The 65,288-nt window shown below is 40.5% G+C and overlaps 3 protein-coding genes across 3 annotated transcripts in view; 2 read left to right on the forward strand and 1 right to left on the reverse strand.

Annotated features, from left to right (window-relative positions):
- LOC119409944 (cytochrome P450 4B1) overlaps positions 1–2,313 on the reverse strand; it is an 8,104-nt gene extending 5,791 nt beyond the window's left edge. The window contains exons 1-6 of the mRNA XM_037676849.1: positions 2,131–2,313; positions 1,177–1,321; positions 1,008–1,052; positions 770–897; positions 480–604; positions 188–342 (exon numbers count right to left, since the gene is read on the reverse strand). Of these exons, the coding sequence (XP_037532777.1) occupies positions 188–342; positions 480–604; positions 770–897; positions 1,008–1,052; positions 1,177–1,321; positions 2,131–2,313 (781 nt within the window). The remainder of the gene's footprint in view (positions 1–187; positions 343–479; positions 605–769; positions 898–1,007; positions 1,053–1,176; positions 1,322–2,130) is intronic.
- An 8,489-nt stretch (positions 2,314–10,802) lies between these two features.
- Positions 10,803–13,364, forward strand: med18 (mediator of RNA polymerase II transcription, subunit 18 homolog (yeast)). The gene is made up of 2 exons (XM_037676850.1): positions 10,803–10,875; positions 12,808–13,364. The coding sequence occupies exons 1-2, from the start codon at positions 10,803–10,805 to the stop codon at positions 13,362–13,364; spliced, it is 630 nt and encodes a 209-aa protein (XP_037532778.1).
- Positions 13,365–21,306: 7,942 nt separating this feature from the next.
- On the forward strand, positions 21,307–50,383 carry LOC119409946 (forkhead box protein O6). Its single transcript, XM_037676851.1, has 2 exons — positions 21,307–21,879; positions 48,641–50,383. The coding sequence occupies exons 1-2, from the start codon at positions 21,397–21,399 to the stop codon at positions 50,309–50,311; spliced, it is 2,154 nt and encodes a 717-aa protein (XP_037532779.1). The 5' UTR covers positions 21,307–21,396; the 3' UTR covers positions 50,312–50,383.
- Positions 50,384–65,288: the final 14,905 nt, after the last annotated feature.

Here is a 65,288-nt window from a genome sequence, read left to right on the forward strand (position 1 = left end):
CAAATTTTAGAAAGTTTGAAAAACTACTGATTAGAATACTACTACTACTGAAAGATATATATATATATATATATATATATAGAGAGAGAGAGAGAGAGAGAGAGAGAGACAGAGAGAGAGAAGTTTTATTTGTTGCACTTGATAAATTTTAAACTGTTCATCTCAGCTAGATGAAGTCAGAGTTTACCTGTATGACTGTGAGCCACCTTGCAGGCCTTCCTGTATCTGAAACCATGTGGGCTGAGGTGGAAAATCAGGTCGTTGTGGTACGGAAACATCCTCAACCGTAAGTTAATAATACTGCTGAGCTCATACACTGCTTTAATGTATTCATTTGTTCCTCTGACACGTGAAAACAGAAAAAAAACAACATTAAAAGTTACATTTCCTCTGCTTTTGATTTGAGATTTGATTTGATTTTGACTGAAGCAGAAAATGAATCAGAAGCTGAAACTGTAAACAGATTTACATAAACTCACCCCTCTGTCTGACAGTTGCTTTTGCAGCTAAATGCACACTGTAGGATGGTGTCCAGCGTCATGAGGCTCACATGTTCAAATAATTCAAACGTGTCATTGCTCTTTGCATGTTTCTCCCATTTATCCTGAAAACAATGAGAAAATAAATGCTACATCTTTGCACAGTATAAAAACACTGCTACGCATGTTTTAATCTGAACATTTTTTAGATGAAGACAGAGTTATGCTCTTCATGACACATTTATTCAATATGAATAGTGAAACATACCATTCATTTTTAATTCACATACCAACATAGTTTTAGCAGACTGTGACATCAGCTGCACGTATGGCTTTAAAACGTCATAATGGAAGCCTGAAGTCAAGAGTCGTCTGTGGCGAAACCATTTCTGACCTTTCGACACTAACAATCCATCTCCTAAAAACAAAGGCAGACATGATCAGCGTTAGTGAAAGAAGTAGCTTAACTAATAACACTATGAGAGAAAGAAAAAAAAAAACAAGCTGTAAAAAAACCAGCAGTCTTACCAATCCAAGGCATGAGAAAAGAATACACAAAATCATCTTTTGGTTCTGTTAGGAAGGAGGCAAACAAAAGCTGTTAGGTGCTACCATGCAACTGGTACAAACGCTAAAATGATGCGTTTAGTTGCATAACTGCAACAAGAAGTAAACATCAAAGTCGATTTTTACACACCAGCTGATGTCAGTATGGTTTTTACATAATCTGGATGATGAACACTGAGCAAACAAAGAAAGGGGCCAAACCACAATGGAAAACCATAAGGGTAGGTCCTTCCCCACTCTGTCGCCTTGAACAAATCGGTCCCATCTTGTTTAAACTAAAAAGAAAAGACAGCAGAGGGTGACTGAGGTCAACGTGCATGATGACTTCCTGCAGAAACCGTACTCTGATGTGTACAGTACTGCGTATATGAGCGGTAATAAACACACCATAAAAAAATTATTTTAACAAAGTTATTCTGCCGCAAAAGTTTCCATCCAAACCTAATTCATTTACACTTTGTTTCTAAGGAGCCAGATGTTGTTCTTATCTTTTAAAGCGATTGACTTTCTTATTTTTGTTTTTCTTTTAACTTTGGCTGCTTACAAGAGCAGGACAAAATGTGTAATTAAATCACAGCAGTTAGTAAGAAACTGAAACCGTGCTTAGGAGGTCAGAGTTTTGTGACTTAATAAAAAAGAAACAAACAAACAAACAAACAAAAAACCCTCAAAGAATGATCAGGACTAATGACTGCACTCAAATAAATAAAAAGCAACTAAAAAATAAAAAGAAAGTATTTGAAACTTTTAAAGCCTGATAAAATAAAGCATTTTAAAAAGACTGCAATTTGTCTGGCTCCTTGGAAGCAAAAGATAAATAAGAATAAATAATATGACTAACATTTTTTTTGCACAGCACTGAGCATAAAATGTTTAATTCCAACTGATGAAAAACTGTTTTTTTTTTTAGAAGTCACTTAGAAAGACTTTTAGTAAATCTTTGTTACTGAACAATTTTAAAAACTATTTTAAACCTTGTTACAAAATGAAACACTAGCTCGTGTGTCATTGTTCAGTTATAGAACAGACACCAAAATGCAGCAGCAGAAGTCCTAAAGGGAGCTCCTAAAAAAAAGGGTTTTACCTCTAAAACATGTCCTAGGAGAAAGTTTCCTGGAGGTCCTGGGAAAGCTTCAAAGCTTCTGAGCACAGCCTTTCGTTTGGCCAGGAAAACTGAGAAGTTGTAGGCGATGACAACGAAACAGAGCAGAGAAAACAGCTGGAGCCAGGAGAGTTGGAGTTTGAAGAAAGCTTCCAGCAGCTCCATACTGACGAGGAGACGAGTCTTTGAACGCCTCACGGCGCGTGTTTGTGTTTTATAAGTGTTCTGACAGCACGTGGCAGGAGGGCGTGAGGGATCTGCGTGCCGAGAACCGGGGCGTGATGATTTGGAGCTCTAAATATTTATCTCCATTAAAGCATGACTATTTTTGCAACATGCAATGTCATCATGGGCGTCACAAGCATCTGTAATGTGGGGGGGACACGTCCCCTTCACATATAATGGTCGTGACCTATGAATGCAATGATAAAAAAAAAAAGTGAAAACTAAACCTGCACAATATTTTTATATTTATGTTTTTATTGATGATTTTATTGAACGTGTGGCAATAAATAAATAAAATAAAAAAATTAACTTGCAATCAAAATTTGTCAACCTTCATATTGCATCAAGGATTGGCTCTGTGCCAAGTTTTGCCCCACCTCTCCTGCCCTGTCTGTTAGTTTTCTTTTGTTTTTCCTGCCAAGCTCTTCCAGCTCCTGTCACTCCATCTCCACTCTGCTCCATGCCCCGCTCTGCAATTAAGCTCATGCGCTCCACCTGTCCCATGCACTTCATAAGCTGCCTGTCTTCCCTCTGTCAGCGCCAGATTCTCGAACTTTGCTAAGTAGTAGAAATCCAGCAGTCTTGTCTCTCGCCTTGCCTGACACTTTTGGATTCATCTGCTCATCTGACCACGGTTTACGACTCTGCGCTCCTCTAATTTGACCATGACTACGGATTACGATTTGGCTCTGGCTTCAGCCTTCTGCTTCCCCGTGCTTGACTCCTGCTAAGCCCATCGGACCACGTATCTGGATTTCCTCTGCCTGGATCACAACGTCTTCAGTCTGCTCTGCTGTAGCAGCTCACTCTGCATGAGAGACGTCACCGGCTCCAGCGCGACGAAAACGCCTGCTACACCATCAAGACAGAAGATTAGTGAAAACCTCAGTACCCATCTGCACTTCCTCCTCCGAGCCAAGTTCACTAACACATCTGTCTTGACAAATTGGACCAGGACCCAGACCTCCACCAGAGATTGTATAAATTCAATAAACTCTTTTAAACCACTCTTGGTCTTGGTGTTGTCATGCTGATCCAAACTGGTCCCTGTCACTCTGAGACCCTTCTTGTTTGCTCTGGTGATGGACCGACTAACAGATGAGGTCAGACAGGAATCTCCGTGGACTATGATGTTTGCAGATGACATTGTGATCTGTGGTGAGAACAGGGAACAGGTGGAAGAGAACTTGGAGAGGTGGAGGTATAAACTTGAAAGAAGAGGAATGAAAGTCAGCCGTAGTAAGACAGAGTACATGTGTGAATGAGAGGGAGGCTGGAGGAACAGTGAGGCTACAAGTAGCAGAGGTCACAAAAGTGCAGGACTTCAAGTACTTGGGGTCCACTGTTCAGGATAATGGGGAATGTGATAAAGAGGTGAAAAACAGAGTCCAGACAGGATGGAGTGGATGGAGAAAAGTTTCAGGAGTGATTTGTGACTAAGGGTGTCAGCAAAGGTCAAAGGAAAAGTTTACAAGACAGTGGTGGGACCAGCTATGTTGTATGGTCTGGAGACAGAGACATGGACAAAAAGACAGGAGACAGAACTGGAAGTAGCAGAAAAGAAGATGCCGAGGTTCTCCATAGGAGTGACAAGGATGTGTCACATTAGGAAAGAGATCATCAGAGGTACAGCACAGGTTGAACGACTGGGATAAAAAGTTAGAGACCAGACTGAGATGGTTTAGACAAGTCCAGAAGAGGGACAGTGGGTATACTGGTTGAAGAATGTTAGAAATGCAGCTGCCAGGAAAAATACAAAGAGGAGATATATGGATGCAGTTAGAGAAGACATGGAGGTAGTTGGAGTGAGGACAGATGATGCAGAGGGCAAAGTGAGATGGAGGAGGATGACACGCTGTTGCAACCCCCGAAGAGGGGAAAGCCGAAAGAAGAGACAACCTAACATGCATGTTTTTGGTCTGTGGGAGGAAACTGGAGTACCCGGAGAAAACCCACGCATGCACGGACAGAACATGCAAACTCCACCCTGAAAGGCCCCTGGCCAGGATTTGATCCTGCGAACTTGTCTCTGAGAGGCAACAACTCTACCACGATGCCACCCCAAACCAGAGCATATTAAATGTTTAAAAAGGTCACACTCTGTTTATGGATTATAAGTGGAATGCAAACACAAAATTTAAAATGCACAGTGCATTAGAAACAAGAATGTTGTAACAAACTTTACAAATCTTTGTGAAAAGAATTGTCGTATATTTGCACCCTAGGGTGACACAAAAAGTGAAACTGTTCGACCACTTCCGATGTGTCAGCGAGAGTTTGTTCAGTTCTCAAAAACTCTGATGTGACACGAAGACTCAGACCTCAAAAATAGTTCTTGTTTTTAAAACTGAATTAACTTTTTCAGCAGAAAGATGAGCTCATCGGCTACAATTCAAAAGAGCTGCGCTCATCTTTTTTTACTGATCACTTGGAACACGTGCATTTCCTCAGGAAACGGTGAGTAAGTGATCGATTCAATGTCGTATGTTTCAAATGCACTTGTGTAAAATGACTTGGTTGTTTTAGCTTCTAAATGTTTGTGACAAACTGGTATTTTAACAACCTCAGATCTCCGTTTCTGGCTGGGATGTCGAGCTCTGATACCGTGTGAACCACCCAGTTTTCCTTCAGACTCGTTCAAATGGTTTTACAAAGAGGATGAACATAGTAAAGAAGTCCTGTTATACTTTGAAGATAAAAGTGGAGTACGTCGCTATGATGCCTCTCGCCGTAGAGCAAACATGATGCGCAATCGCTCCTTGGTCATTGATAATTTCACAGCGGGCGATCAGGGTCTGTATTGGTGTGAAAACTGTAAACAGGACATCTGCAGCAGAGAACAACGTTTCGTCTCCAGAGTGCAAAAAGGTTTGACCTGATTTTCACAAATCTAAGGAAATTATGAACCAGTGACAAATCATTTTGTTCTATGTGGTGCCGTTTGTAAAGTTACACAGTCAGAAATTAACAGCAATATTTTTGGATTACTGAATCTTTCATAAGAATAAAAAACAAGTTTTTCTTTTTCAAAGTCATATTTTCACCATGTTATTTATACATTTATAAATGTCATAGTTCCAAACTAAACATTTAGTTTCCAAAATAAATATTTAATTTGCTAACTAAATATTTAGCTCAAACCTAAATATTTAGCTAATATGCAAATTCTTTGCCGAAAAGCGGAAATGGGCTATCAAAATAAAAGCCAAACCTCTAGTTATACACCACTTGTCAAACCGCCAAGGATTTTTAGATATTTTAGTATTTTAGATAAAAATTGATAAAAATGGAAAATAAATATTTAGGTCTGAGCTAAATATTTAGTTAGCCAATTAAATATTTAGTTTAGGAATTAAATGTTTAGTTTGAACATTAAATGTTTACTTTTGAAAATAAATATTTATGTTTGAGCTAAACATTTAACTTGCAAGCTAAATATTTAGCTTGCAAGTTAAATAGTTAGGTCCGAGCAAAATATTTAGTTAGCAAATTAAGTATTTGTTTTGGAAATTAAATTTTTAGTTTGGAAAATTAATATTTAGATCTGAGCTAAATATTTAGTTAGCAAATTAAATATATATTTTAGAAAGTAAATGTTTAGCTTAGAAATTAAATGTTTAGATTGGAAATTAAATGTTTACTTTTGAAAATAAATATTTAGCTTGGAAATTAAACATTTAATTGACAAGCTAAATTTTCAGTTTACTAACTAAATATTTAACTTGCAAATTAAATTTTTAGTTTGGAAAATAAATATTTAGCTTGTAAAAAATTTAATGTATTTAACTTGCAAGTTAAATATTTAGTTTGTAAATGAAACAGTTAGCTTGGACATAAACATTTAGTTTGTTAACTAAATATTTAGTGTGGACCTAAATATTTAGCTCGCCAACTAAATATTTAACTTGCAAGTTAAGTATTTAGTTTGTAAACTTAATATTTAGCTTGTAAATTAAATGTTTAGTTTGGAAGTATGACGTTTATAAATGTATGAATAAAATGGTGAAAATATGACTTTGATAAAAAAAAACAAAAAACTATTTTTTTTTCTTATGAAAAGCTAAATAAACCAAAATATTGCTGTTAATTTTTGACCGTGTAACTTTACAAACGGCACCCCATACTGTTCTGCATTTTGATATTTGTTAAAGCAATATGTTTTATTTTATCTTTTGCAGAAATTTTGAATGAAATTCAAAAGACGTTTTACATCCCTGCAGGAAGCAGTTTCACCCAAACATGTTCAGGTGAATTCCCGGACTTAAAATGGACTTTTAACAGAAGTAAAACTGTTCAAGGATCTGAAAGGAGACCACAAGCGGTCATTAAGACGACCAACAAGTCCATACACATTGCAGTTGTTAAAAGCCCAGATGCTGGGAAATATACGTGCTGGGCGAGTCACTGTGGTGGTCCGAGTCAAAAACTGCTTACAGTCAACTTGTGTGTGATACAAGGTGAGACATTTACATTCATTTATAAACATGAATAAAAAGGAATCATACTGACTGACTCTTGGTTTGCTTTATTTCAGTACACGGTGAGGATTCCTCTCTTTCTTGTGCTGTGACGTGTGATGTGGGTTTATTCAAACCAATGAATTCATCAAGACTTCTGATGGAGAACACAGAAATATCTGTGGGTGTAGATCGATTTGGGTCTTTATTTTGCAATGCAAGTCAGATCTCAGATGGACACACAACAATTACTAGCAAATATATATCACCAACAAAAGCAGGTATTTATTATAAATCTCTCTTTTCTTTTTAATAAAATATGCAACTTTTAAAGAATGCTAACATTTAGCATTTTGCTCTACAGGGGACCCTTGGAGGACTGAACATCTGAAGCCAGTTCTTTATGGAGTATCAGTTGTCGTTTCCTGTTTAATTATAACATTTTTAATTTTTTGCTTGAGGTCAAGGCGGCGCACAGGTAAAACTTGCAGCTATAAGACCAAGACTTCCTGTTTTCTTTCTTTTTGTTTTACGCCAACTCAGTGGTTTTGCTGTTTGCTTTACGCGCCCCTAATTCTGATTCTCTTTCATTCTCACGTAAAGCATTTCCTTTTTGTATCTCCTGTTGTGGCTTCAGTAACTCGGTACAGTGAACGTTACACTCGCAAACAAGTTGAAATGATCTACTGCACATGCAGATTTTACATTTCTTATTTTATTCTGCAGGAAGAAGAAGAAGAGGAGTTCACAGTAATCTATTCTTCCGTTGTCACCAAGACACCTGCCAATAAAAGAAACAATCCCACGGCTGAAAGTGATTGTTTTTACAGTGAAATAAGAATATAGAAGAATTAGCCCAGGCTAAGATAAATGCTAAGTGAAACAGTTCATGATTATAATTTCCACCTTGTCATTTAATTTGGAAACTGATTCATCAGCACGGACTTGTGTTTCATGACTTCACCCACAAGGTTCTGAAAGGAAATTCTGCATCAGTTTTTTTTTATCTCTAGACTAATAAATGAGTGCTGGCTGAATTAAAATGGTAATGGTATAATGGTAATGGTATGAAGTTTATTCATTTTAAAAAAAGTACAAAACAATTCCATAACAATATATAAAAAAGATACAAAAAAATTTAAAATGAAAGGCAGCAGAAAGAAGAAAAAATCTTATTATATCTGCCCCTTTTTTCAAACAATTATTTCAGACATATTAATTTTCAAGTAACAGAACAAAATGAATAACTTTCTAATTTTTCTAATTCTAATAAAAAACACACACTAAGCTACTTCATATATACTTTTTTAACAATCTAGATTTGATCTTTTTCTTAAATGTGCACATTGACTTGACATTTTTTACATCACTCTCTAGACCATTCCACAATCCAACTCCTTGGATTGAGGTAGACCTTCCCTTCAGACTAGTTCTGAATTTTGGTTTGACAAATATTTCTATCCCCTTAAGATTGTAACAACTTTGTCTTTTAACAAAATTTCTTTGGATATTTAATGGTAATGTGTTATTTTGAGCCCTATACATAACTGATAAAATACTATGATCTACCAAATCATGGAACTTCAATAACTTCAGTTGATGAAATAATGTGCTTGATGGGTGACTGTAATGCTTTCTGGTGATGATTCTTACAGCTCTTTTCTGTAAAATAAAAATAGGTTTTGTAAATGTTTTACACGCTTTCCCCCAAACATCAATGCAATAGATTAAATGTGGAACAATGATTGTGTTATACAACATGTACAGAGCTTTATCATTTAATAATTCCCTGACTTTGTATAGTACTGCAATAGATTTAGATATTTTTGTTCTTACAGAATTTATGTGATTTTTCCATGTGAGCTGTTCATCAATGATTACACCCAAAAATTTCATCTCATTAACTCTACAAATCTCAACACCCTCAATTTTAAATGGATCGTCAACAGTTTTCTTTTTGTTACTAAATATCATGTATTTAGTTTTATCTAAATTTAATGATAATTTATTAATTTTAAACCAAGTTTGTATTTTATCAAATTCTGTCTTCATCAGTTCCAACATCCGTTTTACATCTTTACCCAAACAAAAAAATGTGGTGTGGAATTATTAACTTAACATAATTATTAATTATTAAGATACAAAACCCCTTTCCCCCCTACCTGATTTAAAAAACAATTAAGCATTTTTAAACTTCTTGAACCAGACGTTTGACACCAAGTAAGTAACACATTTTGTGGAACCATTTCAAAGATGGCGGTGGGTTCCGAGTTTTGTTTATTTTGTATTTTCATTTTGCATGATAAAGTTTTGACTTTTCAGTTTGTAGGTGAAGCAACAGAAGATGGTCAAACACATCAAATGTGCCAGAAATGGTCCAGCGTTCTGGAAGTTGTTTTATCTTCATCCCCTGTGCATCAAGACTTCTTCATATTCTCTCTCTTTAAAAAAATAAAAATAAAAAATCAATACTACTAGTACTAAACAATAATAAATACTGTACAGTCAATAAATAATTGTTTCTTTTTTTTAGTATAAATTATAAATACATTGTTTAGACTTTAATTTGTTGCAGATTAGTGAACAATTTACTGTCATTCAAAGTTTTATTAATATTATTATTATGTTATTGATGTTTGTGCTGTTGTAACGGGTGGAAATAAATTTTCAAATGTTTAACACGAGTGTTTATCATGTACATTTAAATTTATGTTACTCCTTGTGTAATAATTATGTATACGAATTTATCCTACATGCACCATTGTATTCTACCATGTTGTTGTTTACTGTATTTATTTTGGACCATGTAAATATTATATTTCTTTTTCACTTTTTGGTACTTTATTTTGTTCCCTTATTGCATGTTTGTTTTTACCGAGTCATATCGTTTCTTCTCATCCTGAACATCTCATTGCATTGTTGACCTAGTGTAACCTGCATACGACAAATAAACATTTCTCCAAACACATTAAATTAAAAATAGGTTTAATGAAATGTTACTTATTTACACTTTGTTGCGTTGAGGATAATAATATTGTACATTATTATATATTGTAATAAATTAAATTGTTGCATTTATTTGTTAGTTCATGTTTTTTTTTTTAAATGCCATTTTATTTTCACTTATTCTCAATTTGTATTCTTCCTTTTATGATTGTCCATTGTTGTCATCACTCTTTGTTAAAATCAGGTCTCTCTTGTAAATGAGTCCTCGGGGCTCAATGGGATTAACCTGTCGAAATAAAGATTGAATGAATGAATTACTCAAAGTTTTTTTTTTTTTTTTTTTAAGTACGCATTGTGGCAATTCTAAATATGTACCAGTAGGTGGCAGTAAAGAACATTAAACTGACATTCGTTTAACGAAGAAAAGCAAAAGAAGGAAGCCTGTCATGTTGTGTACATAGTTTTTGCTTCCAGGATAATAAGATGGTTTTGTTTTAATTAGTTGTCTTTACAATTCTGTCATGCCCCCATTCATCAGTCTTGACGGTTTAGCACGACTTATGAAGCGTTTGATTTATTGATAGCAAACTTAGCGAACTAGCCTTCAGCTAACAAGCTAGCCGTGTGTTGATTAAGCTAATCGGGGGCATACGCCAAGATTTTTTATTCGGTTCACTTCAGCAGGTTCGGAAAGGCGCTGTGCTGCGGATCATTTCTCAGGTAAAGTAACAAACACGCTCGGGGATTTATCGTGAAATGTTTTTAATCACGCGGCTTAGCTGCTGCATTTAGCCTTTAGCTGTTACTGTTTAAAAAGTTAGCAGAGCAGCTAACCGGTGTATTGTTAGCCTTTTTTTTTTTTACTTAGGCTTTTTGTTTGAAGAAAAAGCAGGAGACAATTAAGTTCGGCTTACCTATTTGTCTAGTAAACTGTTAAGTTAGCATTATATCATAAAGAACCATTGTGTTTGCCTCATACTTAATTTATTTTTCCAGTAGCTACAAAAGGCTTAAAGCTAAGCTAAAATGGAGGCTCCTCCTGTCACTGTGATGCCTGTCACCGGTGGCACAATCAATATGATGGAGTATCTGTTGCAAGGTAAGATATTCGTGGATTTGTTCATATTGAAATAAATGTTTTATCACGTTATTTTCCCCACCAGAAGTTCAAATATGGACAAATAGCGTTAATAATAAATGCTTTGTGTTGTCATCATTGTATGTTCCTATACAATGGCAAAATTAGTTCTCTGCCATCACACTTGAGATACACCCAGGTGGAGCAGTGGACAGCTATGTAAGCTCAATATTTATTCAATATCAAAATATGTAAGAGCAATAATTGCTCCCTGGGTGTCTTATTAATTGCGCCGCTCAAGGTGGCTGCATGTTGGAGCAGCTCTGTTACTTTCATTCTGAGATTTTGCTTTTGGAAACATTAATTCCTCTTTTCTGGATGTAAATCACATTTTTTTGGATGATTGCTTCCTCTTGTATAAGATGCTGTGCAGCTGGAAGGATTTTTACTGAAACTTTTTTAGTTTTGGACATTTGTTATGATGCGTAACCATGGCAACAAGGCAGTTTTCTACAACCAACAACAGCCGATTAACATCTCAAAAGCTCAAATAATATCTCAACTACAGCCCCAAATCTCAAATGAGTTGAAAAGGATGTTTTGTGGACACATTCTCATCTACCTGCCAGCTGTGCTCGAGTACCTGACCACTGAGATCCTGGAACTAACAGGAAACACGGCTCATGACAGCGGAAGGACGGGATCATCTCTTGGCACCTACAGTTGGATGTCCGCAGCGATGAGGAGCTCAGCAGACTGCTGGGAGGAGTGGCCATCGCTCTGGGAGGAGTTCTGCCTGGCATTCAGACGGTCCTACAGTCCGAGGGGAACCGAGAGGCCAGCCGAGTCTGGGTGCACGGCATCTGCAGCCAGTTTCTTAGGATCCACTGTGGGATGGACCTTTACAAGAGATTCTTCCTGCCTACAGCCATCAGTGACTATAACATCTCTTAGCGAAATGAGGATAACGAGTTACAACAACAAATAATTTCCCTCTGGGATTAATAAAGTATTTTTGAATTGAATTGAATTGAATTGTATTAGGTGTTTTGCTCAGAGACACTGCAACATGTAGGAATGGCTGGGGATCAAACCTGGGGCTTTCAGGTCTCGAGTCAGCTGCCCTGCCTCTACAACATCATTTCCTATTTCACCTAAAACTCAACTAATTCTAACCAGTAGCAGTTTTTCTACCAGTCACAATGAAATGTTTCAGTAAATGCCAATATAACAAAAAAAGGTAGCGTTAAATTATATTTAAGATATGTATATAAACAATGCACTTAACAGAACTATAGTTATCTGTGGCATTTTAATACTAATTTAGTTAATAACATAGATCTTAAAGTTTATTCAAATTATTATGTTTAGACTTGATTTCAAACTTTATGTCTTTGAATAACTCTGTTCCCATGACGACATTACATTACTTGCTCAGGATGGGAGACTGCAACGAGATGAAGACTCAACACAATCTGCTGGCTACTCTACTTTAGCTAAATAATGTTAATAATTGAATTTTTATGCATATTTGTGTACGTATTTGTTCGGTGCCCTGACATAACTTCTGTTCTGACTTGACGCTATAGAAATAAACTGAACTGAATTGAATTACAACCACACAAAAATGGTTGATCAACATCTTATTGATGCCATTTAATCAATTATAAATATTGAATCTGACTGAAGGTAACATTTATAGTAAGAATGTATTGCAGCTTATCAGTATGGCACATGTTACAAATGTTTATATTTTTCCTACTCCTTTTATTAAATTCATAAATCTCAGCTGCAGGAAACGAAAACAAACACTTTATTGTGAATAATGTTAATTAATGCAGTTTTCCTGAAAAGGTTATTTAAACTATTGCCACAAATACAATATATGTGTCTTTAATTGTCTATACCTTTTTTAAACATCTTTTCTTTCTCTTTTTTTTAATTTTTATTCAGGTAGTGTGTTGGATATGGCCCTGGAAAGCTTGTTGCATCGTCTTCGTGGTTTGTGTGACAACATGGAACCTGAGACTTTCACAGACCATGAGCTTGTGTATCTTCTGAAAGGTCAGCAGGGAAGCCCTTTCATTTTGCGTGCCCGTCGCTCCCTCTCCCACCAAAACGCTCCGTGGCACCTACGCTACCTAGGTCAACCGGAAGTAGGAGACAAGAGTCGCCATGCCCTTGTACGCAACTGTGTTGACGTGTCGGCCTCTCATAGCCTTCCAGAGTTCCTCAATGAGATGGGGTTCCGCATGGACCACGAGTTTGTGACCAGTGGCCATATATTTCGCAAAGGCGCCATGAAAGTTGTGGTATGCAACGTGTCTCGTGTCCAGGTGCCAGGGAACACCGAGAGCACAGAGCGAATGTCAAATTCACATTTAGTTGAACTGAGTGTGTTGGCTCCAGCTGGTCAGGACACCGTGTCAGAGGACATGCGGAGCTTCGCTGAGCAACTCAAACCTCTGATTCACCTGGAGAAGATCGACCCGAGCAAGCAGAGACATTAAAAGTTTATTTAGTTATATTGTTTCTTCCTACAATGGACATTTTTGTTTCAAAATGATATTTTTTGTTTGTAGAAAATAAAATGCAGCTCTACTGTGATGTGAAAAGCTATACTTCTAGTAGATTTTTGTCTTGCAAGCTGAAATATGTCTCTTTAAAATACCAGCCCATGAGCTTCTGACTAAACTCATTTATGAACGTTGTCTAAGTTAAACTTATAACTTGTCTGCAGTACTCAAAAAAACATTCAATACAAAAACAACTGGACTTTATTTGTAACAGAAGATGTTTTGCTCCTCATCCGAGGAGCTTTCTCAATTCAATGAGCGAAACGTCTTCTGTTACAAATAAAGTCCAGTTGTTTTTGTATTGAACGTTTTTTGAATTCATCATGTCCTGGATGACTGAGAATCTTCACCAGCAGATTGTCTGCAGTACATATATAAAGTAAAAATATTTGGCTCCACACAAAAGTAATATATTTTCTGCAACTTTTAAGTTCACAACATCATATGTACTACTTAAGAGTGATGCTATACTAAATTAAAACCTAGCATTCTGTGAAGGAGAGCATATCGTCTGCTACTTTTATCAATTCCAGACTTCTAGATCATCATATGATTAGAAGAGACGATCTTTAGTTCAATATTAGTAAAACTGAATAATGGCCTTGTTTGTTTTGACTAATGCAGATTAGATGTAGTAATTAGCTTCTAAAGTTATTCAGTTGTGCATGTACACCTAATGATTGTTTCATAAAAGTTTCATTAAAATCTGGACAGGGGCACTGAGGTATTTTGCTAACAGGGTGGACTTCAAAAAATCTGATTGGCAAAATATAAACAAAGATCGGTGTAATCTATTGGTGCTCAGAATATGTGTTGTACATCAATCCTGGCTACTACCACATCAATTTTTAGCTCAATATCTTTAAAATTGACTGATTTATAGCCAGGTTTGTGTTTTCTAAGATCAGTTAACTGAAGTGGCCATCTTGACTGGAGTAAATCAGTAAGCACAGTGGTCTGCCTTCGTCTTTTAGCAGTAGTGGATGGATGAACATGTTTCTTTTCACCTACAACTATTTTTCAAGCTTATCAATCAGTGCCAACTCTTGTAGAAGCATCAAAATGCAAAATATTTTGTTTTGCTTCACTCAGCTCTCCGCAGTGGACATTTATTTGTTTCACCACTAGGGGTCTCTCTTTCTCTTGTTACCGTCCTGATTGGAGCACATTGAACGCTACCTCATCATCTACAGGAGCTCTGGTTGCCATGGAAATAATTAGCTGTGAGATCTGCACATCTTTTACCTCACTCTAATTAGCTTTCTCAATTGCTTAATGATACATAGACCTGTGAAAGCCTTTCTTTCCCTCAACAAAAGCATTGATTTCCACTCTCTTCCCCTCTCGTTTCTACTGTTAACCCATTAGTGCCCCTTTACAGGAGAACTTGAGCTAGAATTATTACACATGAAAGCCCTACATCTGCCTTAGGTTTTTTTTGCTGTTCGTGATGAAATTGAGAGAAAGAAAAAAAAAAAAAACGCTGTATACGAGTGTGTCAACATTATGGCCAATTGCCTGCAGAGACGGAAGTAACTAATGCACATCCTGTCAGTTATGATAATAATGTTGGCAAAAAGACATGAGTGCTTCTAATAATACCCTTGCAGGAAGATGCATTTGCTGGAGTTGAGATGTAAAGTGACCATGTGCATGTCTGAGAGGGGAGCTCGAGGGCCGATGGCTGTCTTTGCACGTTGACCTACCTGCATATCAAGGCTGATGAGGACAGGCTCGCTGAGGTGGACACTGCTTCCAAATGCATTTAGTGCACTTTGAAATACACCTTTGAATAGTACAGAAAGTATTATTGAGATATTGTTTCAAAAGACAAAATCTGATCTGAGCTCCATTCTCTTTATTCTCTCCATTCGCTTTTTCATGCAGGGTCACAGGGAGCTGGTGCCTTTTTTTTCGAGCAGTCTCTGAGCAAGAGGCAGGGTACACCCTGGACACACCATCACAGAGTCACCACTAAAAATGTGTTCTCATGCCCATCTGGTGACAATTTAGAGTTGCCGATGAACCAAATGTGCATGCTTTTGGTCTGCAAGAGGAAACCTATCCATCCATTATCTTTTACCTGCTTCTTCCTTTTTGGGTCGCAGGGGTCACTTGTGTCCATATCCAGCCATCACTTCAAGAGCCACAGAGACAAACAACCATTCACAGTCTAACCTAGGGACAATTTAGAGTTACCAATCAGCCTAACATGCATGTTTTTGATCTGTGGGAGGAAACTGGAGTACCTGGAGAAAACCCACGCACACATGGACAGAACAGGCCAATTTCACTCAGAAATATCCCTGGCTGGAATTCAATCCAGCAACCAAGAGGAAACCTATGCATGCATACTTAGAACACGCAAACCCCACACGATAAGGCCACAGCAATGGCATGGCCACGCCCCATGATCTGTGCCCAATTGCATCAAATTTAATATTTGACTACTCGTTAGACAAAGTTTTCTCTTGGTGAAAGTGGACTATCTGATAGAGACAGGTTCTTGTTCCAACAATCAGCAGCAGAGTACCGACCCTCAGGACTGAAGCATGATGTTTCAGCTCCCAGTGAATTATGCATTAAAGAGGCAGATGCCTTCTTGCCTAAGGCTTTATATGTCCAGCATGGATACACTACAGTCTGCTGGCTTTCTTCCACTTAAAGTTGTGTTTAGCACAGTGCTCTTTAGTGATGAGCTGGAGTCCCACTACACCTCCACTCCACATTGCCTGGAGAGCGCAGGCATAGCTAGGCTAATCAGCATCTTGGCATCAGGCCTACTTGGCTTTAGTGGATTTTGCCAACCATTAGCTTACACAAGTGAAGAATTGGGACTTTTCTCTGAAGACAGTTTGATGTGCTACAATGAAGAAACAAAGTAAAACCTTCAATAAAGATTAGTAAAATCTATGCAATGTTCAAGCTAATAAACTTCTCAGCAAAACATTTTAAACCCTAGATAAAAAGGGCGCTTCATTTTTCCTCTAACTAGTTGAGGCAGTCTGTGTCAAGTAAAAGTATTCTTTTAAGGGTCTCTGAGTAGGGATGGAAGTCATTACTTCTACATAGTATTCTATCCATTTCACAATGTGGTTTTAATTAAAACTCTTGGCACCCATCATCTTTATGTTTTCTGAACATAATGTTTATAGCTGCCAGTGCAGATGCCAAGATGCCACAGAAAGATGGCGTTAGCTCCAGGCAGGAAGTCCGCCTGCTTCTAATGCCACACACAACAGGGGGTGAAATCCAGCTTCACCTTATCAGTAGTTCTTGTAACGATCAAACCTGAGCCCTCTCTTTTTTGTGTGCCAAAGAGAATCCATATGCTTGTTAAATGGGAGTATGGGTGGTTTTCTGAGAGGAGGAGCTTTCCTAGACAGACACCAGTGTCCCAAGGGTGTTCTTATGGGGTTTCCGATTACCTCCTGTCCAAACCCCACAAGGCAGAATGGGACACGGAGATAATTTCTGAAGTATAATTAGCTTGTGAGGGCTGGCCTAAGTGGCGTGATTACGAAATAAGGATGGGTCATGTAGAAATGGGTGAAAAAAAAAAAATCTGCTCCCTCTCCAAATGAAATTCCAGAGTATTTTGTCAGGATGCAAGCTGACACGCGAAAAGCTCTGATGTGATCCTCTGCCTCGCTCGTGGCTCACTGAGGTGGTTGCTGCCATGCAGAACACTCTGTTCCTGTCAGACACTCAGATCTGAAGGGCAACCATGTTACCTCTGGAATGTCTGGTATGGGGACGGCGAAACAATCAGCCTAGAGGGGACGAAACACGCGTAGTTTTTAAACTCCCGCTGCCTAACCATCCCTCCTACTCTGTCTGAGTCCTCTCCGCTTCTGAGAGTTTCGTCTCCCCTGAGATTCAGTCCTGCTGTGAACCGCTGAATATGGTTGTTTGCCTTCTTCACCGTCATTTGGTTTTCTTTCACTTCCCGTGTAATCAAGGCACATTGTGCAATCTCAAGTGTCACCAAAATTATGGCTTTCATAAGTGTTACTTGAGAGGCATCTCAGGCAAAACCCCGTGTTAAAGAATGGAGCTGTAAAAAGGCTGCTCTGTATTCAGTGTCGGTTTCACTGTTATTCTTTGCACGAGAGAATAGAAATAGAATAAATAATTTCAAAGCAATCATATCCTTAATGAGCAATTTTGCTTGCAGATTTTTTTTTTTATAAACTATCAGCAAGATGGCATTTTAATTATGTGATCCCATTAGCGCTCCACAATAAGTCACCGCATGACACATTATGTGACACATCCTCCTGTGTTTTAAACCCCGCACTATTTTTTGACAAATTTCTCAACATCATTCCTGTCTGAATGCGCAGCGTGGTGGCGTTATGCAATTTTTTAAGTACAGGTTTCATTCGTGCACACTTGAAATCACAAAATGGGAGGTATTCTCCTCCAGTTGTTTTTTTTTTTTTTTTTTTTTTTGCCTCCTTGGTGCACGAGAAGTTGTTGTGTTTTTAAACAAGATGTTTTTAATTAGGCAATTTTAATGGAAACCCTTATGAGTAACCATGTTTAAAGGCATTCAACTGCCAACCTGAGATGTTGAGATTATGAGCTTAATAATTTCTAAATGATTTAAAGGTTTAACATTCCTTAAAGGAATTATCACCTGCCGTTTTTCATATCAAAGTCTTGCTAAGTTCATGTTATATAGAGAAAATGATGAATTTTTGGTCAAAAATGATAAAAAGGTTATGCTCAATCTCATATTTTTAATTGTCACGCTTAGAGTATGTGTTCTAGATAACTCTCAGCTACTACCACATCAGGTTTTAGCACAGTTTCTGTTACATTGACTGATTTTTATCTGTTTTTGTGTTGGTTAATGTCGATCAGCTGCGGCCATCACGAACTGAACTGACTCCATAATTTAATGTTGAGGTTTTCAGCTAAGATCCTGCGTGATGAGTTGCACTTGGAGTATGTGCTGTGGTAGACGACTAGCTACAGCCACAACAAATTTGAGGTCATTATCTATAGAATTGACTGAATTATAGACATTTAAGTTACATTTAAGTGCCAGTTGGTGGCCATCTTGAATTTCGTTGACACCGAAATTGCTTCAGTTGTTCACTTGCTGCAATTTTCAATAAATTTTGTCCAGTGATTTAAGATGGCACAGTTGGTACAGCCTCCGCCTCTCAGCAAGAAGGTTGCTGGATCGAATCCTGACCTTTCTGAGTGGAGTTTGCATGTCTCTCCGTATACCGGTTTTCTCCATAGACCAAAAACATGCATGTTAGGCTAACTGGTATAGCTAAATTGTCCCTTGGTGAGATTGTCTCGTTTGTCTCGTTTGTCTCTACGTTGCCAGAGTCTTAACTGGAGTTAATGGGAGAGATCACATCTCTCCAGTTTTAGCTTCTCTCCATTGGCTCCCTATCAAGTCCAGAACTGAATTAAAAATCTTACTTCTAACCTACAAAGCCCTCAACAACCTAGGTCCATCTTATATTTGAAATCTTATTGTTCCATATTTTCCTAACAGAGCACTTCGCTCTCAGACTGCAGGCTTACTCGCAGTTCCTAACGTTTCCAAAAGCAGAATGGGAGGAGGATCTTTCTCCTCTCTTGTGGAACCAACTTCCAGTTTTTGCCCGAGGCTGACACATTGTCCAGTTTTAAGACTGGGCTGAAGACTTTCCTTTGTGATAAATCCTATAGTTAGGGTTGGCTTGTTATGCTGCTATAGGCTTAGACTACTAGAGGACAAACTGACCTCATTTCTTAAATGAATTGTTAAAATTTAATAGTTTTCATTTGATACTATTTCTATCTTAACATGTGATTCTTGACCTGCCATTGTGTATCTATTCCTCCTTCCTGTTCTTCTCAAACCCAGCTGGTCGAAGCAGATGACCGCTTGTCCTGAGCCTGGTTCTGCTAGAGGTATTTTCCTTTCCACTGTCGCCTTCATGCTTGCTCAAGATGTGATGGAGTTAAACTCAAAGCAGTCTGCTCCTCTGATAAAGTCTTTAATTACTATTTTTACATATGGATGTATCTGTTCAGTGCCCTGAGATGACTTCTGTTGTGACTTGGCGCTGTATAAATAAATTGAATTGAATTGATATCCTGATGCATGCTCATTAATCCAGGTAGAAAAATCAAATTTTGGTTCATCAATCGAATTGAATTTATGTGGCTCTTGGATGGACTTTCGACCTGTGTCTCCCACCTCTTGCACAGTGACTGATATGGGCACCAGTGACCACCGTGACCCAAAAAAGAGAAGAAGGGGGTAAAGATAATGGCTAGATGGATGGATTTATGAGACACTTTGGTAACACACGTACACACACACACACACAGAGACACACATAACTGTCCATTTTAGTATTTTGGCAGCAGGTGACAAAAAAAGGAGTTTGAGGCTAAGTTTCTGACAGTGTGCCCACTCAGCTGTCAGATTATAGAAGAAAGTGGCTGGTGCCACTTTTCTGGTCTTAGAGGAGCAGCAGACACGTGGATCTGACCTGGGGTCAGAGGTCACAGTGGGACCAATGTAATTTGAGCTCATATAACTATATTTCTCCTGCTGGAGACAGATTTTCCTCTTTTCCCCATTATGACCTCCGGAAAGCCCCACACCTCCCAGATTAAAAATCTAGGGTTACCTAATCTCTCTTAATCTGGACTAAATCGATCTAATCGGTAGAGAAAATTACACCCAGTGAGGTGAGCTGTAATGCCCCGCAAATATTAAAGCTGCGGAGGTGAAACCGCAACGTCTCCCTGGAGGACATTGTGGACGTCGCATGCGGTGTTCAGGACAATCTGTCAGGCGCGTGACAAAAAGCCCGAGACGGGGTTGAGCAGGAGGAATCCTGCTTGCGCGTTTCATGACGTCTGGTTTGGCGCACGTGACGTCCCCCTAAAAGATCATTAATGTTAAAAAATATATATATAAAGAAATCTTATCTGGAGATGGTGGAAACGATAGAGAGGGAGTGTGTGTGTATGTGTGTGCGTGGCTGTAATCATGTCGGGAGAGTATTGATTCCGCGCGCGCACTCCAATTGGCAGCCGCTCCTACTACACAGCGCGCCGGCGCGTCATCCTCGGCTCACATCGACGGAGCGAGTTGTAAGCAAATGAGAACATGTGTGGCATCTGAGAGAGTGAGGGGGGGACAAGGCACGAGGAGGTGTGAGAAATTTTGATCTTCCTGACAACTGGATTTGATTGCCGGGCTTTTCTTTCTTTTTCTTTTTTAATTTTTTTTTTTCTTTTTGTTGGGCTTATATTTACATCTATATATTTTCCCAGGCAGGGACCATGATCGATTCGTCACATGCGCGCGCCTCTTCATTCTAATTGCAGACAGTTGGGTGCTGTTCAGGCTGAATGGACTTGAATGTGTCGCTGCCAGCATAATCCGTGCAGACTAGAAGATTTAATAATTCACGGTAATCACGCGTTATCGCCTCACTGGATGCTCTCTACTCAGCTCTGGTGATTTTTTTTTTATTTCTTTATTATTATTATTATTATTATTCTGGAGGATTTATCGACGGCTGCCTCGCTCCTTATCTCAAATATCATCTGTTGCTGCAACTCGGATTGAAAAGCTCCCCCCCTCTCTCTGACACACCACCTCCACGACTGATTTAGAGATTTAGTCCATATGGATTGTTGAATAAGAAGCTTTTTTTTTTTTTTTTTCAACCATCTCTCAATCCACTCCGGGGAAAATGGACAAAAAATTGTTGCTACTTTTATTACTTCTCTTGTCTCTGCACGTGTGATTCTGCTTTCATTCATTATGATACTCCTCTGCTGAATTGGCTCCATTGATTCTGACTGAGCTTGTAAAAGGCACGTTACAAGGCGAATTCCAGCGCGAGGTGATTCTGAGGACAGCTTTTGCCCCCCCCATCCTTTCATTTGAATTTATATTTTAATAAGACTGAAAGAATCAGCTGCAGGATAAATGTTGATGATGGAGGACGACGAACTGGACGCTCATCAGGTTGATTCGGATTTCGAGCCGCAGAGCCGGCCTCGCTCGTGCACCTGGCCGCTGCCTTGCCCGGAGGATTTCCACGAGGTGAGCGGGGGTCTTCAGCTGGCCAGCATCAAGGTGGAACCGGAGGACGTGCCGGCGTGCAGAGCCGGACTCGTGGGCGGAACGCCGGCGGAGCTGAAGCACCCAGCCGGCGCCCTGGCACCCACGGGCGCGACGCACCCATCGTGCTTGGCCGGCGCGGCGCTCGATGTGACCGGCTCCCTGCGCAAAGCCAAGTCCTCGCGGCGGAACGCGTGGGGGAACCAGTCCTACGCGGATCTCATTACCCGAGCCATCGAGAGCACCCCGGAAAAGAGGCTCACCTTGTCACAGATTTACGACTGGATGGTCCGCTACGTGCCCTATTTCAAGGATAAGGGCGACAGTAACAGCTCAGCTGGCTGGAAGGTAAGCATCCCATACAGGAGCCAGCGTGGCGGGGTTTGACGTGTTAATCAGTGATAATAGCCTATTGATTATTATTCCCTAAGCCATTATTATTCTCTCACCCCTCGTGCGTTACACATGTTAGCGTGGGATTCCGTGTCAGTTACGCATGAATGGTGCCATGCCTTATCTTGTCTTAGCTCATTACTGCCGTCTGTCATTCTAATACATCACTGATGGCACAATGTAATGGACTGGAGTGGAGCAGACCCATCAGGTTGGAATAGTGCTCAAAATCCCTGCATCCTCTGGATCACAGCTGATTTAGTTCCACATATGTGGATAAGTAGAGGCCACTGTGTCTTTTTTTTTTAATGCAACAAATCATCTCATGGCTTTAAAGCACATGTGTGAATCAACAAAGTGTGACACTTGTGGGGAGGGAGAGCACGGGTCAGCTGGCCACATTGTAAATATTCACATCTGACCGCAGTCCACTACCGCTGCCTGGCTGAGAGCCTCCTGGACATCTGCCCAGGTTATCAGCCTTTTCCCTACCAACCTCATCTTGTTTCTATTCATTATAGCCATCTGAGGACAGCAAGGGGGGGGGGGGGGGGGGGGGAGGGGGAGGGGGTAGTGAGAGCAACAGGGCAACAGTGTTTGTCCTGTTGAACTGAGCTTTGAGAACATGGCAATATTTCCAGGTTTAATAAAGACCAGGAGAATCCAATATAATTTCTTATTGGCCAGCTGTTCCTTTCTTGCAGAACTTTTATTTTTCTAGCCAGATCTTTAATGCTAAGTCTATCTTTGTGGGATATTTAGTTGGATAACAATCAGACATTCGGCATCCTTTCATAATTAATTCCCTTTAAAGGGTTTAGGTCCTGTCAAAACTTGCTGTGATGTTGCGTAACACAAACTCTGCCACCAGCTGCAGTCGGAGTCTCCTCAATTATAATCACACAGCACCTGAATGACACTTTAAATCTGTCCCGTTAAGCTCCACTGCCAAGGTGTGTCCTCAGGTTTCATTAGCTCGCATTCACTCCCAACGATCTTCAATCACGGGGCCTCTTTACTTAGAGTGCCAAAGTCCCAGCGTACTATTTATGAAACTGCAAATTATGGGGCCGTGACAGTGTTAGTCTGAGGTTCTTGGCTATTTCTGTCCACTGGCGAGACATTGGCCATACCAGGTAATAAAAGGGGATTAGCCAAGTCATTTAAAGCAGGCGTACTTTGTGTCAGTAACAGGTTGGACCATAGGTTTGGTCAGAGACAGTGATGTATTCATATACTGTGCCTTTCTATTGTCACTATAGCCAAAATAATATAATATTTCTGATTTATCCAGCTACATTTTGATTGTTTACTGTAAGCTTTGCCTTTTCAATAAGAATCATCATGTTTTAGTTGACAGAACTTAGTGTGCAAATAAAATCTTATATTAAAATATGCATGCGACAGACAGTAAATGATAAAAACGCCTCTGAGGATCTGTTGTTGCGTATGGGAACTAATTAGAATGAACTTTTACAAAGTTAATGAAAAGTTATGGCGATTTGTGCATTCAGGACCCCAAGTTCCTCACCTCTACACAAAACAGGCCCCGCATCACTCGTTTCATTTACCACTTGTTTCAGGCAATTATTTCTGACAGCAACATTTGTAGTGTGGGAAATATTTCTGTCGTCTATACAGCATTTGACTCTTTATCATGCTTGAACAAAACATTTTGATGTAAAACTTTGCCTTTTTTCTGTCAAGACAGGGAAAAAAAACTTGTGTGGGAGGGTTGAGAATGGAAGGTAAAACGCTGATGAAACCAAATGAAATTAAGAAGTGTATCCTTGTAATTTCACTGCAAGTCTTGAAGGTGATGGTTGGTCTGAGGATGATGGATCAAAGGCAAAGACGTCTCTAAGGTATTTAATTAAGTTCTGCAAAGTCCAACAGAGGAGGTTCTAGAAAGATCTTGAGAAACATTTTGTGCTGCTCCGTGTGGTAGAAAGGAAGTGATGTTGGCTCAATGATAGGTGGTGAGCCAGGGTAGCCAGGACATCTAGGCAGAACTGTTACCTATAAATACCCTGAGGGTTCCTGACTTCTAGGAAGGCTGCAGTATTCTGAGGTCATTGTTTTCTAATCAGCCTCTTACTGGAGGGAGGATACATAGAACTGTGTTCTTATGTATCGTGCCAGGCTTTCCACTAAAGATTTTAGTCATTCTGCACAAGTTGTATCTTCTCTAACACAAATTTCCCAGTGGCTAAACTGAGCAAAGCCAAGATAACGTGCACATTTTAATTTGAAATGACCAAACAACACTGAATTATTCTTGTATTTACTGCTGAATTTCGTCTGTGACCATCCACGCATACATTTTGATGCATTCTGCATTCATAGGGAGAAGCACATGTCAGTTGCAACAAAGCGTCAGGGTTGGTTCTGCCCTGTGCATCATTCTGGGGGCTTCTGCGAGGGGGAGGGGCTGTCTGCTTCTATAGGCGTCTGTGTTTTAGCCTGCTGATTGGTCTGACAGCATGTCACAGCAGTGAATGGTATATGTAGTCTCCCTATTGACTTCATAATGCCTCTAATGATGGAGTAGTAGCTACTTGGCGTTGGGATTGCTCTGTAGGCGCCCAGAAGTTCATTAACTTGAAGGGGGTTAGATGAGGCCATTGTTATGCTGAAGGGGTAGCTTTAATGTATATGGCAGCATGGGTGGCTATGGAAAATAAAAATCCATAATTCATGAGTGTTTTTTGTGTATTAGGCATATTAGAATAAAACTGTATAGTAAATTCAGCACATTAAATCATCCTTTTGGGCAATTGCAGCTATTGAGTAAGTGTATAGAGTATATCTTTGTCTGCCTTCTTTATACAAAAAGTTTTCCTTTCCGAGTTGTTATTGTGCCTGACTTTTATGCCAGTCAGATCCCAGTGGATTGTGCAGCAGGTCATCAAGAATGCCAGGCAGTCACTCAGACGCTTTAATCCAAAGCAACCAGACTGTTATTTATAAATCGACTTTAGGTAGAGGTTTGCGCAAGGTTAGGAGGGCAAAAGGTCATCGGGGCTTCCTTTATTGACACAAGTCAGCCAAGACAGAAAAGGCTTCAAAGAAAAAAACAAACAAAAAAAACCCCTAAAGTAACGTGACAGTGACTGTGCTGGAGTTAGAAGGAAAGCCAAGCTGCCTTTGGGGAAAGTTCAAGGAGAGCTATAAATCTGTCGTCTGGCATATATTTTGTCTGATCATCCGTAACAACACATAGCCCCATATCTGAACATGTAGCAGTATTTACAGATGACTTTGTCTGATTGAGTCATGGGTAAAAAAAACAACTTAATCCTTGAGCTCGGGCAGTTTCAGTACAAACACTTGGTAAAGAATGAGAAAAACGAGTGTTAAACAAATGACAGAAGAGCAAGTTTGACCAAGGCTTATCACGCTGAGAAACTTGAAGCATTCGGTTTACAGAGTTAGATGCTTGATCTGTTCAATGTGCACGCACATATGTAAGCCTGTGTCACTTGATGGTGGTGGAGAAGCCTGGGCAGACGGAAAACTATCCAAGGCTTCTGCTGATTCATAGTTTATTCTGTCTTGGCTCATGGGAGCAGAGTAATTCGAATGTGAGACAGAAACACTCACATGCTATACTGACTCTGAATGAGAGCAGATGATGCATGCTGGACAGATTTATGGTGCAGGATTATGAACACTTTCTTTACCTGGAGCCAGTTTGGGTTCGAGTAGTATATTTAGCTTCAGCCGTGTACCTGATGCCGAAAAGCCCATTCTCTTTGCCTTTCCCCCCAGCAGCCTTCAGGCAGCCGTGACAGCTTATTTCTCACTGAAATGATTAATGTACATGCAAATTACCAAAGCATGGGCACGCATTCAAATATGGGAGACGGCAATCAGGAGACAGTAATAAGAAAAACAATAATTTTTTGCCTTTGATATTATTTTGGCAACTTTTATCACGTTATCTCCCAGACACCCTTTTTATCTCCCACTTTTATCTCCCGGTTCTCCTCTTATGAGGTCCTTCTAGCCATTAGACATTCTATACATTCTTTCTGTCTTAGTGGTTTTAGGTACAAGGGCCCATTGAGGTGAGGAGTCTTTCCCAAGAGCTCCGTGGCGTCAGAGTTTTGGGCTTTAGCCATGATCCAGACTGCCTCAAGCAACGTGCTCGCACTTAGCTGAGAAAAATCTTATACCTCACATTATCTTAGAGATAATAAGATAATGCTGGATTTTTTCTCACTTCAGCTTTGCTCAATTTGTAAGAATGAGATTGTCAAGTTTCCAATTGGACATAGTTGATCTAATTTGCTTCTGGAACTTAAATCTATTTTAGGATTTTTTTTACTAAGCCCCATCACTGTATGTTCTTACTGTTTGGGGACAGTTCAGTGCTTGTTTGTCAAATTTCTTAAGCACCGTGAAGCAACGAGAAGCCTTTTTTTAACTGAGCTCTCTGTTTATGGTGACGATTTCCGGCATTCCTGCTGGCTAAAATGCACACATTTGCAAAAAAACACACGACGACACCCATCGTGCATCCTCCTCAAACCACCCATTGAGGAACACATTGTTCTTGGGTGGGGTTAAAGGAAGGGGCTGACCAAGTTGGGAGTTTTTTTTTGTTTTTTTTTAGTGATGTTGCTCTACCGTCCTATTTGTTTCGAAATCTGTCTGACTTTTGTTGATTGGTTCATATGGAAGGCGTGGCTCGGTTTAGTAAGCTCCTGTGGATTTTGAGCGAAACCTGTTACAGATGCAGAGACAAAATGTGGCGTGTGTTGCTTTGTTGAGGTTGTGTTCAACTTTATGCCATGAAGATTTAATTGGGCTGGGGAAGCCTTGAGTGTTGCGCCACTGCTGCATGGTTAAAGCAAAAATTCTTTTACTTCTATATAGTTAGCCATGAAACTGGAAGAGAACAGACAATTTATAGACACAGTTCTGGACTTGCACTTTTGGTAAAATGGGAGAGGGAAAACCCATGTGCTCCTGCTTGATTACCTGTCAGTCACATCACGATGATACAAGCCCTCCTGAGACTTTAAGTTCTGATAATATCCATGTCACTGCTCACTTTTCTGGTTTAGCGAGTCTGACGAAAAAGACATGACATGCTGTTGTTTGATAAGTCAGTAAATGACAGTAATAATATCAAAAACTGTTAAAAAGTTTTTCTCATTTACTGTAACAAATTAAATATTTTAGTATGAAATAGTATTATTTTAATTAAGTCAGTAAAATGTAGAACATGTTCCCTTTGTCCATGGACTGAGCTAAATAAATAGGAGTTGTAGATTGAGAGGTTTGTCTTATACGTACAGGATATTTATCTTTTTGTCTGGGAGAGGAAAGGAGTACCAGCAGTTTGGATTCTTGAAGTGTTGTTCTATGGAAAGGTTGTGAGCAGTAAGTATTTTACTTGCTGTAGATGCTCCCTGAACAATCAGTTTGGAGGAAGAGATTTTATTACAGAGTGAGTCCAACATCAAAGTAGATCATGGCCCTCTTAAAACAACTTTCATCTTAAAATTGAATCATGCAAATGCTATTTTATAAACCTTTGCATCACTGTCAGGCTCAGGTTACACAGTTATTTACATCCTGGTTCGGTTACACTGAAGACCATCTCGGTCTGAGACTTCTGACTAGTAATGCTTCTCGCAGAGCAAATAATGTAAAACAAAAGGTTTAAAATGTATTGAGCCCGAGTAACATTAACATGGAAAAGTGAGAAAGTATTTATTTATTTATTTTCGGCTGCTCCCTTAATCGGGGGTCGACACAGCGAACTAAGTCGCACAAAGACTTGGCAATTTTTGTTTTTTTTTATTGCCGGATGCCCTTCCTGACGCAACCACAGACCACCGAGTTACCACAGCCCTGTGTGGAGCAGAGAGCTGCCATCTAGGGTGCCCGAAGGAGCAGATGGTGGGGGTTAAGGGCCTTGCTCAAGGGCTCAGAGTGGGGCAAATAAGGGTGGAGGCAGGCGTGGGTGCTTTACCTATCCCATCCACATTTTGATGTTGTCGATACCAGGAGTTGACCCAGCGATCTTCCGATCACAGGCCCACCGTCTGTAACCTCTGTGCCACCACTCCCCAAAAGTGAGAAAGTATAAAGATTAATTTATTTACAGTTATATTCACCAAAGATTGTTTCAATCTGTTACCAATTCTTTCCATGTGAAACACATCAAAATAAATAAATACATTTTATGAGAAATACAGCAAAAATTAATTATCTGATGCAACAATACTGATATGTAAAACACACATTTTATAGTAGTTAAAGTAAAAACAATTAAAAAATAAAACTTTCTCACTTAAAGAAGTATTAAAAATTGCTTTTGCTTTCACTACTACAAAATGTGTGTTTTACATAGCATTATTGTTGCATCAGATCATTCATTTTTGCTGTATTTCGCGTAAAATGTATTTATTTATTTTGACATATGTGTTTCACATGGAAAGACTTGGTAACAGATTGAAACAATCTTTGGTGAAAATATTTGTTTGGTGTAACAGTTTCCAAAATAACATTCACACTAACTGCTATGAAACATCTGAGATTGGAGAAGTTTTTGGGTAGTAGTATGCAGTTTTGTATCTTTTGGGGTCTGCTTGGACAGCCATTCATTCAAGAATTTGATCAGAACTACTCTTTTTCTCCAAAGTGAGGGCACTCAGAGAACTATCTACTGCAGGTAAAATACTGACAGTTTATAACCTTTCAACAAAACCATACTTAAAAAAAACTCAACAAAACTATTTCTTAAAATAGGGCAGCACGGTGGCACAAGTGGTAGAGCTGCTGCCGCTCAGTGAGAAGGTTGCCGGTTCAAATCCCGGTCCGGAGGCCTTTCTGGTTGGAGTTTGCATGTTCTCTCCGTGCATGCGTGGGTTTTCTCCGGATACTCCAGTTTCCTCCCACAGATCAAAGACATGCATGTTAGACTGATTGGTAACTCTAAATTGTCCCTAGGTGTGAGTGAGAGAGTGAATGGTTGTTTGTCTCGTTTGTCTCTATGTGTCCCTGTGATGGACTTGCGACCTGTCCAGGGTGTCCCCGCCCCTCACACAACGACTGCTGGACATGGGCACCATCGACCCCCATGACCCAAATTGGAAGAAGCGGGTTAAAGATAATGGATGGATATTTCTTAAAGATGTTTGAAGTAGCTCTTTTAAAACTTTTTTTTTTTTTCTGGTTTGTGAGTGGTCACCTGTGAAGAATATGTGTCGGCCTTTATGGTGCTTGAAATGTTGAACCCTGTCTGTGGCGGCATGCTTGTTGCTCATCTGTGTCAATGTGCATAATGCGTGATTGCGGTTGTGTGTGCAGATGTGAACGTTCCCCCCTCTCTTCCTTTCGCTCTTCATGAGTGTGTCTGTGCGTTTGTGTGGGTGTGTTGTGGCAGCGGCGGTGGTGGTGGGGCTGATGGGCTCTGTGGGAGCCTGGGTCCCGGGGGAACAGCTCTCGTTAATAATTCAGACGAGGCTCATTATCAAGGCAGCGCAGATTTCTCCCTGATTCCACCTTAATTGCAGGCAGGCTGCTCCACTCAGGCAGGCGGTAGTCACGCTGGGTTGACTCGCTCTGTCTTTTTCTTCACCACTATAGGGCCGCCATGCTCTGCTCCGTTCTGCCCCATCTTCAGTACTCACCTCTATCACAGCAAGACACCCCTTGGCTAGTCAGCTTCATGTTAACTTACATTCTAATAAAGCAACGTATTACAAATGCGCCGTTTTTATTTATAATTAAAATGCCTCATACGTTTCCAATTAAATCTAGTCTATGTGCTGTTTGGGCAATGCTGTGGAATGTTCAGGTTTTTTTGGTCAACAAAGAGTTAGTCTGAAAATTTAAGTTATAACATTAAAACAATAAGGGTTGAGTTGATGACCTGAACTCGTTTTATTTATTATTTACAAGAAAAAAAAAAAAAAAGCTGTCTGTAAGGACATAATCATTAGTTCCAGCTCTTTTGGGTTCCATAGTTTGTGCTCAGGTATTTAATTGAAGTACCATGCATCTACTTACAGATTCATTAAAAAAAGAACATTCGTACCTCGTGGAGCACACAAACCCTAATATGTTTTTCTTTCATTACAGGCTTTGTGAAATATTATAATGATGGGTTTATCCTTGAAATCGCCCAGAGCATATTATCATACTGATGACATTGTAGAATGTGATTGATATCCCACTACAATAATACCCCTCTTCATGCCCATCTATAAGCTTATGTAATGTATCTTGTCTTCATACTGTAATTTACACTGAATGATGGCTTTCCATCCAGTCCATTTAGCGAAGCCTTGCAAAGAGATCAACATAATGGGCTTGATCTTGTCATACATGTATATGAATATTTCAAATCATGCCACTGTAACTAGATGGGGGTGCTTTAGATAAACAACACAGATGCTTCTCTCCTTTTGCTCGCGCTTTAAGATGAAGTGCGCTTCGAGCTGTATTTCTCTCCCGGCATCAAAACTGGTTTCCCCACAAATCACGGTGCCCGTATTTCCTAATTCAATTTTTCTCCCCGTCTGATATCTCTTCCTGTATGCAAGGGATTGATGTTTCTGTGCATGTGCGTTTATGCGCGTGCATACTGCCATGTCTGTCCCTGAGAAAGAGATGATGTACGCCAACATAAACGATGTATTTCACAGTGCTTCATCTCCAGACCTTTCCTGGCAGCCGTGTGCCAGGTTGCTCGCTTTTCTCTGTGCTTGTCCATCAAGCCCCTGTCACGGGCCAAAGGGTTGTAGGAAGAGAAAGTGGAGCATGTGAGGGCTGGCGATCAGTTTACCTGAGCTTGGCGGTCCTGCGAATGATGGAGAGGGCTGTGACACAAAGGGAAATGTAGTTAAAGCTGACTGATTGGAACAGGTGGATGGGCAAAAAGGGAGGGAAGTCACGAGTTATGTTCATAAAAGATGCTTGTTATGCTAATGGGAGGATGCTCTGTGGCTGAACCGCACGTCCAGTGCTGATGGATGGAGTTGCAGAGGTCATCTAGGGTGGCGAATGGCGAGGACTCCCATGAGTTGTAAGGTTAAAAGCTTTGGAAGGATGTATGGTTCTTTGGGTTTGTAGGTTTGTGCTTGTGAAACAACCCATGCATAAGCAAACGTCTGTGGGAGAACCATCATATGTGTAGGGATCTGACATAAGACCAGCTGGGATTGAGGAGGGGGTAAGGCTTGGGTTTGGGGAGTATCACGGTCACTTAGGGGGGAGAAATACTTTCCCCTTTATATTTGTATGTCAGTGGAATAAATCTGGGTCAGGACACTGGATCCTGTGTTTAGTATGCTGGCCGTGTGAGGTCTGAACTCTGAGTCTGCTCATAGCCCTGAATGAACCCGACACGTCTGCCTTTTTTTGCTTCCAGACGGGCGCCTTTACCTTTCTGTCTCTCTTGGACTCATGTCTCCTTTTGCTTTTTCTTCCAAGCCGAGAGCATTTTTCTATCCCTTCTCCAGTCTTTTTGCCTTTTTCTTCCCATTCTCCAGGCTCTTATCCTGCCCCCCCCAACCCCACCCTCCCCGTCTTTTTTTCTTCCATGCTCTCTTTTTTACTGTCAGTCACTCACCGCTTTCCCTTCGTTCCTCCCTTGTTCTATTTCACACACAGAGTCCTCCCCACAAAGTAGCCTTTTTATCACTCATTTCCCTCTTCCCTCGCTTATTTCTCCTGCTCCTTTCATGTGCTTTTGAAATCCCCTTTTCATCTTTAGTAGTCTTCCTCTCCTGCTCACACACACACACACACACACACACACACACACACACACACACACACACACATGCACAGGCTCATTCAGTCATTCTTTTATTATCCCAAAACTAAAGTGATAAATGGCTCTCTTTCTTCTCTGTAAATGTCACTCTGGGAATTGTCTCTGCTCATTGATTGACTGGAGTAGAGGGATGGCCACACATGCACATGTGCCAGTCATGTGCATGTGCAAAGTGCCTGAAAAGGAAGAGCGAATGAGAGCTACAGAGGTGATGTCTTATTAGAAATACAGATTCTTTGAGGCTGCAACTGTCAGGATTATCACGGGCACATCACAAATCCAGCTTTTTAATAAAAAAAATTTTGAGGTTGAGAAATTATTTGGAAAGCTTGTGCATTGTTTTATTATGAAACATCAATTCTCAGCAGGAACTTGCATTTGCAGAAATGCTGGGATTAATCACAGATGAACAATTTAAGCTGGCAAGCCAGGCTGGTCTTATTGTTTTCTTTTTCCTTATGTGACATGATTTAGAATATGCAAGCATTATTCAGTTGGATCAATTGGTCTTAGCTTATCCCTGTCAATAAAAGTGTGTGTAAAGAAAAAAAAAACCCATAAGGGCCATTTTTCTGACCGGATAATGTGGCAAAATGTGAGTGTTTGTTAGTCGGGGTTAATAATGCTCAGTCATTTTCTTAATGTCTCACTCACTCTGCCTCAGGCGCTGGAGTTTGATAAAGGTCACGACTGCTGGTGGTTACATGTCGTCTTCCCTTATTTCATTCTCTTTACTGCACAGTGAGTGAGAGAGAGAAAAAAAAAGAAAAAGTCTATGGCCAGCCGGCGAGGATGCTGATTCGTGTCTCTCCATTTTCAGAACTAGGATAAAAATATTTAATGCAGAGACATTGGGGGAAACAGGGCAGGCCGGTGCACGTCAATGAAGAAGGGATGAAAAATTAAATTGATAGAGACAGAGATAGAAAGACGGAGGAAGAAGTGAGTGAAATGGAGAACCAGAATAGTAGAGAGTAGATTATAGGGCTTCCAAGCAGGACTGGAAGTTAGACTTGGCTGCACTTCAGCTACACTCTGCACACTTCAGCTCAAGTGTGGGTCCATTAGTGCAGTCCCATTGCACTGAGAAAGCCATGCACTACAAGATTTAACACACATGCACACACACACATACACAGTATGTTTTATACTGGCCCTATATGCAACCCCCCACAAACATAAAGCACAGGTAACTTGTAGCTTTATCTTCAGACACATTTGCACACAATCATGCTCTTTTTTTGTCCCACACGTACACAAACTCTTCTCTAGTCATCAGATTTCTTCTTGTCAAAATAAATAATTTAAAACATGCAATAACAGACTCTGAAAAAACATCCCTCAATTAGTGCAGAATTGGGTAAATGGTATGGGGTAGTGGCAGCAGGTGTGTGTGTGTAGAAGACACACATACGGTAAATGCAGTCTATTACATAAGGCAAACCATGACCCACAATAATTTTCCTCAGTTGTACAATGATAATTTGCCCCCTTCCCTTTCCAATCAGCTTAGAGAAGTCTTTTCTCAAATCCTAACAAGTGATCCATGCCTAAAGACCAGCGGGGGCGAGATCCAGATGAGTGGCAAGGCGGTGCCAGAAGGGAAGCTGAGGGGATGCTGCTGGGGTCATGGCTTTGTGTGCGGGCTTGTGTGTGTGTTTGTGTTTACAACTTCCAAAAAAAGTTTCATTTCTAGAAGTTTTGTTTTTATGCATGTGGGAGAAAGGGTTTCTCTAAATAATATATGTGAGTTTGTGAGGATCAGTCAAGGGACAGAGGTGAGAAGGGGCACATATTGTGGTGCTATTTTACTAATAAGGTAAAGCTGTATAGGAGACTATGGGACAAGCAATGGATTTGGTGGAAGAGTTATATCCTGTTGGTGATGGGAGAGTTGAAGCTCTTATGCAGATTTATCAATGACTCTGTGGGAGCCAGTCTATGTGTCAAAAATATTATCTCCAGCTGCCTGACCCACAGCATGAGACAATTTAAACTCATGACATCTGACATTGTTGTCCTTCGTGTGATTCCTGAAACACACGTCCACATGGTTGCTAATAAAATGAGAAGCTACTTGTTGCATAACACGTGGTGAGCTGATACTTATTTGTCACAATGCTTTTACAGAGCAAAGCTCCATTCAATGACTTATTAGTTAAATATGGTGACTTCTTAAAACTTTCTGGGACAAACAGTGCATGCTTCAAAGACAAATGAGAACATGTAACACTTGACCCCAAAACTATACTTTAAATAAAAATAAGGCTTTATTTGTCTTTGTTTTAATTTCACTGTGCCCGGCCAAATACCTGTTCCTGGTACAAACGCTCACATGCCAGTTTTATTTTTTGACTCCATGCACATAGAAACCTCTCAGTTTTGCAGCTGAGCTGGCAGTTGGCCAGGATACATTGTTCAACCTCATGATATTGCCGTAGTGCTGTCATCAGCTGGGTTGTAGTGCTTAACTGCACTCACAGCTGGTGCCAACACCAAGCTTACTAATGTTTCACTGGGACAAGTGTATTACTGAATCGGCCTAATCTCTGTGTGATAAATGCTATGACAGTAATGCAAACAGATGGAAACCCGAACCTGGAAACCATCCGAGTTAAGCAGACCGCGGAGCACATTTGAACTTGTGCTAACACAGCTAGCCTTCTTAGAGGCTGCTCTGTTTATTTAAAATGTCAGACGTGTTGATTTTGTTATTCAGCTCGGGGCATTGCTGCACAGGTCAGAGAACCTGGAGGGATAAAAGGAAATCAAAAGGGCTTTTTTTTTTTCTCACTAAAGCAAGCAAATAAACTGATAGAAAGAGTGGGTGATGATAGTACACTTGTGACTGTGGACATATAATATACTGGTGCAAACTCAAATAACTGAAGGTATTAATGGATCACTCTCAGTCAGAGTCACAGGGGAGCTGGAGCCAAACAGCCACTGTAATGGGGTCCACTTCAGACTGGTCACCAGTCAATCAAAGGACCTGATTGGTGGGCAAATGAACAAATGCATTAGCTGATGGTAGAAGGATGGGGACATCTGCAGTGGATGAACAGATGGAATGCAGTGAGAAATGAAAGTACCGTATTATCTGGCGTATAAGTCGCTCCGGAGTATAAGTCACATCAGTCAAAAAAGCACAACGAAGAGGAAAAAAAACATATATAAGTCGCTTTGGCATATAAGTCATTTATTTTGAGTCACCGCTGACCCGTTGCGTTTATTATGCATTTATTTAATGGTCAAAACAGCTTAATTTTGCCTGGGCAACGCAATGTCATCCATCCATCGCGGAAGGAGCTGCTGCACCAGCTGAGTGAAGCGAGCACGCACGGGAGGACTCGCTGTTGCAGTGCTTGAAAATTTTAAGCGTCAGTCAAAAATTGCATTATGAATATGGAAAAAAAAGTATATGTCGCTTCAGTGTAAAAGTTGCAGGACTGACAAAGCTATACAAAATACAGTGACCTATACGCTGAAAAATACGGTAAAAGAAGTGGAAATGTGTTGAACAGTTGTCTCACCTTGCTGCGGTCAAGAGTAGGTCAAGTAACAATGATGTTAAGTGCACGGAGAAGATCAGCCGTTTGATGCAGAGTGGGTGAAAATGAGAGCAGAGGGATGGAATGGAATCATGCTAAACAAGAAGGGAGTTAGCTGGATAAATCTTGAGTGAGGTAAAATAAAACTTTAGCACCATTGCATTTGAAAGGGCTCGCATGTCGATACAGGAAAGAGCAGCGTGTTGGTCAGATCTGATGACGGTGACAGGCGAAGGGGAGAGAAATGACAGAGGAGGGTACCATGGGGTCTCTGAGGTGGGCTGATCGCGTGACTAGAAGGAAAGTGCATTGCTGAGTGGCTAATGCTCTCAAGACGAATATTAAGATGTGCTGCTCGACTCACGCAGTCACTGCCCCTCTTTCCCCTGTTCTCTTTTACTTTTCTCCATTCTGCTCTCTCTCTCTCGCTCCCTCGTCTCCACTAATGATCCTCGCATACTGCCACACTGCAGGGCTGAGTGATGCCCACTGACAGCCGCGCTCAGGCGGAAACACTGCTCCCCATCCCCCCCATTCCAGGAAGCTGTGACATACGCAGAACATATAGAGGTGTTGCACCACCTCACATACGTGTCCCAGCTCATGCAACGCCACTGACAGATGTGTATTTATGTGTGTGTGACCAATTCTGTCTGTAATGACAGAACCCCCTCTGCGGTGCTCCCATGCACTTATTGTTTGCCTCCATCCAGGCGCGTCTGCCTTCAGGTTTATGCGATGCAAAGTTGTGAGGCATCAAAGAAATCACCAGGTACAACATGGTGGTTAATGATGCTACCAGCAACTTTTTTTGGCCTGTGAGCTTGATGGCAATGCAATGGCAAAGCAGACATCGTGAAAATGGTTAGAAACCCAAAGGTTAACAGGGTTCGAAATTACTCTCCAGATGCTGAATGGTTTGCTTTGAAATAAAAAGCCAAGCTACTTAAAATGTTCATTTTTTTCCCCCACTGTAAATAGCACTTCACAGTTGCATATTGGTATGTGGAAGTCATGTAAAATGCACTTATTTCATACTTTAAACGATCAAAATACGCAGGTGGTAATTGATGCTTGAACTACTGTTGCTAACAAACAGGAACCTTGGATTTTTCCTGAACTCAGCTTCTTGAAATCTGAATGAAGCAAAAATAAATACAAGATTGCCACATTTACAGAACTGTATGTGTGTTCGATAACAAAGCTGCATTTGAGGGATTTAGCAAATGTATATACTTTAAGCGTCGATCGTTTAAAAAAAAGAAAAATCAAATTAACTCCATCATGCGCCTGAGTTAAACCAAATTAAACTTAAAGAGGCAAGATGTGAAACCATAATTAGATTGTTTTGTTATCAGAGGTAGTGTCCTGAGAGTACAACATAGCTTCTATTCATGAAGACACTATAAACAATTTTGATACTTAAAGGTGATTATGAGCAATTTACTAGCCCAGTTTATTAATTCAGGACTCTACTTAAGTATAGATAAGAAGCACCTTTGTGATGAAACATAATGAAATAGCTTTTTTAAGTGATTTGGACCAAGTAACATAGGCTGTAAATGCTCACATTATTTTCCGCTGGTTTCATTTTCTATATTTCTGGCTTTGTACATTTTACAATCTTTTTTTAATATATGCAAATAATGAGTATTCACTTCAAACTGTACCCATCAATAAACCCCTGAGGAATTTATTTCCATCTCTGTACTTGTCTGTATGAGGCTCCTTAAATATTTTCCTTCTAATCCTGGCTGATGTCCTGATCCAGACTACCACGAAAAGGTTTGGAATTAGGTCACAGCATCTCACTCGTCTAATTAGATGCAGTGAGAGTGTCCATGTTGTTGCATGTGTGTGTGTGTGGGTCTGTATGTGTGTCTACACTCTGGGCGCTCTTAATCCGTAGGTGGCGTTTATGGTAATGATGGGAAGAAGTGTTAACCTGCGTTTCTGTTACCGTTTGCATGCTTTCAAGACGTTTCTGACATCTCTAGTTCTTGAATGAATTGATGAAAGCGGAGGGATACAGGAACAGAAAGCATCTGCAGGGTGAAGAGAAGAGTCATGCCCGGCCATAAAAGTTGCATACAAAGTATTAACATTCATTGTACAACAAGCTCCAACTGAGAGGGCGTTTTGGCCTGTATGTGTTCTGTTTTGTGAAATTCTGTTAAGGTTCAGTTCATTTGTAAGACGCGACTAAAATTCCTTTGCAGAAATGAAAATTGGTTTGAATGAAACAGCTTTCCACCTTGTGCACATGCTTTCCTCCTTTTGAACTGTTCCCAGCAAACTTATGGCCACTTGTGTTTGTTTCGCCTGTAAATTTCCAATTTTCTATTTTTGCACATCCCCACATAACAAGTAGGTGTTTATAAGAAAATGTCTACATAAGTTAGAAATTTATTCCTATAAAAGCATTATTCATCAACTCCGTGGGGTGTATAAGCTCAGGGAAATGGGGTAAATGATCAGTACACGCTTGGAGGAGGGAGGAAAAGACTGAATCGTACTAAATTGTGTGTGTGCAGGCATGCAAGCATCTACAAGAGTGTGTGTGTGAGAGGAAGCAAAAGGAAGAAAGAGTAGCGGAGGGCTAGCCTTAATTAAGTTTTCAGGAGCCTCTTAAAAGGTCATGGCATGCCTGCGTAGCCCCTCACCACCACAACCACAAGGCCCTGCCAAAATCTCACCCCCGTCTTTGCTCCCTTCCTCGTCTCCCTCCCTCACCACCCCGTTGCGATCTATCCAGTCATCAGCCCCCCATCTGTGCACATTAGCCATTCATGAACACACTCATTAGGGTGGGAGTTTGAAGCGATTGTGTTCTCTAGTCTGCGGCTGGAGCTCGGCGATTAATATTTCAGCGTCTCCTGCCGAGGAGCTGAAGCAAGTTTGGCCCTCTTAGGCTAGAATGAAAGTCGTCCCCCCCCACTTTTTTTTATACACACACACACACCCACACACACAAACCAAACCTTCCTACCCCCCTTTTTCCTCTCAGACAGTCTCACAACTTACAGTACGTTAAGCTCCCATTTTACCCTTTATTGCGTACACTCTTTGGGTCTGGGTACACATTCTACACACACGTACTCCCCCCCCCCCCCCCCCCCCCCACACACACACACACACATTAGATCCTAACTCAAACTGACTTAATTGGGTGCTTTTTGTTTCAGGAAATAGAGTGAGGGAGGGGGTGGGAGTGGTAAATTCTGTTTCTTCTTGCCCCTCCTGCCCCCATCTTTCTCATTCCTCTCAGCTGGAGAGGAATGTCCTCTTTTAACCATCCTTCATTTTTTATTTTTTTTATTTTTTTGTCCTCATGAGCTCGCACTCAGTTGGCCAAGCTTGGGTCAGGGGGGTAGTGGTTGTGCGGGTGGGTGGCATTCTTCAATGTACACACAAACTGAGTTCGTTCTAACAAAATCAATACACTTTCTTGTTTGTTGTTCGGTATCATAGCACTTAAAATTTGAGAATTTGAGGCAGCCTGAGTATCATAGGTTATCAGATTGTCAATATTTGAAGCTCTTCTTCTGCATACAGAAATCACTCTGATGCTGCTTGAGAGCTCTTTTTGAACTTTGATTTAACTAACATCCTGTTTCTGTAACCATGTCCACATGATGATTATTGAACTCCAATTATTTTTAACATCAGCTGTCGATATTTTAATAAACAGGAAATTCAAATATATACTACAATTTTGTCTCAGTTATAATATATCATTTGTTTCTGTCAATCCTTGTGCACTTTATTTAACCTTTTAAAACCCAAGAACACAATTAATTTAATATTTTTTTCGCACGTTATTAAGAGATATTTAAAAAAAGTTTTTGTTGCTGTTGAAGAATGAAAGCCTGTGAGGAATAATCTCAGAATACGACCTATTTAAACTTGTGACACTCAGAATCAAGGTCTATTTTTTTAAATCTACCTTACTTGGTACCAAAATCAATGCAGAGACAAGTCTTTCAGTGTGAATCTACAACTTTGCAACAATTCATGTTTAGCCACTTAAATCAGACCACTGTCAATTTTTTTTATTTAAACAAGTAATTCTGTTTTTTTTTTCTCCAAACATCAGAATCAGAATAAGCTTTATTATCGTTGTACTGAGAGATTAAACATTACCTAAACCCAGAGATGTGCTTTAATCTAACCAAGTAGTGATGGGATTTCCAACAGAACTTGTTACCCTTGGATGAGAGCAGGTAAAGGTTTTCATATTTAAAAAAAATCTTTAAATTTTAAGGAAGTATTTGAGAAGTTTTCTGAAATCTTCACTACTAAACTATCTTATTTAAACCTTATATCTGCTGCAGTGGTGTGAACATGAATCAAATAAATTCAGTTCACATAGCACCAATTAGTAAAAGTCATTTTAGGGCCAGTCCAAATTACAAATTAAGATACAGTTAATAACATTTATATTACAATACGAAATGTTCACATCCATCCATCCATTATCTTTTACCCGCTTCTTCCATTTTTGGTCGCCGGTGCCCATGTCCAGCAATCACTGTGTGAGGGGCGGGGTACACCCTGGATAAGTCGCAAGTCCATCACAGGGCCACATGAAGACAAACGAGAAAAACAATCATTCACTCTCTCACGCACACCTAGGGACAATTTAGAGTTACCAATCAGCCTAACATGCATGTTTTTGGTCTGTGAGAGGAAACCGGAGTACCTGGAGAAAACCCACGCATGCACAGAGAGAACATGCAAACTCCACAGAAAGGCCCCCGGACTGGGATTGGAACCAGGGACCTGCTCGCTGAGAGGCAGCAGCGCTACCATTTGTGCCACCGTGCTGCCATGTTCACATACAGTACAATATAAAATGACAATTAGTAGAATTGATTTATCTAAGGAGGCAGCACGGTGGCACAACTTGTAGAGCTGCCACCTCTCAGCGAGTAAGTTACCCTGGTTCAAATCCCAGTGCAGGGGCCTTTCTGGGTGGAGTTTGCATATTCTCTCCATGCATGCGTGAGTTTTCTCCGGATACTCCAGTTTCCTCCCACAGACCAAAAACATGCACGTTAGGCTGATTGGTAACTCTAAATTGTTCCTAGGTGTGAGTGAGAGAGTGAATGGTTGTTTGTCTTGTTTGTTTCTGTGTCCCTGTGATGGACTTGCAGACTGTCCAGGGTGTACCCCGCCTTTTGCACAGTGAAGGCTGGACATAGGCACCAGTGACCCCCGCTACTCAGAAAGGAAGAAGCGGCTAAAAGATAATGGATGAATTTATCTAAGGAAAGCAGCATATTGCATGAAATCTTAACTTTGTTGCAGTTTCCCTTTCTGATCAGCACATTGGTGACAGTGGAAAGGAACCCCTTTGTTTTAATAGGAAGAAACTTCTAGTAGAACCAGGCTCAGAAAGGGCCATCTGCCTCCATTGGCTGGGGTTTCAGAGGACATGAAAGAGATGCAGACAGACCCAGATGAAATGTTCACATATACCTTCATTTGGAAGATGAAAACAAACACAAGTTAATGAATGACATAATTGCATGTATGAATGTGGAGAATAGAGAGAGGAAAGACCACAGCAGAGTCAGGAACTGTAGTCAGTTGGTCCTTATAGCAGCAACTAAGGGATAGCTTAGGAAACCTAAGCCAACCCTAACTCTAGGATTTATCAAAAAAGAAAGCCTAGTCCTAAAAAAATCAACTGGGTGTCAGCCTCAAAGATATAATCTGGAAACTGACTTCAAAAGAGAGGTGCCTGATAACTTAAAGCTCTATCAGTAAAACAGAACAATAAGACATTTAATACAAGATGGAGCTTGAGCATTATAAGCTTAGAATATTTTACATTATATTCTGAATTTTACTGAGAGCCAATTAAAAAAGCTAGACATAGTCACAGTCAGTTAAAATGTGCATATATATTATATTTATATACTTTTAAAATGGGGTGTAATCGCTCAATACAAACCTTGAAGACTAACCCCATTCATTTGACTTTATTGTGTTGGACATGGAGTTTCCCAAGAACAGAACTGAGAAGCACTGCCGTGCATGATGTACGTTTATGTGAGTGCACAACACTTTTCTGTGGTGTAAAGGAATGGGATTGTCACAGAAGGTCAACGCTCATTTAGAGGGGAACACATTTACACAGGGAATTGTCTCCATGTCGCTTTTAACTACCAACACCAGTGTGATTGAGATTCCTACGACTCCTCTTCTCCAAGCAGGCCCCTGTGTTCAATACCCTCTTTTTGTGCCTCACCCACCTCTGCCCTCTCAACCTCTCCCATGTGCAGACAAACTATGCTTTTCATTCCAACCATGCCGCCCCTCATCCATTCTTCTTCTCCATATAGGTGTATGAATAAGTGGGGGTGCATCGTCTGTGTGTGGATAAGTGGAAGTCTGCAAGCTGAAATGTAGCATGTGGGCAGGCATTCATGGGGATTGGTAGATGCAGTGGATGCTGATGGCTAATGAAGTTCCCCTGCACCTCACAGCCCTATTAAACTGCTGCCCCCTACCTCTACCCACTTCACCCCCTACCTCTTGCCATTTTTTTCTCCCTAAGGGAGAGAGTTGGCAGGGAGAGGGAGCTGGCTGCTATGGCAACAACAAGGAATCCTCCCTCTCCCACAGGTCTCCTTAGCAACTGGTAGCTTGGCATTGCAGTAATGAGCGTGCCCAGTGTGCCAGGCTTTGTGTCATGTTTGTCTTTACTTGTGTGTAAGAAGGGATAGATTTCTACGCAGGTGTGTGATTGTGTTTGAGCATGAATATAAAACTGTTGAGTATAGTTTACCATATTCTGTGAGGGTTAAAAAGTGTAGTAGCATATATATATATATATATAAGATGGATTTGGGCATATAATCCAAATATTTTATGACTGAGGTATGAGAAAACATTGCTATCAATTTGCCTTGACAATCACAAGTGTCTTTTGTCCAAGTGTTTGTATGTGTTCGATTTGCACATGTGCCCCTGTGATCCCTGTTTGTGCATTGTTTTTCTTCTCCATAATTGTGGTCATTCTTCTCTACAGTGTGAAATTGAAGCAATTAAAGGGAAAATCTGATGAATTTTGCATGCCATGTGCATGGCTGCCTATGAGTTTCCTGCTCTGCTGAAATTAAATTAAACTCTGAGAATGATTTTTATTAAAGTGTGATCTGAGGTGTGCACTGACCTTTAGAATGTAGGAAATGAGATTCTTATTGTTATGAATGAGATTATGTGGAGCCCGAGTGTGAAAAACTGTCTGCATTGATTCTATTGTTGGCTGACAGTTTCTTTGTATATAGCAGAGGGAGGTTTTTGTATAATCAAATCCACACTGTGGCTGTTGGCTATTAAATGAACTGATACAAAAATATTGACAGACATGCTCTCATAAATGCAGATTGACTTGCACAAACTTGCGCGCACACACACATTTTGCGGATCTTGTAAAAAGAGCTGTAAAAGCCTTTCCAGAAACGTGTTGGTCTTTAACAAAAGCATGGCGAACCCAGTGGAAAATGTTAGTTGGTTCCCTAGTTGAGGTGTGAAGTGTGAGCAGGCGGCCGGCCCCACAGGTGGCCCAGCCCAAACACCTGTTGTGTGAATCCTCTGTGGGAGGGTGTGAGGTCTGCCTACCTCACAGGTCCCAGTGGAAAAACCACACCCATGCTGTACTGTGACATGCGATTATTCATGTGCTCACACCAACTCTAAGGCTCCCCCATTCTGTGTGTGGGTGTCAGACGTGATGCCCAGATTGTGTCCCCTTTGCGCCCACCGGAAACTCTCGGCTGTCTTTGGCATCAGTAGAGCGGATTTTCCGATCCCCTATCAGGGTCTCAGATGCTCTTCTAATCTGTCAGCATCTATTTTTATCCCCAAAAGCTGTGGCAGCTCTTCTTTATCCCACACTCTGCCACCCCAATGCCAACCCTTCCCTCAGCGCCAAGGTGGGTACAGCTGATGAGTCGCCAGCTATTGGCTGTAATTAGTGCACAGTCAGGCAGGAATCCCCCACTAACTCCATTACACCCCTCTCCACAGCCACTTCCTGATCTTAGGCTACCAGACACGCTACCACACACTTGCTTTCCATTTTAAGCCTTTTTATAAATGGCACTCCTGCAGTGTTGTGGAATAATAGGGTCGGATTCAGAGCACCTTTCACAGTGCTTGAATTGCTCTACTGTGGAAACTCAGTTTATTCGAGTACAGTTGTGCCAAAGAAATGCACATTTAAACTGTACCTGTTCAGATTTGCTGCTGAATGTACTGTAAGTAAAGTTTGGTCTGAGATACACCAATTTGTGAGTCTCAGAAATAACATTAAACCTCTTTTCCATTAATCCTGTAAAATATAATTTCTATTACTTTCTTTGTTTTCTGTAGAGTCCATTTGGTCAACAACAACAAAAAACTGTCTTCCTGTCAGTCCTCAGCAATTCGTCAGTAATGCACTGAGATGTATGCAATTCTTAATCTCAGGTTTGTTTCTTTCCCAACAAGGGCTTTAATGTGCTTTGCATGCCAATGCAATCGTGACCACTGCTGTGGAGGCGATGATGGCATGTGGCAGAGAAGTAACTGTTTCTCACCTCCTAATAAAAGAGACTCCTTTTTAATCTTTTCAATTTGATTGCATTCCAAAACAGGCCTGTCTGCCCATCTGTCTCTCTTAAAGAAGCCTCCTAAAGGGATTTTAATCATCTGGCTCTGGGCTTCTCAGGCAAATAACTACATATCTCTCTTTCTCTTTCACACATACACATGCAGAAACAATTTCCAATTTTTTTTGTACTCACTGTCAAAGTTTTACTTGTCTTTTCTCTTTGATATACTATATTGTCAGAGCCTCATCGCGCCATGTCTGTGCCGCCATTAGGCCCTTCAGTTGCACTTCAAGTCCCCCCTCTGACGCATAAAATTCTCCCAGCTCTGTCCCTTTTAATCCGCATGGCTCTAAATTCTTTATTTCCCTTCAAAGGGACAACCCAAGCCGTAACATCAATCACGGAAAGCGAATATTTAGCTGGCGCTAATTTCCACCAATAGCCTGGAGACAGGCTTAGCTGACAAAACTCATTCCTGTGCTGAACAAAACTGCTTGTGTTGAAATCTCCCCTCCCCCTGATCCCTCCTGCCTTCTGCACAGGCAAAAACAGCATCACAATAAACACAGTTAGTGCTTCTGTTACTCCCCGTTGATTTGGGCTTGTCAAATGAATGTGCACCATGGAGGGATACCCTTTGACAATACATAATGGATCCATTCTGCATGAAATGGTTTGGTAATACCAGTCGAGTGTGGCAAACGGCTTTACCCGGTGCCACTACAAGAACAGCTGCTGTGTTCTTAGCTGGGCAAGCGCACCACACTGCTTCACCCTTGAGGTTGTTTGAATCGGGTGAGTGATTTCTTTTTGCCGGTTCCCAGACTCCATTCACAATCCTTAGTTTCTCACTAAGTTCTGTTTGAATGAGTGCACATTTGCCACAAGTTGGGTCTTATAAACTATTTGACCTGTTTTCTTGCTCCTCTGAGTGTGAGTGGGAAAACCCAGAGTGGAGACTGAAGGAGGCCTTAGAAAGGGGGATGGGCAAGTTAGGGGCATTTTGAGGGCACTCCTTTGTATAGTTTGGAGAGGCCCCTTATGGTATCTCTTATTCCCACCCCTTATGCACAACACCGTCTACCACAGCTGAATCTGTGCCAGTCAGTCAGGTTATTTCAGATGAATAACTGGGCACTATAACAAATTCTATCCTTTGCAATCACTATCTACTCCCAATATTGATGCCTTACTCACAATGGTATGGTGACAAAAGAGTGTGTTTGGCATCAAGCCAAAGTGGTCAATAGGGCACAATCACTTAACACACAAGGCTGTGGCAGTTAGACGTTTTTTTGAGAACAGTTAAGACATACCGTAGTTTATTGAGCATCCACACTGGCTTCATGATACAGGTGGATTGTGTAGTTCAATCAGACACTGATGTGTGTTAAGCTCTAGCATTGATAGTCATTAAACTGCATCGATTGTCTGCTCTAAAATGCCTTTACAGTGCCTGAGTGAAACTGAGTTTGCATGTTTAAGAAAGAAAGAGAACAGTAGTGTTGCTGGTTGGCATTGTTAGATTTTCAAGACGCCTATCAATGAATCTTAAAACCATTATTAAGGATGAATACCAGAAATCTGTGCTTCAACAAATACAGAGATGTAATCTGATACAGTGGATTATTGTGTTTTTTTTTTCTCTCCTTGGTACACAGTTCCTTTTTTAGGGCACAAAAAACCCTTGTGCTTCCTTCCACCTGTGAGTTTTGACAAAAGTGTCAACAAGTCAGATCTGATTTTAAAGGGCCTAAGCTTTTAATCTGAGGACAAAAAATCCCATTGGTGTTTAATAAATTACTAAATCAGCTATCAGGATTCTAAAGCCTTATTGTGAGCCTATTCCAACGTGATTCCATTACATGCTAGGAAACCTTGTTCACCTTAATTGGCTTTGATTGTTCTGTAAGCTATAACCCTTTACCGCTTTTGCTTTATCTCCAAATTATCTTAGTTGTGATTGAGGACTGATGAGAGTGGATGTCCGTGATAAAAAAAAATGTCATAGAACTACTTATGACTCCATCTGTTCTGTTCAGTATTAAGGGACCAGGCAGTGTGTCTTTCTGGAAAAGCTTAGCCACTGGTTCATTCATTATTTAGAACCCTCTTCACAAGCCCATTGTATTAAAGGGGTATGATTTGAATAGGAAGTAGCTTCCTGGGCCCAAGTGTGTGATGTGTGTGTTCCTCTGTCATTGTATGTTTCTGTGGGCTTCATTCGTCTGCCTCAGCAAGCCAGGGGGCTGAAAAAAATTTCCATTTTATGAATATTTAATACATAATAAAGTTTTCAATTTTATTCTGTTCAAGCTGTAGGGGTAAAAATGTTGCAAAGCCAACCCTCAAGGACAGAACTCAGAATAAAGGTGGTTGGTTTGATGGAGGCGTCAAAAATATGGTTAACATCAGCTCACTGCTTTGTCATCTCCTATAATACACTCACAAACATTAGTACCACTTTACTTCTACATCCTATAAGGGTTTTATTTTGTCCCTTTTCTCCACTTTACACACTCTCCTTATGCTGCATTACTATAGGATCATAACATATCCAGCCTGCCCGCTGCGCCTATGTTGACCTGCCATAGCTCTGTGTGAGACACCCAGCTGGGAGTGCCTCTGAATCAACTTGGGATTAGCCCAGGATTGTCTGGGATTACTCGGGGATGGAGGGGGATTAGCAGTGACTGCCTGTTTCGGGGGTGTGAGGGCCATGGGCTGGCAAAATTGCCCCTGACTCAGGGAACAGGAGGTAAACAGAACCACACCTACAGTCAAACCACCTGCAATCTGAGCTATGCTTAAATTCTAAAACTTACACTCACAAACAGAAGGTCTGGGAAAATGCATGTGTTGGAATCTCTATATCAGATAGCCAGTAGTCAGTTATGATGATGGTGTTGATGCCATGGCTGGGCACCATCTGAAAATCTCTCAAATCTCTCTAGCAGGTGGATTCATCAGATAAAGAGGGTTTGGGTTGACAAATCCCTTCAAGTTCAATGAGGCTGCTCTTCTCTTATAGGGGGATAAATTGAGATTTGAATCCGACAGGTCACACAGAGTGGAAGGGCAAAGTAGTTCATTTCTCTGAATGTTGTCCCATTTACAACCACCTTTTGTCAAATGGCTTGAAAGCTTACAGATGTTTTGATTTTGGTACACACACCACTTGATGGGGCACGATTTGGAGTAGTATGATAGGTGGAAGATACAAAGATCGAGACAGGGAGTTGGCGCGGCACGTAGTGAAGCCGTCAGAAGCATGGAACGGGCATCCCCTGTGGACATGCACTGCCAAGATGAAAGGCTGCTTAGTGTTGGAGCAGCAGCATCAAACAACCGCCTCCTCTTGCATCCTTTTCCCCATCCCCCACTCTCCCTCCATTTCTTTCTCTGACTCTCTTGACTCTCACCACAATATGATATAGTTCTGCTGCTTCACGTTTACCCGGTTGCCATGGTTACCCAATGCTGAAGGTGTCACAGCAAGATAACCCAAGGAGGCATTCACAGATCACCTGAATTCAGCTTGCTTCCCATTTATGTGTTTTCCTCACAGCAATTTGATTTATTTGTTTCCCTGTTGTGCAATTCTCTGAGAATACAAATAATCTGCAGTATAATAGAGATGGTGGAAGAATGAGAACCTCTCAATCTGTAATAATCTATTGTGCTAGTATATTCTCAAACATGAAAGGTTTTTGATTTGATATTTTCCTGGTTAATAGTCAAAAAGACTCATGCACAATGAACAGCAGAATTGCAACACCACCACCAACCTTGGAAATATAAATGATAAGAAAAAAAATCCAACTTGATTCTATAAATCACTGAGCCATTGACTGTACTTGCAGACGTAGAGGATAATGGGAAAGTAATTGGTGGTACACTATAATTGAAGGGAAAGAGATTGAACGCAGAGGTGGAAAATGACTTACGTTCAAAGAACTGTGTAAAATAAGAAAAAGGAAAATTTAGACAAGTTGAAATATGTAGCACTCAGTGACAAAAGAGAAAGCAAGGCTGTGATAAAGACTGAACACGAGAGGGGGAGAGAGATAGGCACTGAAAGTTGATGTCAGAGGGTTGGATACATCCATTAGCCTTGCTTGCTCCTGGCTCAATCTTGCAATACACTCCTCTCTCCAATTCAAGCTATGAGCAAGAGAGACAGGCCTGGCACTAAGCCAGACTGGCACCAACTTCAAACATAGAGTACGCTCAAATTCAGCAGCTTACATCAGCCCTGCTAAAGGAAAAAGTAGAGGAGGACAGATGGATTGATGGAAATGAAAGTGAGAGGATTGATGTGCAGAAGGAAGATCTCTGAAGACTGAGTCTCAGGTTGTTTCAGGTTGGATGAGGCTGACAGGGTCTTGCTTCATGTCAGATGTGGCTGTCCCTGAAAATGATTACTGTTTTGAGTAAGCTTTAAATATTTGACCGGTTGCACTGGCAGCTGACTATCTACAGTACTTAATTTTTTAAATGCCTAATAGTAAACATGAAAGCAGTCTGATAATTTGGTAGAATTTTCTTGGACATTGAATGTTTAAACTTATTGTTTAGTGATAACTGCAACTTTGTTTAGCTTACTTACATTGATGATTTTCTTGGTTGATACATTATTTTCCCAGGAATTTAATTTAAATCCAATGTAAATTGCAGAACTTTGTATTTATCTAAGAAACTTTGTTTGTGTAATAATATTTTGTTCACTTGCTGTTTTCTTTATTTTCATTTCTCAACAGAATTCCATTCGGCACAACCTTTCTCTTCACACACGGTTTATTCGGGTGCAGAATGAGGGGACAGGGAAGAGTTCTTGGTGGATGCTGAATCCAGATGGTGGAAAGATGGGCAAGGCCCCTCGGCGACGGGCAGTCTCCATGGACAACAGCACTAAATACCTGAAAAGTAAAGGCAGGATCAGAGGCAAGAGGGTGGGCCGTCCTGGGATTGGAGCAGGATCTGCTGTAGTGGGCCTCCAAAGCTCCCCAAACCATAGTAGCCCATCACAGAAAGCTCTCCCAGGATCTGGAGGTTCATCAGGAACAGATGGAGAGTTTGATGCTTGGACAGATCTTCATTCCAGGGCTAGTTCATCAGCCTCCACATTGAGTGGGCGCCTGTCTCCTATTCTTGCTGAGGGGGAGCCAGAGGAGCCAGAGGAGGGTGGCTTGTCCTGTTCCACCTCCCCTCATCTTTACCCATCACCAACCAGTGCCCGCTCTCCATCCATGGGGGCAGGAAATCATTGTCCTCCCCTTGAGCAGCTGCCTCAGCTGGCTAACCTAACAGGCGCCATAAGTTTGGATGAGCATATGGTGGAAGATGGTTATCATCTTCATCGTCAACAGCAGCAGCACACAGCTGTGAGCAGACATAAGCACCAAACTGCTGTGTATCACTATAGTTCTGGAATGAAGGGACAGGGCTCCTATGGTGCAAGTGTCTACAATGTAACAGGCTTGGGCATGCTACGTCACCATTCACCAATGCAGACTATACAGGAGAATAAGCCAGCCAATTTCTCTGGAACCACACGGGCGTACTCCAGCACAAATGCTCTTCAGAGTTTACTAACTAGTGGTTCTGCTTGTCAACAATACTGTTCCAAAGACATGATTATGGGACAGGAGAGGGAAGGTCATCCCATGATTGGTCAAGCACGTAATGGAGTAGGATCCAACCATCTCAACCACCAACCTGTCCACCACAATGGACGTCATAGCCATACCAGAACTCACAATCATACTTCTAGTCATAATCATACCAACGTAACCAACCACAACTCACCTCACAGCCTTGCTCACAATGGTCACAGCCTCAGCAGGAGCCATACCCACACACCACCAAGAGCTGCATCTCTGACCCCACGTGGCAACGGCAATCAGTTACAAACTTACAATCACAAAGCTCCCTACTTGTATAGCCCCCCATCCCATGCCCACCTCCCTGCTTCTACTACCCTTCCCCCAAATCCTGCAGGTATGCTTGACATGCCCCAGGACTCATGCCATGTGGCTTCTACCCCACATCCTCGTCACAATCATTATCCAAACTCACAAAATCAGGGCATGACTAATGGACTGTACCACCATGGCCAGGGGATGAGTAATACTAGTGTTGGTAGTAACTACCATGGCTATCACCAGCCTCACCTTCATGAGAGACTACCAGCCGATCTTGACATTGACATGTTTCATGGTAGCTTGGACTGTGATGTGGAGTCTATCCTCCTCAATGACATTATGGACTCTGGGGAGGAGATGGACTTTAACTTTGATTGCTCCCTTGCCCAGGGTGTGGGCATTGGCATGGGTATGGGAATGGGTGTGACTATGGGCATGGGGATGGGAATGAGTGGGCTAGCTGGTCCACAACAAACCCACAGCAACCAGAGCTGGGTACCTGGATAAACAAAAAAGCAAACAAGAAACAGTTCTCCCTACTTTCAAACAGGACAACCCTACTCATGAAGCACTGTGCGCAACTGTGACATTCCTGACTTTCAACAAAGCCTATAGGACCAACACCCCCCATGTCTCTTTGTTGTCCTGACAGTTATTCTGTCACCCCTCCTCTTTTGATCCCCTTCTTACTGAGAGATCTAGTTCATGTCAGATTAATTTTTTTCTTGTATCAGCTGTACTGTGATGACAATCTCTCAGCTGTGCTTGCCCGGCATCGCTTCTCATCTACCCTGAGAACTGAACTCAGAATGCACTTTATCGCAAGTGGGTCACATCTCACGGTGCAATGCCTTCACAGAGCAGATCAGGCAGAACTTGGCAGCTTGGCATGTTTTATAAGGTGGCTGCTACATTTGATTTGAAAAAATAAGGAAAACCTCATATAAAAATGTCAGAATTGGAACTGAAAACATTTGTTTTCAATGGTGTATTTTCACCTATTAGTTGCTGGATAAGTCCCATTCAGGGTTATCTTCAACTAATTTTTTTTTTACCAAATTTAAAATAAAAATGGGCACAAATAGTTGACACCCGGTACATTGTGTCTGCTTAGTTAAATTAGCCTCTATTGTACCTATTAACATTAAATAAATAATTGCCTTGCTTCTTTAAACATTCCAGCAGACATGCTATTTACATCTGCCTGTGTGTAGTCTTTGGTACTTTGACTTTTCTTTTTAATGTAACATTTTGTAAATGCCCATTTGCCATTGCTCAAAGTATATTGCTACCTTGTAATTAAACTAATACTATCATTAGTGGCTAGCATGCAATTTGATGAATTAAATTGTCATATCACCTTGTTTCACCTGGACCACTTGTACCGGTCTGTCTCTCCATCTCACTGTCTGCTGGTGGAGACAAAATGACCATTCCTCACACCAAGCCATTAATGCTGCTTGATTGAAATTCAGCATCTTGCTTTTAATCTGCAAAGTGTTGTTGCAGCATTGTGTCATTATTGAGACATTTAACGTGTTGTCCTTTCGTTTTGGCCCCTGCTGTCCGGACCATTGCTTGTCTCCGCAATGTAATGCAACAAAAGCACTGAGACAAAACAGCGATTACTTCAAGTCACTCTGCCTGCCGTCCTGCTCTGAGAATGGCCAATGTCACTGTCCACTTGCCAGCTCAAAAAGGGTAATAGTAAAGCAAAAGATGGAGACAAAGAAAATATACCTGTTGTTGCAGTGAGATCAGTCAGCTTCAGTTTTCAAGCTCTTTGGACATGTGTGTACGAAAATTAGTAGTGTATTCATATCGTAAATCATCTGCATTATCTGTGTTATGTTTCCATGTTTTCAATACTTATCCCTTGAGCTTCAAGTATTCAAACAGTGCAAAGGGAAAGATATATACGTAGGAAGAAAACAAACAGCCAGTCTGAGTGGTATGAGTGTACATCAACCAGGGTGGTAATGCAACACAGTCATCTACATCTAGTATGTGTCTTTATTCTGTTGTCTTGTAGTTGTTGTATTGTTTAAACACAAAGGGCCAACAAGGACTGGACTGAGTACTGATTGAATCCATAGGTGAAACAATGTTGGTTTAGTGCAGTATGACCTTCCTGAGCTCCAACGACTTTGCATCCCCTCCCATATGTGCTCTGCTCAGTTGTTTCTGCGTTTGTGAGAGGGGAATGTGCAGCTTATTTTTCACTGGCCTTGAGAGAGATGTATAAAGAGGACAACCTTATTCTCTACTTTCCTCAAGGAGACGTTCCACTCTCTGGTCACCACACAAAGAAAAACGTGTATGTGGGGAGGTTGAGGGTATACTGGGGGTTATTTTTACAGCCAAAGGTCAAGCACGGCACAGACTATCAGACCCATTATTGAGGTAAATGTGTTTATTTCAGGCCCTTTAGCTGCGCTGGTTCCAGTTAGTCTTTGTGGAAATGTGTTGAATTTTATAGGTATCCAGGCCTCACAAAGCAGTTATGTTATAGTCTATGCTACAGACGTTTAGCAATCCCTGCTACTGGAAAGAAAGCTATATATGATGTCTAATTTTCTTATATTTATTTATTAAAGAGATTGGTCTTTGTCATTCCTAAATGTGATAGTTGTTTGAGTCAAATCTTGTTCCTTCTCTATTTCTCTCTCTTTTTCTCTCTCTCTCTATCTTTAAAAGTCAATTCTCTCCCTTTGCCCGGTTTACTGACTTTTATTTTGTATAAAATCTATATATTAAAAAATGTACAATAGTTTTTAAAAATCTCAAAACATTATCCGTTTTGTTGTCAATTTCTTTTTTAAGAGAATGTATCTGATCATCCGTTGACTGTTAAATAAATGAAATTTAAAGAAAAAGAAGATGTTGTTGCATTTGTATGAGGCAGACCATGTTGGATTTCATTCTTTCGCAGAAAACACAACAAGGTGACAAATTTATTTTATGATTTTAATCTTCAGTTAGGTTTTCAGAGTTTATTTGTGCTTGTCACAAGTTATTTTGTTATATAAGCTTATATAGAATAACTGGCATTAATGAACACAAGTAAGATGCTTGTTAATTAATTTATTTGTTTTACATTTTGTTTTACTTTTAATACACAACTCTCACATGAGGGTGACAAACAGTGCTGGTCATTTTTGATTGGGCAACATGTCACTGTGTGGGAGGCTGAAGGAGTGGTAGTAAAAAATAAAAAAAAATGAAAGAGAAAAACAATATTGTCTGTATATCGGGAAGCATTCCTGGCACAAAAGCAGCCATGAGAATAAATGTTTTAGCGCACGAGAGATACTTCCTGACAAAAAATGCAAAACAAGGATGCTTTCACAGATCCAAACAGAGTTGCCTGAAATAAAATAGGTTTGCGTGTGTCACAAGGCTTGTTTTGGGCCGTGAATCAGTATAGGTTGGCCACAGCTGTCCGGGTCCCATTGGAGGCGTTTTCACAGGAGGAGCGTGCAGCGCTACAGCGCCATACTGCCAGGCCCCAGGGGAGCCCCCGCCTTTAAACACACACAGGCACACACAGACATAGACAGACACCAAATGTTTACGCACACACATTTGACAATACCATAGTTTCACACATTCACACAAAGAAGCACACAGCTCAGTTACAAAACCACGTACACCCTCAAACAGATATTTCTCACTTAGATGTACACTTTTAATTGACTCTATTTGGCAAATCTTCTCTGTAGGGGAAAAAGTGAGAAGTAGAGAGAAAGAGAACAACAAAGGTGTTGAACAAAGTCGCCAAGCAGCATATATTTATTGCTAAGGATGTCCAAAAAAAAAAAAAAAGCACACAATTAAATAATGGTTTGCATAGTTAGGAGGTGTGATGTCCTCAAGCACGGTACACTGGCTTTATAAGATGTTTTATAATTCCACATTTAGACCAATCTGAGTGTAACTGTGACTGAGAGCCTGGCGTAAAGCCAAAGTCTCACTCTTCTTTGTCTCCTGAGAAACAAAGATTTCAGGGCAGGCAGGAAGGCAGCTCAGTCCAGGTGCGGTGCCTCGGGGACGTTCTGCTCTTCTGTTCCTCATTATCAGAGAGGCAGAGAGAATCTGAGTTACACTGCCATTATTCATCCACTCAAGCATCTGGGAGCAGGTCCTTCCTTGGCTGGTGTGGTGATACTGCTGCAGAGACCGCCCTTGGAGCTGTAAGGGCTGGCTGGGGACACTGTTAACTGCTAACAGACAGACCCACCCAGGCGAGACTCCAGGGTGCACGTGTCCTTGGGAGCTTCGGAGGATTCAGCACTTCTCTCTTTCCAGCTAAGCTCAAAAGTCGAGAACGGTTACATCCCCAAATTAAAGAAATCATAAATTATTATCCCTACCCAAAGGAAATTTAAAATGCAATTTTCTAGAAGTGCAAAGGTTACATGGGTGAGGTGAGCATGAATACAGTGAATTAAGACAATTCAGACAGGATCGTTTTACTGAACAGCAGGGTTATCTTGAGGATTCCAAAGACTTTCCGCCAGACTGACTCCATATGGGAAAAGATTTCAGACGGAACAATATCACCAGGAAGAGAGATGGTGTGTGTATGTGTGGTTGTGGGTGTGTGGGGGAGACATGTTGAATGTTAAAGTCAAGCCAACAGGTTTCAGCAGCATGCTCCTCTGCACCAAACAAGAAGGTATATACAACTGAAAACTTGAAATTGGCATAGTGGGTTTTGTACTTGTTTGATGATTTGGTTTAACTTTACTTGCATGGCACAAATCATTTAACATGTGGAACTCAAAAAGCTAAATCAGTGTCAAATTATTTATGCAGCACTAAAACAGAAGTTGTGTTGAGTAAAATTAAGTACACCCGAGTTAGTCAGAAGGTGGGGTGGCTGTGGCTGAGTGGTTAGAGCAGTCGTCCTCTAATGCGAGAGTTGGGGGTTCGAATCCACCAGCAGTCACATGCTGAAGTGTCCCTGGGCAAGACACTGAACCCCTCATAGCCTCTGATGTGTGCCCCATCAGTGTATGTGATCTAAAAGCACTGATTAGTCTCATTAGAATGATTTGTTCAATTAGCTTTGTAGAGAACTAGTAGAGTGCTGTATGAATGGGTAAATGAGGACACAGATTGTAGTGTAAAGCGCTTTGAGTATCTTGAAATAAGATAGAAAGGCACATTATAAGTGCAGTCCATTTACCATTTATATAAAAAAAGAAGCTTTTATAAGCGATGAAGAGGTAAACTTTTCTGCAAAAGACCCAGTCACCTTCATATATTATGAGAATAAAATCAAATATCTAATAGAAGCTGCACAATTGTAGCAAAAAATGCACATATTTTTAATGTGCATTTTCTTCATATCAAACCTGATATCTTAACATTTACAGTGGTACACTGTATTTGTTTGCTTGTTTGTTAAATATGTATATATTGTTAAATTTGTAAATATGTATCCTTATGTATACTTCCATTAGGTAATGTTAACTAGCATGGGATAAATTGTCATTGTTATGCTGATGATACACAGTTATTTGTCCATGAAACCCAATGAATCCAACTAGTTACTTAGACAGCAAGCATGTCTTAAAGACATAAAAACCTGGATGACCCTAATTTTTCTGCTTTTGAACACAGACAAGACTGAGGTTTTAGTTTTTGGACCTGAGCATTTTAGGAATAAAATTTTCAGTATTTTGCCCTCGGATGGCATTAATCTGTCCTCCAGCTCTAATGTTAAAAAGCTTGCTGTTATTTTTGATCAGGACATGTCTTTTATCCCCCACATTAAAAACGTTACTAGAACTGCCTTCTTCCACCTGCGTAATATCACTAAAATTAGAAGCATCTTATGTAAAAATGATGCAGAAAAACTGGTTCGTGCATTTGTCACATTTAGACTGGACTATTGCAACGGTTTATTATCTGGGTGTCCAGATACTTCTTTAAAACGTCTTCAGTTGATCCAAAATACTGCTGCCAGAGTCTTAACTGGAGTTTGTAGAAGAGATCATATCTCTCCAGTTTTATCTTCTCTCCATTGGCTCCCTGTCAAGTCCAGAATTGAATTCAAAATCTTACTTCTAACCTACAAAGCTCTCAACAACCTAGCTCCATCTTATATTACAGATCTTATTGTTCCATATTTTCCTAAAAGAGCACTTCACTCTCAGACTGCAGGTTTACTTGTGGTTCCTAGAATTTACAAAAACAGAATGGGAGGCAGAGCTTTCAGTCATCAGACTCCTCTCCTGTGGATTCAACTTCCATTTTCTGTCCTTGAGGCTGACACATTGTCCAGTTTTAAAACTAGGCTTAATACAGTCAGACAAAGGCAAAAGTAGCGAAAACAAACAAACAAACAAAAAAACAGCTAGATTGTAAGGTGGTGTAGAAAACCAAAAACAGGAACATGTCTGCATTGGTTTTTGCCAGGAACTTAACAGATGTTTAAAGCCACTTAGAGGGGTCATGGTTGAGCGCTTCAGATCTTTTTGCATCATGAGTTTTTCCTTTCCACAGTCGCCTTCATGCTTGCTCAAGATGAGAGTTCTGTTTAAGAAAATTAATTTAAGGTTTAAAGAAAATTCAAAGCCGTCTGCTCCTCAGATAAATAGCGTTAAATTATTATTTTTATAAATGAATGCGTCTGTTCAGTGCCCTGAGACGACTTCTGTTGTGACTTGGTGCTATATAAATAAACCGAATTGAATTAAATATATAAGTGATAAACTGAAATGAGGTGGCACGATAGCTTAGTTGGTAGAGCTGTTGCCTCTCTGTGAGAAGACTGCCTGTACAAATCCCGGCCCGGGGCCTTTCTGGGTGGAGTTTGCATGTTCTCTCTGTGCCTGCGTGGATTTTCTCTAGGTATTCTTGTTTCCTCACACAGACCAAAAACATGCATGTTAGACTGATTGGTAACTCTAAATTGTCACTAGGTGTGAGTGAGAGAGTGAATTGTTTGTCTCATTTGTCTCCGTGTGTCCCTGTGATGGACTGGAGACCTGTCCAGGGAGTACCCCTCCTCTCGCACAGAGACTGCTGTATATGGGCACCAGTGACCCCCGTGACCTGAAAAGGAAGAAGCAGGTAAAATGTAATGGATGAATGATCTGAAATGAACAAGAAATGAAAGCAAAGGAGGAGAGTCATTAGATTTTGTGGTACAACGCAAAACGTTGGCAGAGGACTGCAAATACAGCTGAACACTTTCAATTGGCTCGTAGCTGTAAACAATATTATTAAAAAAATCATCTTGATATTGTTTCCACTCTCAAAGGAAGTAACTGGATCAAGAATATTGTCCCAAAAGGATTTAAAGAATAAATGTAAAAAAAAAACAAAAATAAATTAGAGTTTGAGCTCAGGCAGAGGGACAGTGTTAGAGGAGGTTGTCAAAAAGGCCTCAGAGGACCGAGTGTTAAAACAGGGTTAAAGCTTTGGGACTGAGCAGCACCTGGGCAGATATGATATAATTGAGGTGATGGATACACTGAAGCCTTGCTTTCAACACAACAATGACAACCCTTTGTGTGCTGAACCACATAAATAAAAAAGCTTTGAGGAAAACATTAGAATTATTGATGGATACACTATAAATTCAGTAACATAATTCCAACCTCTCAGACAAAGATAAAAAAAATGCACACATTTTAAGTAAACATTAATGCTGCAATTATTTGTTATAACTTTGCAAATTAAAAAATAATGTGGACATTTTAGTTCTTTCAGTAGTGATGCTTGATGTTTTTCTGACTGTATCCCTTGATAAATCAATGCTGAAGAGTCCTTCAGTGTCACTTTTCAACATTTGATTGTACTGAAAGGGTGACTGTCTGTGCTGCCATTCATCAGACGGTATTAAAGGTCCCATGTGTGAGACGTAGTGGCATCTAGCAGAACTAATTGCAAATTTCCACCAACAATATTTACCCCCAAACCACATTGGCCTCATAAAATTTCAAAAGCTGGTTCTACAGACCTATATGCTCTACGCTTCCGTCAAAGCAGCGGAGCTAAATGTTGAAACGGTGTGAACAAACATTTAAAACCTAAATTTACACACGTTGTTTTGGAGCCTAAAACTAACTATGTCACTCAAACCTAACCAAGATGATGTATTGCTGAAAGTTATTCAAACAGGTAAACGCGAACATGAACAATTTTTTTAAGAAACACACATCACCTGTCTTGAATGTCAAAGTTTAAACAAAATCTCATGGACTCTTTTAGCACTCCAGGTATGTGTTAGGGATAAGTCTCAGCTACTACCACACCACAATTTAGCTCATAATCTGTATAAATGACAGAGTTAGGGACATTTTAATGTTTGCTAAGGAAATTGATTTGGAGTAACCGCCTTGAATTATGGTGAGTCCAAAATAAACTAGTAGATGTGCAACATTTTCCTTCTGAGGGTTTCATTAAAATCTGTTCAGTGGTTCAATAAATATTTTGCCAACAGACAGACAGACCAACAAACACACACATTGTCCACCTTTTATGGCAGCGAGTTCAAGAGTGAATAAAAAATCTTGAGTGGATCATCCATCCATTCATCTATCCATCCATCCATCCATCCATCCATCAAGCCATGTGAATCTCAACCAAAAAAAGGTATGATTCTGTGACATAATCATTAGGAATGTCTGTCATCAGAAACGCATGTATGTCTTAAAAATGTTTTTTTTCTTCTCATTTTAAAAATGGTTTAGTAATTTTTCATAAAAATGAACAAATATTGCTCTTCTAAGATTGTACTTGGCATAACATTTTTGTTGGAGGCACCTCGCTGCATAAATTGTCAGAATGCACATTTTAAAAATTTCAGCAATTTTTTTTTTTAAATAACCGTTTTCAAATTTACAACCAAGCTTAGATTTAATATGGTTTATTTGAAATTAACCCAACATTTCTTAGAGTTTTTAAAACAAACATCTTTTCAAGGGAGTGGTTCCTAGGGAGTGGTGGTGGGCCTGTGACTGGAAGATTGCTGGTTCAACTCCAGATACTGACAACATCAAAATGTGGGTGGGATAGGTGAAGCACCCACACCTGCCTCCACCTTCATTTGCCCCGTTCTGGGCCCTTGAGCAAGACCCTTAACCCCCACCATCTGCTCCCCCTGGACGCCCTAGATAGCAGCTCTCTGCTCCACACAGAGTGGGTAGCCCACTGGTCTGTGTTTGCGTCAGGAAGGGCATCCGGCATGAAAAAATAATTGCCAAGTCTTCGTGTGACTTAGTTCGCTGTGGCAGCCCCTGATGAAGGGAGCAGCCGAAAGAAGAAGAAAAAAAAAAATACAGTTCAAGCAATGTAAATTATTAAAGCTGATTAAATACCAAAAAGATCAATATTTGACTTCATGATCAATCAGCATTTCAGAGCTAACATTTTTTCTTTAGAATAAAGGTAAAATACAACCCAAACCACACTCATTTGATAAATTGTTCCTGTGATGTCCTAATGTTCTGTAACCTGAGCTTTAATTTCCTCTTCGCGAAGCCAACAGACCACTTTCTAATGCAGACATATTAACTGCAAGAATTACTGATGGCTAGTTCTCAGAATCTGTTTGAAGCACAAATACTTCTCCTGTAAGTGGAAAATGACCATGATTTCATAATTTTAAAAGTCCTGCTGCAAAAAAATATTTTTGATTACAGTTATCTTGATTATTTCCAGCCTTCCAGTGAAAGTAAAAGGGCAATAGTGATTTGGTTTGTCTGTAGCATTAGTAAAAATATCTCATGAATCAGAAGAGAACTAAGAAATTAATCATTGGAAGCACATTTGCAACTAACAATTTTTTTAAAAGTAAAATCTATTTAATATGGCCACCCCATAATGACATTTGCAATCACATAAAGGAAAATAATTTAGTTAGTTTTACAGATTCTTCTTCTTCTTCTTTTGGCTTTTCCCTCTTCAGGGGTTGCCACAGCGAGTCATTCTCCTCCATCTCACTCGGTTCTCTGCATCGTCCTCACTCCAACTACCTCCATGTCCTCTCTAACTGCATCCATATATCTTCTCTTTGTCTTTTTCTTGGCAGCTGCATTTCTAACATCTTTCTACCAATATACCCACTGTCCCTCCTCTGGACATGTCCAAACCATCTCAGTCTGGCCTCTCTAACTTTAACTCCCAGTTGTTCAACCTGTGCTGTACCTCTGATGATCTCTTTCCTAATCTTATCCATTCTTGTCACTCCTAAGGAGAACATCAGCATCTTCATTTCTGCCGCTTCTAGTTCTGTCTCCTGTCTTTTTTTCCATGTCTCTGTCTCCAGACCATACAACATAGCTGGTCCCACCACTGTCTTGTAAACTTTTCCTTTGACATTTGCTCATTTGCTGACACCTTTTGTTGCAAATCACTCCCAAAACTTTTTTCCATTCACTCCATCCTGCCTGGATTCTCTTTTTCACTTCTTTACCACACTACCCATTTCCCTGGACAGTGGACCCCAAGTACTTGAAGTCCTGCACCTTTGTGACCTCTGCTCATTGTAGCCTCACTGTTCCACCGGCCTCTCTCTCAGTCACACACATGTACTCTGTCTTACTATGACTGACTTGCATTCCTCTTCTTTCAAGTGCACACCTCCACCTCTCCTAGTTCTCTTCCAACTACTCCCTGTTCTCACCACAGATCACATAATCTGCAAACATCATAGTCCATGAAGATTCCTGCCTGACTTCGTCTGTTAGTTGGTCCATTACCAGAGCAAACAAGAGGGGGCTCAGAGTAGATCCCTGATGCATCCCACCTCCACTTTGAAGCTATCTGTCACTCCTACAGCACATCTCACCATTGTCCTGCTGTCCTCATACATGTCCTGTACCAGTCTAAAACATTTCTCTGCCACTCCAGCTTTCCTCATACTAAACCACACCTCCTCTCTCGGCGTCCTGCCAAACGCTTTTTCTAAATCCACAAAGATCCTCTCTGTACTTCTTCATCAGCATCCTCAAAGCAAACCAGTCCGTTTTTCAATTATTAAGCTAAAATTTGATGTGGTGGTAACTGACAGTTATTCACAACATATACTTCAAGTGCTAACTGATTGAGTGACCTCTGTTTTTGTAACTTTGCCACCAACTATCAAAGTGAAGTGTGTCTGTCTGTTAGCAAAATTTCTCATAGAACGCTGGATGGATTTGAACAAAAACAACCACTGGTGTTACATCTACAACTCATTCGTGTTTGAAGTTAACTCAGTTCAAGATGGTCACCACAGCTAATTAACTTCAGTCAACACCACAATGGTTATAACTAATATTTTTTTTACTGGGCTTAATTTGATGTGGCAGTAGATGAATGGTGGCAGGTAATATGCATGCCTTTAAAAATTGTCAGGCCTTGAATTAAAAAGGTATTTCACCATTTTTCTGATATATAACCTCTGCCTTTAAAAAACTCTGTTCAGTTATGTGAATAGCTGTTTACATGTGGCTGCAGATGTAATGATGACCAAGAACTTTCTATGTAACATAACTAATTTCAAGCTGAATAAGTAGCAACTACAAATCTTAACTTGATAATTCTCAAAGCATTTAAAAAGCTTAATGTTAGGCAGCACGATAGAGCAGTGATTAGAGCAGTCACCTCACAACAACAAGGTCATAGGGTCGCCTCCAGCCTGGGTCCTTTCTGCGTTTAGTTTGCATGTTCTCTTTGTGTATGCATGAGCTTTCTCTAAGTACTTTGGTTTCCTCTGACTGACCAAAAACATTCATGTTAGGTTAATTGGTAACTCTAAATTGTGCCTAAGTGTGACTGAGAGTATTTTCTCGTTTTATTCTCTTATGATAGACCTCTTATAGTGACCAGTCCAGGGCTATTACGATTAAGTTATGGCTGAGGCCATGTGAGGTCCCGTGGGATGAACTTTTAGGAACACAGACATTCACACACGTACTGTATAGCATGAATACACAGTTGAATGTACCTATACCCTGCTGTATTTAATACTTTTATTAACTGAGTTGGTCACTCAGAAGGAGGGACACAAAAGAAAAGTTATACAAGAACTGAAGGCCAAAGCAACTAAAATCATCTTATGCTAAGCGGAGACCGAGTTATAGCTGTTTAGATTCAAACTTGCAAAATATGTTGTGCACAATCTTGTGAGAGAACTTGCAGGAAGACTCATCAACTTCCAAACCAAGTGTCAGCTCAATATTCGTAAAATTAACTGAGTTATAATCATTTACGTATTGGCTAAGGATGTTTAGCTGCGGTAGCCATCTTGATTTGGGTTGACCCCAAATAAGAACTTGTCGTAGAAGTATATTCAGTTTTTAATTTCAAAGAGTTTCACTAAATTCTGTCAACTGGTCTATAGTATATTTTTCTAACAGACAAACAACGTAAATGTTAGTAGGCATTGCTTAGATTTGAATTAAGCTGTTGCATAATGAGTAGCTTTCAGTGTATATGTTGAAAATCACTTCCAACAACAACTCCGCCTGATTTAAGTCATCTTGACTTGGTTGGACTCCAGCATTTATTCAGTTGTAGGTGTGCATCCAATAACTACGTTCTGAGAGTTTTATCATAATCCATCAAGTGGCTAGAGATACTTTGCTAACAGGCAGACTGAAATGATGTCAGCAGTCAATGCAAAAGTTTTAGATGTAAATTTTGTGCATTGAGTATAGCTCAGAGGATGTGTTGGGGATGATATTCAACTACTACCACACCAAATTTTTGCTCAATATCTGAAAAACTGGCTGAATTATAGCCAGTTTACAGTCACATGTAGATCTTTCCCTATTGGATAATCACACACACATATATATACAGTATTCAGAAACTATTTCATTAGAATCCGAATGTGCTGAAGAACAAAATATTAGATCTGTGCGGACATTTTAACAAAACACATCTATCCTTTTTATATATTCAGTGCGCATTCAGTTCAACTTTTCAACAATTTCACTTCAGATATAAAAGCTGAATGTGTATTATATTTACCTGAAAGAACTTTAGAGGTTAAAAATCCCCTCAAATCGCCATATTTATTTACAGGCTTATTATATTTTGGAACGGCACCTGATTACAGTCCTTTTTACAAAATGTGACCAATTTAAAAAATAAAACTGGGCAGATTTGATTCTAGAGGTCTTGGGTCACTCTGATATGAAATGATAAAGAAACAATAAAGCCTACATAATAATTTTCAGGCATGAAAATCAAAGCTAAAAGGTAAATATGTGTGCTTGTGACTGTGTGTTGTATGGCTGCTGAAGACAAAGAGCACAGCAGAGATGAGATATGTGTGTGTGTGTGTGTGTGTGAAAAAGGAATAGACAGAGAGACAGCGTGCTGAGGAGTGTCTCTAATACAGGGGCAGCTGCAGTGCAGTTAATGAGGCCTGCAGTCGAAAGTCCACTGAGTGAGCATTTGTGTGAGTGTGTGTGTCTCATGGGGAGCTAGAGAGAGAGAGACGGTAAATGTGTGTGTTGAGGTGAGTTACGCAGAGTGCAGTGTTGCTTGACCCAGAGTCAGTCTGTCACCTGGAAGCAACGGGCCTCAGAGAGGAGGGAGCACAAGGGAGCGCATGAGAATGAAACGGAGACAGAGCGGTAGTTTTTCAAAAAAAAACAAAAAAAAAAACAGCAGCAGCTCTCACTCAGCTGAATAACTGCAGCAGACTTTCAGCATGGCTGCTAACAAGCTCTCCTTCACCGACTCTTTCTCACCCTTTGCTTTCTTTCATTTTCTTTCTCTCTCTCATTAGACCTCTGTTTCTTTGCCCTTTGCAAAGTGGCACTTTAACAAACACAGCGTGTGCATTCAGTGGCCAGGTTACGGTAAGAGACGCCTCAAAAGAGCTTCTTATTATTAAGTATATGTAAAGAGACAAAGGCAAAAGAAGAGAAAGGGCTCTGTGAGAAGAGCTATAGCTTTTCACAGCTCACCCCCACAGGGAACCGAGCTGACAAACAATATGAAGTCCGCTGCCTTCATAGTAGCATGTTACCTGCTAATAGCTGCCCCTTCAGTGCCTCCTTAATGGACTTTATTTGCAGGCAGCTAAAAGATGACAACAAAGCTGCTCTAGGAATAAAATATCCTCTTTTTTTGATTGAAACTGCATTGATGAAAAATTGTAATGTTTTGACCATTCACAAAAGGGATTTTATTCAACATCTTGCCAGGACAACATGCAACAGTACAGAAGCTAGGCTGTATGTCCACTTGTTGATTATCCAACAATAATCAATTTTAAAGCAAAAGATAACAAAGATTACTTTAGATTTTTACATGGTTGTCTTGAATATCCGGTGGAAAGACTGGAACGATGCCTGTGAGGCGATGAACCTGGGTGGTGCTGCAAGGAAGCGTCCATCCATTGTTGAACCTCAGAATTCACGAAGAGCAGTGTGGATTTTCTTTGGATCATGGAACAGCAGACCAGATCTTTATCTTTGTAGAGCTGCTAAGGTAGTCATGGGAGTTTGACTCTTAAGTAGACATGTATTTTGGGGAACTGGTAAAGGCTTATGACTGTGTTCCTCAGGCATTTTGCTGTTGAGTGTCAGTGTCACTTATTAGGGTTATCTGGTCCCTGTAACTGAGGTGAGAGCTGTGTCTACATCCTGGACACAAAGTGAAGCTAATTTTCTGTGTGGATTAGGGGAGTTGCTCTTTGTCTCTGCTCTTGTTTGTGCAGTTCATCAACATAATCTTAAGGTGAAGTCATGGGAAGGGGGGTGTCAGGTTTGGAAAACTCAAGGCCATGCATTTGCTTTTTGCAAATGATGTGGTAATGTCGATGTCTTCAGGCCATGACCTCCAGCTTGCACTTGCACTGGGATGAGAGTCAGCTATGGCCAATGCCATGTTTCTCAACTGTAATAATCTGGAATGATCTTTCTGGGTTCAGGGATAAGTTTCTGTTTCAAGCAGAGTATCTGGGCATCTTGTAAACAAGTTGTGGTAGGATGAAGCTAGAGTTGGATCAATAGAGCAAAGCCTTGCCTACAGTAATCAGGCTGTTGTTTTCATCTGTTAAATGAAAGTTGAAAGGCAAAGCTCTTGGTTTACTGGTCCACCCACATTTCATCTCTCATCTATGGTCACAAGGAATGATAGTGACTGAAAGAATAAGATCTCAAATGCAAGCAGCTGAAATAAACTTCCTTTGCAAGATGGGGAGGCTTGGAGAAGGGCACCTCCTCCTTTGAGCTGAGGTCATTTCATCATCTCATTAGGATGCCTCCGGGTTGTCTCCCTTTAGAGGTTTGCATACCCCAATCGAAGGAGACCTCGTGGCAGACCCAGAACTTGCTGAAAGAAGTATATATCCTCTCTGACCTGGGAATGCCTTAAAATCCCCCAGGAAGAGCTGGAAAGTGTTGCTGGGGAGAGGGATGTCTGGGTTTCCCTCCTGGACTTGGTTCCTCCATGACATGGTCATGGATAAATACAGAAGATAGATAGATAGATAGATAGATAGATAGATAGATAGATAGATAGA

Source organism: Nematolebias whitei, chromosome 5 (assembly GCF_014905685.2).
Source record: "Nematolebias whitei isolate Nwh7 chromosome 5, NemWhi1, whole genome shotgun sequence".
In the NCBI taxonomy this organism is placed as follows: Eukaryota; Metazoa; Chordata; class Actinopteri; order Cyprinodontiformes; family Rivulidae; genus Nematolebias; species Nematolebias whitei.

Excerpts from the sequence above, each read along its gene's own strand:
- med18 (XM_037676850.1), top strand. The coding sequence starts at position 10,803 with ATGGAGGCTCCTCCTGTCACTGTGATGCCTGTCACCGGTGGCACAATC. Across the intron at positions 10,876-12,807 it reads GATGGAGTATCTGTTGCAAG|GTAGTGTGTTGGATATGGCC; the intron begins GTAAGATATTCG and ends ATTTTTATTCAG.
- LOC119409946 (XM_037676851.1), top strand. The coding sequence starts at position 21,397 with ATGTTGATGATGGAGGACGACGAACTGGACGCTCATCAGGTTGATTCG. Across the intron at positions 21,880-48,640 it reads ACAGCTCAGCTGGCTGGAAG|AATTCCATTCGGCACAACCT; the intron begins GTAAGCATCCCA and ends ATTTCTCAACAG.